We start from the raw sequence: 72,089 nt of genomic DNA on the forward strand, positions 1-72,089 counted from the left end.
AGGCAGAAAACAGGGCACAGAGGCTCCTGCCTTCATCATAGAATGGTCAGACTGAGTTAATATTCTACCCCCAAATAAACAGAAAATTCTCCTTAGATTTCCTTCTTCCATCAAAATCTTTCCATGGTTTTCTTCTAGGCTACTCCTTTTCACATCTCCACATTTGCTTTTTATTTTTATCCTCTTAATCCTGTGGTACCCGTGGGGTCTTGGTACAGAGGATTCATGTAAACCTGCTTTATATATGACATGTAACCTTGTCCATGAAAAACTACCAGAATAGTGTTATTGCTTCGTTGTTGGACTAAATCCATAGATAATCTGATGAAAACTTAAATTTTCTGCGTATAAAAGTATCTTGGATTCCATTCCATATATGGAGAGCAGGCTTTTCTGTCACCATTCAATTAAGCAAGTGCCTGTCTTTTGGCAACGAACAAAGAATTATTTCCAGTTCATCCAAATCAGGATGTTTACTACCAAAAGACAAAGATTCAATTCATATCTTTCTCATTATGACCTCCAGGTATTTTTCTCAAAGTGGTTGATTCTAGAAAACTTCAGAATAAGTTATTTGTAGATACCAGTACATCCTGCTTAGAAGAATAGTAAGTGGACAATAGCATGAGAATGCCTTGACAGTGCTTGCAAATAATCTGCTGTTTGCACTCATCTACCATGACTAGAGACTTCTATTTGTTTTAATAAATCAAGTTTAGTGGTTGTCTCCCCTTCCCAATATTTTTCCCTCCAAATGTGTTAGATTGCTGTCAGGGCTGGATCTTATCTCTGGCCATACTAAAACCCATCCCCTGCTCTCTAACCTTAGCTCGGCTCCTCCATCCTATAGGACTGCATCTAATTTTTGCTTACCTGGGTATTCATGGTCTGAGATTTGACTCTCAAGTCTTGCCCCCGAAGCTGCTACAGATGTTTTGGTGATCATTGTCAACCTAGTGCCCTCTTACACTGTTTCAACAATACTGTGAGTAGCTGAGTCTGGCATCTAGACTTCTGTTGAATAATCCACGTAGAGGCTGGTTTGGGTTGGATGGAGAAGAGGTAAACCTGTGAGAAAAAGAAAATGGAAAGCATGAAAATCCATGTCATTATATGAGCATGAAGAAGACAAAGGTCCATGCTTGTGAAGGGTTGGGCTGGTCACCAGTGATTTTCTCTCAATATACCTACCTCTCTACCCTGGCATCAAGATGAGACAGTTTTCCCATCAAAGGCTGAAGGTGTTAGCTAGTTATGAGGTTTTTCTCAGCAGTTCTGACCATTAGATAATAATCTTTAAGAGGTTTGTGATATCTTTAAAAGGTTTGTAATATTACTTATTAACATTTCTGACTTGCAGATTCTATTTTTTAGGAATTTAACTCACTTTTATATTAAACTAGTTAGGCTTCTATTGGATAGTGATGAGGCATGTTGGTTATATTCTGGAACTAGGCATAATATTTGGTATATTGATATTAGCATATTTTCTTATCTTTATACATTTTTCTATAAAAAGCTTTTGAAACACACACAAAACAACAAAGCTTATTTAAAAATATTTAAAACAATGTATATATATATTTTTAATATATTTTATTGATTTTTCACAGAGAGGAAGGGAGAGGGATAGAGAGCTAGAAACATCGATGAGAGAGAAACATCGATCAGCTGCCTCCTGCACACCCCCCACTGGGGATGTGCCCGCAACCAGGGTACATGCCCTTGACTGGAATCGAACTTGGGACCCTTCAGTCCGCTGGCCGATGCTCTGTCCACTGAGCCAAACCGGTCAGGGCAACAATGTATATTTTTAAATAAAAACATTTGTGTACCTTTGCCACTAATTTATAACTATTAATAAATACAGTTTAATTTGACCTTGTTTTTTGTTTCTTAAACTTTGATTGAATATTTTCTTTTATCTCACCTCAAATTCTTTCATACAGCTGTTACAGGGTTCATACAAGTTAGTTTGGTATCAAATGCCATTATAATTTCTCAGGAATGGCATAACACATCAACTTCCAAATAAGATATTTTTTTAACTGCCATCTTTTACAATTTTCTTTCCTTCTTATAATAGAACCAAAAAAGGAAAGTATGAAGGGCATTCTATGCTGATAGTATAAAAATAATACTTTTTATATGATCACATGGAAGTGATTTTTCTCTGGTCTTAGATAAATGAGAAATAGCTGCTATCAATTTATTAGTTGGAAGCTGGTAGCAATATATTATTTAAAATTAAAATATTGTACCGGTGTCTGCTTTTCTTTTTACCTCATGTATTTCTGAAAATGTATTCTCAAGTTAACAGTATGAATTCAACAGCATTTATTTAAGGATGTCCAGAAAGAAAAAACAACACAGAAGCGCACGCGCACACACACACGCACACACACACACACACGCGCACACACACACACACACACACACACAAACACACATATTCCTGCTCTACTTAGGCTGCACATTTGGAGGTTGGCCTCCACCATATAAGGGTGTGTCTATCCTACATCCTTAAGCTGATTCAAAGACTTTCCAGATTAGTTGGTAAGGTTTGTTGCTGAATGTAATGAATATAGCTCACATTTAGCGTTTATAGTTTCAATCTTTGCAAATGACAAAGATTTTTTTTAATCCACAGAAAGATAAAATCTTCATGTACAGATCTCAGGAACATGAAGCTATGGTCATAGAGGCACACCAGTTGTTTCTGTTGCCCTTGTAACTTGTACTGGGATACAGTGCCTTGAGTACGTAAAGCACTATATCCCATTAATCACTTCTAATTTATATGTAGACATAGAAACTTGACTTTGTAAAAAATAAATATCCTAGTTTCCCATGATGAGTCCTCTGTATTTCCTTTGGATCATATCCCTTAGTTACTTGTCACCTTTTCTAAACGATCTACTCCTTTACCTCCAATCTGGGACCATGGTTGAGAAGAAGCCTCTTTTCCCCAGAGCATCGAGACTGACTACTCTAGTATTCTACATGTGGAACCCTGGAGAATATTTGGAGACAGGACTTTCAGATGAAGGTTTGGTATCCTAAAATAAATACTGGCAGCAGTGGAGTTAATATTTTATTTCTTTTTCCTAAAAGAAAATAATTTTACTTAAAAATATTTTAAAGTATCATTTATGAACCTTATTCTTATATAGAATTACTGACTATAACTGATAGGAAATAAACAAATACAATCAAATCCAAGAGGTAATGGTAGGAATGTATTAATCTATAGCAAATCTCATATTTAATAAAAATATAAAAAGCAAAATAACCCATCCAAACCTTTAAGGTATTCATAGGTTTTTAATCATGCTTTTCTGTTTCATGACCCTTCCTGTTTCTACTATGAAATACAACAAGGCAAATTCTTGGCGTATGGGTTAAGGTATCAGCACCGTTTGTAATGGCAATTTGCTTTTGCTTTTCTTTTTTGTGACTAGGGGGTGGAAATGAGCTCTTGGTGGAGAGTACGAAGGATATGAACAACTTAGGCTGGCATGCTTTAATTTTCCTTCCCAACAAACAATAAATGGAAAAGAAAAGTGAAGTTGACCCTGCATGTAATGCAGAAATTAAAATGGGTCTACAATATTAATCCTGTGTTAAAACTACTCCTGTAGTATCTGTGTTGATGGTCTCAATGGACAAAGTGATTAGAATAGAAGGCCACCCAGTTCAGGGATCAGCTCTAGACATGGTTTCAATTATTTTTATTATTGTTATTGAAACAGAGTTGTGATCATTGGAGTGAAGTTGTTTTTGATTGGTAATTACATCAAGAGCTAAAATAATAAATTCATCACATCAAGCAGCCATTTGGGAGCTATGATCATTATCATGTAAATGCTCTTTGAGTAGAAAGCTACAGCCCATTAATCACTTCTCATTTATATGTAGACGTAGATAGTTAAGGGAGACTCACTTTACTCTAATTGAGGAAAGAAAAAGAAAAAAGTAATTTACCAACTGATTTCTTTCCAGGTTTTACAGAAAGGCAGAGCCAAGTCTTAGTAAGTTTCCTGGCATTTATAGGAAGCCTGATGTTTTGGCCACAGTACTAAATGTTCTTAACCTAAAAGCAGCAAGGAGGACATCTCCTTCTTTACTGGTTTCTTGGTTCCTGGATTTGCTGTTTTTAAAGCAAGAAGGGAGTAACTGCCCTGAATCCACAGTCTGAAGGGCTGTTGGAAAAATAGGTCTCCTTTATTTATTTGAATGAAAGAGAGATATGACTTGGTTTGCTGGTACACAATTTTAGTTGTGATTATACTTGTTGACACCAATGGAAAAAAAATGGTTTACTCATATTTCTAGGATGATGATGATGATGATGATGATGATGATGTGTGTGTGTGCATGCGCACACCTGGGTATGTTTTCAGATCATACATTTTTGGAATACTAGTTGTAAAGATGATTTCTGAACATTGCACTAGTCTTACAGCATTTTCTTACTTTTATTTTTTTATATATTTTATTGATTCCCTACAGACAGGAAGGGAGAGGGATAGAAAGTTATAAACATCAATGAGAGAAACATCGATCAGCTGCCTCCTGCACACTCCCTACTGGGGATGTGCCCGCAACCAAGGTACATGCCCTTGACCCGATTCAAGCCTGGGACCCTTGAGTCCGCAGGCCGATGCTCTATCCACTGAGCCAAACCGGTTAGGGCCAGCATTTTCTTACTGTTAAAGATCTATCTATATATACAAAAGCCTAAGCGACCGTTACAACTGAAGGACTAGAATGACCGGTCGACCATTCACTATGATGCACACTGACTACCAGGGGGCAGACACTCGATGCAGGAGCTGACCCCTGGTGGTCAGTGTGAGCCCATAGCCAACCTCCCATGGCCAGCCAATCTCCCCCAGTCCCTTTCCTCTGCTGGCAAACTTCCCACGGTCCCTCCCCCCGATCTGGCAGGCCTGGGCCAGCCCCCCCCCCCCCAAAAGGGACTGGGTGAGACGGCCCCAATAGGCCCTGATTGCTGGCCAGGCCTAGGGACCCCACTGATGCCCCATGCCCCATGCACGAATTTCATGCACCAAGCCTCTAGTATTATATTAAAACCTCTGGAAAGTCCCAAAGTAGAGAGACATTTGAACTTGGCTTGACCCAGAATTTCCCCCAATTTGACCATGAAGTCTTTTTTTTTTTTTTTTTTTCAGTTAATGATTAATGACAATGATATGTCAATTCTGTAAACATAGTTAGGTAATGCTGAATTAATAATTTTCCTGAAGGATTGGGATCACTACAATAAAAAGCCTAATGTACAGAGGTATACAGAGGAATATTACATGGTAGCCTGATGTATTTCAAAGTTTCTACTGGCTTCTTTAAGATTAGCTTAGTTAATTCCACTTCTCTCAGCCTTGATCTACTGAAACACTAGTAAGCCACCCAACTCTGTAAAATTATTTCTATGCAAGTAGCTGTCAATAAAGGGGCTTACTTAAGGTTGTGTTTTTTTGTTTTGTTTTGTTTTTGAACTTAACTGAATGTTTCTTTTCCTGAAATAAGTTGCTAAACCAATTCTACTAGGTGAATCAATAGAGTTACTGCCTGTTTATTCTACCATCTTCTACCATTTGATACTTAGTGAAATTGGAACCAAAAATGTATAGTTAACCCCCCTACCCCTACTTAGGAACATATGCTCATGCCAGAAAAACCAGACAAAACAAACAAACAAAAAAACCTGCCTGAGTCCTAGCTGGTTTGGTTCAGTGAATAGAGCATTTGACTGTACTCTGAAGGGTCCCAGGTTCGATCCAGTCCAAAGCACATGCCTGGATTGCAGGCTCAATCCTCAGTAGGGGGTGTGCAGGAGACAGCCGATCAATGATTCTTGCTCATCATTGATGTTTCTATCTCTCTCTCCCTCTCCATTCCTCTCCAAAATCAATAAAAATATTTTTTAAAAAAATCTGCCCAGCTGGTGTGGCTCAGTGGTTGAATGTCGAATCATGAACCAAGAAGTCACTGATTCGATTCCCAGTCAGGACACATGCCTGGGTTGTGGGCTCCGTCCTCAGTATAGAGTGTGCAGGAGGCAGCCAATGGATGATGTTTCTCTCTCACTGATGTTTCTATATTTCTATCCCTCTCCATTCCTCTCTTTCTCTAAAAATCAATAAAAACATATTTTAAAAAATAAGAAAATGTTCCTTTGATATCTGAGGATTCCAACCCTTGGTGTTATTTGCAAATGTCAACAAGCAATATTTAACATGACAAATCCTTCTGATGCCTTAGGTTACTCAGTGAATAGAAATTTGGGGCTATTTTGATTAAAACTAAGTGAGAAAGTTCTGAATTTATTTAATCTTTGCCTGATAGAGGAAAGAACAGGGTTATTAACTTACTTCTGTAAAAAAAATACAAAAAAAAACACCCCACTTTATTTGATTAATGTTTTAGAGCTAAATATAAAGTAGGCCAGATATGCTGGAAAATTAAGCACTTATTTTAGATTATTACCAGAATATTCTGCCAGGAAATTTATTAACTTATAAGAGACTTCTGATCCCCCCTTTTCCCCACCTCCCCCTGCCTTTTTGTATAACTAATTTTTTAAAAACATAACCATGACTTTATGAAACAACACACAAACACCAAAGAACTGGTCTACTTGGATAAGGCTGTAATCTTGATTAAGGACACAATGTAAATAACTTTATTGTGCTTGAAATGAAAACCACAGATATCTTTTCGAGGTTACGCTGCACACATGTAGCTTTCTGACTTACTTCACAGAGCACGTGACACAGCAGTGATTTAGAGCAGGCTGGATTAAATCAAATGGCACAGACTGGTGTCATGTAGAAAATAAAAATTCCCCTTCTACCTCCTTATTTGTCATTTCAGGTAAAAAGTCTTGTTTGGAGAGGATAACTATTTTCTTTAAAAATATTTTATTTAAATTCTTTTTTTTTTAGTGTAGAAATATTTTAGCACACAAAAGTAGAGAGGATCATATAATGAGCTTCCATATACTAATCAATTGACTTAACAATTATCAACATTTTGCTGATCTTTTTATTTCTCTTTGTTCTTTCTCTTTTCTATTGAGTATTTCAAAGCAAATCCCAGACATCATGTCATTGCTCAGCATGCATCTCTAACTGATGTCTTTATATTGCATAATAAGCATGCCATTACTCAAATTCCTTACTATCATGTAATACTGAGTCCACATAAATATCCTCTGTTACCTCCCAATTTTTACCCTGACCTAGATCTAGAGTCCCAGGGGTCCTCAAACTACGGCCCATGGGCCACATACAAATACAAATATTGTATTTGTTCCCGTTTTGTTTTTTTACTTCAAAATAAGATATGTGCAGTGTGCATAGGAATTTGTTCATAGTTTTTTTTCAAACTATAGTCAGGCCTTCCAATGGTCTGAGGGACAGTGAACTGGCCCCCTGTTTAAAAAGTTTGAGGACCCCTGATCTAGACCATCTCTAGCCTTTAGAACTCTCACTTCTGGGACTGAGTAGATCAATAAACAGCACAAGTGGAGATCATCTTTGCTCTTTTTTTTTCAGTCTGAGGTATCAACTTAAATCCAGCATTTCCAATTTTCTCTAATTCTGAGTTTTGCTGCCACTATTTAGGGCAGTGTTTTAATATCCAAGAAGTCAGAGCAAAGCCAAGCTATTTGAGTAGCAAGTCAGAGATTAAATTCTAGAATTTATTCTGCTTAGAGTCTCCTTCCCTAGCCCTTTGGGAGACACATGAGCAGGAAGTGGACAGAGCTATTGGTTAAAAATCAGGATTTTCTTATGGAAAGTTAAATGTTTCCATTAAGAGGACATGTTTGTTTACATTTTCAAGTAATCTGTTGTAGCATTAGTTGTAGTAGGTCACCAGTTCATACCTTCAATAAACTTGTATTTTATGCCAATTGTGTGCAAGGCACTGTGTTAATAAGGAAAATACACGATATAAAGCAAGAAGCATTGTACAGAAAATAACGTACAGTGGGAATTCAGAAGCAAACTATTTTTTATTTGGGTTGGTGACAGACGAAAAAGAGCGTTTTGGATGGAGGAAAGAGAGCAAGCAAAGGTACAAAGGTGAAAAATACAAAACATGGTGAGCAATGGGGAGGTCAGCCTGGTGAATATGACATTCTTCAGGTCAAACATCATGCATATCATGACTAGCTGTGCAGGTAGGTGTAGATATTACGTAATCACCCAGTAAGCAGAGATTCCAGTAACTGCTATCAGCCACTGCTGCCAGGAACTACTGATCGGGCAGCATGTTTATAATATCAAGACGATGATTGTTAATATGTGACCAACCAAGAAGACTGATCCTTGGTGGAGGCATCTAATACAATGTGATATAATCATTAATCCAATTGGATAATATTTTACCTTCAAATTCAACCTAATGGTTGGGTAAATAGGCAAACAGACACTGTTCGTTTGAGAAGAATTTTTTTGCAAATGAAATAAGATTTATAATACAAGTTCTTCAATGAAGCTTCTTTTTGTTAAGGAGCTGGGTTTTACCTAGATCTTTCATATGGCAACCTTATATGATTTTTTGTTTTCTTTTCAAAGGCAAACACTAAAACTATGCCATTAACATAGAAATATCAAAATTTCCTTGAGCCCAACCCAAGTTTACAACTGTGTTACCTTTCAGCCAAAGGATGCATTTAATGTTGCTGATGTGGGTTTGCTTTGTTGCCTTCAGCACCAAACTAAAAAGTCTTGGGTATAAGAATGACTTCATATCAGGCTAGCTCACTGTCCTAGTCTAGGCCATGTGCTTTATGGGACCTAAGAAAAAAACCTGTTCTCTTATTCCTCAACATTAGCTAGAAATGCATTTTCAGCTAACATTTGTTGTGTGTTTATTATGTACATGGCACTGTGTCAGGTGTGTCTCATAAGCATTATTTGACTTAATCTTCATAACAACTCTATGACAAAGGTTATTATAATTTTCTCCTTTTCAGAGATGAGGAAACTGGGGCTTAGAGAAGATTAGTAACTTGCACCAAGTCATGTAGCTAATAAGCGGAAGGGCTGGTTTTTGAGCCCTGCTGATCTATTCGGGTGAGGCCATAGGCACCTGAGCAGGGATGGAGGCCTGTGAGTTACTATGGAAAGTGGGTAAGAACAGCCCATTGCTTCCTTCTGCCCCTCTGTCTCTTCAATTCCCACTCTACTCTTCCTCCTGATTCTTTACTTCTTACATTTTTTTTTTTACCTCAACTCCTCTATCTCCTTGTTTCTTTTGTACAATTTGTTTCATTTATATATTCATTTATTTCCTTGTTCAGTCATTGATTTACTTCTAGTGTGCTAGGCCTTGTTAGGAAATTATAAGGCAAGCTATCATGTGAATGAATGAATATAGCACACAAAAAATGATGGGTTGCTTTTGAGAGCACAAATATGAAAAAACTAAAAGTCTGAGGTCTGGGAAATGATGCTTTAGTTGTGCCTTGAAGGAAGAGGAATGGGGAGGATGAAGTAGGAAGAGTTTTCCCAGGGAGACACACTAGCATTTATATAGTCACCACACTGGGGCAACAGTCAGCACAGCTGAGACCTGATGGTCATTGGGGATGGCTGGAATGAATTCAGAGGGCTTCCTGGGAGTGTTGAGAGATGAAGCTAGAGAGATAGGCAAGGGCCAGACCATGAAGCGCTGTGTACCACATTAAAGAGTTTGAATGTCAGCCTGAAAGTTACATGGAAATCACTGAAAGGTTTTAAGTTAGGGCAGTGGTCGGCAAACTGTGGCTCATGAGCCACATGTGGCTGTTTGGCCCCTTGAGTGTGGCTCTTTCACAAAATACTGACTTCTGCACGTGGGCAACGAAGTTTCAATCGCACTGTACATGTGTGCCTGCACATGGTATTTTGTGGAAGAGCCACACTCAAGGGGCCAAAGAGCTGCATGTGGCTTGCGAGCCGCAGTTTGCCGACCACTGATTAGGGAAATGCATGATTTTGCATTTTAAAATACCATTCTGGCTGTAATCATCACTTGTATAGCTAATTTCTCTGTTTGGAAAAGGAGGCCCTACATTTGCACTGAGATTATACACTACCTTGAGAGATTTCAAATCCCTTAATCACTCTGTGATTTTCCTGATAAAAAATTCTGAGTCTTCCATCTTATTATGTTCTGATCTCAGAAGTCCAGGGTGCAAGGCAGTCTTTGTAAGTTGGTCCTTACATATGCAACCACCATAGTCTGCTTGCTAAGCATAAGATGCTCAAGTTTCCCATGAACATTCAGATCCCACTTTCTCTCATAACTCTCCTCACTCGCACTATCACATCTCTCTAGGTTCTGAGCTACTGAATTATCATCATCATTTTTCAGGTGTTTTTCCCCTCTGCTGTTACAGCACCTGAAGTCTGAGGGAGTTCAGGTGAATTGCTCTGCAAAAGACAAATCCACTGAGTCAAGTAGAAGGTGTGCTGTTGGGGCAGGACCAGCAGATGGCATTAAATAAACTTTATCCAACAATTTGATTATCTTTAACCAAGATGCAAATGTAATTTCTAGTATATAGTACATACAGGCGTTTTAAACTATCATCATCATTATAATACTCTATTTTAAGCTAATAACTTAACTTTGAATGCATATAAAAGTTCTACATTTTATACTTCCCTCCCCACATTTTATGTTTTTAGTGTCATGATTTACATATTTTATATTGTGTATTCACTAACAAATTATTGTGGTCATAGTTATTTTTAATACTTTTTTGTCTTTTAACTTTTACACTATGGTTATAAGTGATTGGAGTGACTCCATTACAATGTTGAAGTATTTTGAATTTAACTGTATATTTACCTTTACCATAGGAGTTTTATACTTTCATGTTTTTTGTTGTTGTTGTTAATCCTCACCTGTGTATATTTTTCCACTGATTTTTTAGAGAACGTGGTAAGGAGGGGGAGAGACAGAGAGAAACATTGATGTGTAAGAGACACAATGACCGGTTGCCTCCAGCACAAGCCCTGACCAGGGCCAGGGATTGAGCCTGCAACCAAGGTACTTCCCCTTGACCAGAATCGAACCTGGGACCCTTCAGGAAACAGGCTGACACTCTATCCACTGAGCCAAACCCACCAGGGAATATCCTTTAATATGTTTCATGTTACTAATTGGCATTAATTCTTTTCAGCTTGAAGAAATCCCCTTAACATTTCTTATAAGGCCAATCTAGTGGTGTTGAATTCCTTAAGCTTTTACTTGTTTGAAAAATTCTTTATCTCTCTTGCAATTCTGAATGATAACTTTGTCAGGTAGAGTATTTTTGGTTGGTAGTTTTTTTTATTTCAGCAGTTTGGATATATCATGCCACCCCCTTGTGGACTGCAAACTTTCTCCTGAAAAATCTGCTGATTGGTTTATGGCAAGCATGTCAAACTCAAAGGCTAACATGGGCCAAATAAATGAGGCATGTGGCCTGTGAGCTGCAAGTTTGGCATGCTTGGGTTCCCTTGTACTTAACAAGTGGTTTTTCTCTTACTGCTTTTAAGATTTTATTGTTTTACTTTTAACTTTTGAAAATTTCCATATAATGTGTCTCAGTATGGGTCTCTTTAGATTTATATTTTTTGAGCTTTCTGGACCTGGATGCTTAGTCTTTTCCTCAGGATAGAAAATTTTTCGACCATTTTTTTCTTTGCATAAGCCGTCTTCCCTTTCTCTCTCCTTCCCCCCGCCCCCCCCCCCCCACCTTTGGTTGATGTTGTCCCATGAGTCTCTTAAGCTACAGTCATTCTTTTTCATTCTTTCTTCTTTTTTGAATTTATGACTAGCTGGATTCCACTGTCTTGTTTTTAAATTCATTGATCTTTTCTCCTACCAATCTGGTCTGCCCTTAAACCCTTCTACTGAGTTTTTCAGTTAAGTTATTATATTCTTCAACTCTATGATTTCTCTTTGGTACATTTTTAAATGTTCTATCTCCTTGTCAAATTTTTACTATGTTCATGCATGTTTTTTTGACCTTGATGAGCATCTTCATAACCATTTTTTAAAAAATTCCTTATCAGGTAAATAACTTACCTATGTTTGATTAAGATTAATTTATGAAGGTTTACCTTATTCTTTGATTGGAACCATACCTTTGTTTCTTCATTTTTCTTGATGCTTTGTATTGATTTCTGTGCATTAGCTATAACAGCCACCTCTCCCAGTCTGGACTGACTAGTCTTGTGGAGATGAACTTAATCAATTAGCCCAGACTGAGCTCCTGGTTGTCTCTCAAACCTTTGTGATGGGCCAACCCTCCATCTTTGTTATTTGTGGCTCTGAGTAGTTGAGGGTGTGCCCAAACCCATTAGTGTCCCAAAGGGAGGGTTGCAGTCAGAACCTAGATGCAGCCTGATTAGAACTAGCAGCTGGGAAACTAGGAGATGGGCATTTTTGCCTGCTCCCTCTGGGCTGAGCCTCAGTGTATAGGTGCTGGAGGTACACCTATTTAAAACAGCTCTTGTTAACATTATAAACTGTTGAACAAAAATAGATAGAGGCAAAGAAGCATCGAAGAGACTGTCAAAGTACAGCGGAAAGGCAGGAGAGGGCGGGAGGGGTGGAGGTAAGAGATCAACCAAAGGACTTGTATGCATGCATATAAGCACAACCAATAGACACAAGACACTGGGGTGGGGCAGGGAGGGTGAGGGCAAGTGCCAAGGGGTAGAGTAAACTGGAGGAAGTCAATGGGAGGGGAAATAAAGGAGACATATGTACTACTATTTGTAATACCTTAAACAATAAAATAAAAATAAATAAATAGAAAATAAAAGTCAAAAGCAATACAAAAATAATAATAATAAAAATAAAACAGCTCTTGTCCTATATAATAAAGAGGTAATATGCAAATTAAACCTCACAAGATGGCTGCTTACGACCAGGCTGATAGGGGGGTTAGTGAGGGGCGACCAAATGACTGAACAAGCATCTGCATGGGGCAACCAGGTCAGCAGGGAGGTTAGTGAGGGATGACCAAACAATTGAACAAGCAGCTGCGTGGGGTGACCAGGCCGGTAGGGGGATTAGTGAAGGATGACCAAATGACTGAACAGCAGGCTTCATGGGGCAACTAGGCTGGCGGGGGTCTGAGAGGGGGATCAGGCTGGCAGAGGGGAGCAGTTGGAGGCGACCAGGCCGGCATGCAGAGGCAGTGAGGGGCAATCAGGCCAGCAGGGAGGGCAGTTAGGGGTGACCAGGCAGGCAGGCAGATGAGTGATTAGGAGCCAGCAGTCCAGGATTGTGAGAAGGATGTCCGACTGCCGGTTTAGGTCCGATTCCTGAGATTGGGCCTAAACCGGCAGTCGGACATCCCCCAAGGGGTCCTGGATTGGAGAAGGTGCAGGCTGGGCTGAGGGGACCCCCCCACCCCGGTGCACAAATTTTGTACACTGGACCTCTAGTTTATTATAATCCTGTGGCACTCGTGAATGTAAGCCTTGATGGCTTTCAGAGCTTGGTGATTGGGAGGATATTCCCTAGGGTAGCAGCTGTAAAAGTTTGGGTGCTTCAGGGGTGGGCAAACTTTTTGACTCGAGGGCCACAATGGGTTCTTAAACTGGACTGGAGGGCCGGGAACAAAAGCATGGATGGAGTGTTTGTGTGAACTAATATAAATTCAAAGTAAACATCATTACATAAAAGGGTACGGTCTTTTTTTTTTTAGTTTTATTCATTTCAAACTGGCTGGATCCTGCCCGCGGGCCGTAGTATGCCCACGGCTGTAGATGTTTGTATAAGCTCCTTTTAGGGAGATACTGGTGATTTGGTATTTTTGTTGGAGCAAGCAATAGGGAGAAGGTGGAGAAACTGTTCAATGGCTTTTTTGGCTTCAAGAGATTCATAGTCAACAACTAGACATGTGTTAATATTAATTAAAAGCTGAACCCTCAAGCAGCAGCTTGTGAAATAAGCAGTCAAACCTCTTCCATTGAAAGACTCAGAGAAGGGCATTTTTGCCTACGCCTTTTTCTCTGAGCCTGGGGGTTGGGGGGGGGGGGAGGCGGATAGCTGTGGTAAGTGCTGCATGCCTATTAAGAACTGTTTGTTTGTTTCAGTCCTGGGACTTATGATTGTGAACCCCTTTGTCTATCTGAGCCACACAACCTGTGGTCCTATTCCTCTGGCGGCAACTGCAGTACCTGGAGCCCCAGACGGGTTCTCCTTCCAGAGAGATGCTTCCTTTTGCTTGAATAGTAGAATGAGGAAGAAGTTCCATACGTTTCAAATTAAAGGCTGAGCAAAGGCATGCCACACATTATGTGCTTCTGAAGGAAAACTGGTCCCTCTTTTTCCTTCGGACTGACTCTAGCTTTCGATGTCATTGTTATTAAGCTCAGAATGATGAAAACTACATTATTTAAAGTTAAGAATTAAATAGAACCAAAAGACTAGATTCATCCTGCAGGCAGTGTAGAGACAGTTTTCCAATTTTAGATATCTTGTTGATTTCTTTGGACCAGTTCTGAGAAGTTCAGTAGCAATATTCTCTCTTTAACCTCAGGTATTCACATTGCCCATGTATAGTGACCTTGGTCAGCAGCAGAGAACTTAATTGTTAATCTTCCCTTGGTACAGGCATGGCTGCTTCAACTATTTGGTTTTTATTTTCTGATGTGTTTTGAAAATAAGCTCTATCTTTAGAGCAAGATGTATGAAATATTTATTTATTAATTAATAACATTCTCCTTATGCCACTTGGGAAGGACTCAACAGTTCTTCTGGGTCTGTTACTACTGACCCCTTATATCCCAATAAATTTCTCCTCTTACTGGACGGGGGCATAGGCCAGATGGGTGTTAAATTTGAATCAAGTATGTAAATTCATCAAATATTCATCCCCACCCTGGGTGTCAGGCACTGTAGTAGGCCTGGGGTGGTAAAGATGGATACATTTCCTGTCATAAAAGAACTGGCAATTGTCCAGGTAGTTCAATTGGTTAGAGCATCATCCTGATACACCAAGGTTGTGGGTTCAATCCCCAGATAAGGCACATACAAGAATCAATCAATGAATGCATAAATAAGTGAACAACAAAGCATTGTTTCTCTCTCTCTCTTCCTCTCCTTATCTCCCTTCCTTTGTCTCTCTCAAATCAATAAAAAAGTGTTGCTAATTAAATAGAGAGCTGGCAATTGTCAAAGCCAAAGGTATTCTTCAGACATTAAAATACCACTTAATGTTTTAACCTACAATTATCTCTAAATGCTAATGTGAAAGGCAGAGCAAGAAGAGACACTGTCTTCTTTTGAGAGAAATGTCTATTCAATATCATTGCACATTTTTTAATGTGGTTTCTTTTTGCATATGAGTGGTATGAGTTCCTTATATATTTTAAATATTAACTCCCTATCAGATATGTGGTTAGCAAATATTTTCTTCCATTTCATAGTCTGCCTTTTAGCTTTGTTGATGGTTTCTTTTGCTGTGCAGGCTGGCCGGGGAGTGCAGTTGGGGGCCATGAGGCCAGCAGAGGAGGGAAGTTGGGAGCCATGAGGCTGGCTGAGCAGGGACAGTTGGGAGTGATCAGGCTGACAGGGGAAGGCAGTTGGGGGTGATCAGGCCAGCAGGGTGGGGCAGTTGGGGGTGAGCAGGACAGCAGCAGAGTGGTTAGGGGTAATCAGGCAGGCAAGCAGGTGAGCAGTTAGGAGCCAGCAGTCCTGGATTGGGAGTCGGACATCCCCCGAGTATTCCTAGGTTGGAGAGGGTGTAGGCCAGGCTGAGGGACACTCCCCCCTCCCCCGTGCACGAATTTCATGCACCAGGCCACTAGTTTATATATATAGAAGTCTAATATGCTAAGTGTTCAACTATCCGACCGGTTGCTATGATGCGTACTGACCACCAGGGGCCAGACACTCAACACAGGAGCTTCTAAGCTGCAGTGACTTGGCAGCAGTGGTTCTTGGGTGACGCACCCCAAAACCAGAGAGGAGGGAACCTGATTCCTTGCAGGGTCAAGCGATTCTACCTTTGGCCTTGGGTTATGTTGTTGTTGTGGCACTGTTGGCCCCAAATCTGGTTTGCTGCACACTTGTGTTTTCGTTCCACACCCTGTATGGCAGCAACTTTGCAGAGTGCCCTCTTGCACCCCAGGGGGATGTCAGTGAGCCAGTTTTAGCCTGATCCCCGCAGGCCAGGCCAAGGGACCCCATCTGCCAGAAGGACCCCACTCACTTCACAGATGCCAGGTTGTCTCCAGGGTGTGTCTGGCCAATCTTGCCAAGTTCCTCCCCACCGGCCACCTTCTAATTAATTTCCTTTCAACGTTCTAAGAATAGAACACTAGAATAACTTTAATGAATCCATGCACCAGATCACTAGTCAATAATAAAAAGCTTATTTAAAAAAAACAATGAAAAATGAAATGCTGTTTTAAAAGAACTATTAAACTTAAGCATAAAAGCATGGAACTACAAGATTCGTGCAATGTGTATATTTTTAAAATTTTAAGGTTTACTTCATTTGAAGTTACTAAAAATACTATTTTTCTAAAAATAAAAATAAAACATTTCAAGCAGGCTTCTCTTTAGAATTGTCACTCAGGAACGACTTTTATTTGGGAGTGTTCTGTGTAGTATTTGCATGTGGGTACACGCTCATGGTTATCCTAACCATGGTTATTGGAAGATTAATTCTCATACCCTGCCCTGGCTTTTATAACCAGACAACATGGTCATTGTTTTAATGAATACTTGTGCTTACAAAGGATTATTCTAGGAAGGCCATGATACCAATGTGTTTAAGGCAGTATTTCCTGCAAAGAAGTTTAAGCAAATAAAATTTGTTCAAGTGGAGCATTCCATAAATGCAATGATGTGGGAGTTTTGAGAAATTAGAATAACAGGCTGTTTTAATCATATGCCTCTTCATGTAATTGCTCATGAGAGCATTATTAAATCAGTCGGTCCCATCTGTGGAATGTGCTGAGGCCTGTCCTGTGCAGGAAAGGGAAGGTAGCTGCCTGTGGGTGTGGTGTATAAGGGAAAGAGCCCACCCACCCTAATTACAAGTCTTTCTGGCCCCAAAGTCCCATATTTTCAGTTCTAAGAATAGAACACTAGAATAACTTTATTGACACTTGAAGGACTAGCTAAAGTAGAATTCCCTACTTTGTGAAATTGCAATAATAGTTTCTTTCATAGAATAATTACTTATGTTATATGAGATAACCTATGTGAAGTATATTATAAATATGTATGTATTAGCTGTTATCTATTATTAATTATTGTTATCTCATGCACCAGAATCCCTTGTACTTCCCAACAGGGTCTGCAGGATTTGCAAGTCAAACCTCACTTCCTTTAAAGTGATGGCTTTTTTTTTTAAAGCAACTTTGTTGATGTATAATTGATATACAAAACACTGCACATGTTTAATGTATAAGTGTGATGAGCTTGCACATATACATACACCTGTGAAACCAAAGTGTTTGGTTCTTTGCTTGACTGAGCCCCAGGCTGCTGCTACAAGTCACTTGCAGAACTCACAGAGGGGTGCAGCCGGGCTCAGCTGAACAACATGGGTGTGCTATATTTTTCAATAACTAGCTGAAACAAAATCCACATAGAGCAATTTGACGCTTAATAAAACATATCCCATTTCCAAGAGATGTATTTTAATGAGCAAACATCTAAGATGTAAATAAATGGGTCTCATTTTTTAAAAATCCAGAGTTGATAACCAAGGTCAGATGTATTGGTGCCCGGAGTGGTTAGGAAGGGGAATCTTGGGGTTGGGGCAGTTAGTGAACAACTGACTCCGCGGGGAGGAATGGCCTCGTGGCTTTGTGGGATGCCAAGCTCTCGGCGCCTCCAGGACCAAGCCAGTGAAGATGGAAGAAGAGGGTGTGGGAGTGTACTTTGCCCAGGGCAGGTGAATGGTGATGTGTCACTGAAATTCCCCAGCAGTTTGGCTGAGGGGTAGATTGCCAATGCCCCAGGAGAGATGTTAAGACTAGTTTGGAAAGCTGCGAATTAAAAATGATTTATATTTTTGGCCTGTTCCATTTCTTCTAATCCAACTTCTACAGTTTATTCCAGTTCAGCCTAGTATCTCTCCTCCATCTTGGCTTCCCTTTCTGGAAGGTGAAGTTAAAAAGGGAAAGAAAATGGAAGATGTGGAAAAGGGAAGAACATTTCCTCCAATCCTGGTGAAGTGTAAATCAGACTTCCGGATCTCTACCTTCCTTTTCATTTTTACTAAGTACATAAGTCAAGGCTTTTAAACCAATTCCTAGGAATTTTGAAGTTCCTTGTAAGTTTTTTCAATTTTGTTTTATTTGAAGAAATGACCCTCCCCAACTGCTAATGGAAATAGCATTCTTTCAAAAATTAACACTCTAACCTCTTCTAAATATAGAAGTAGAGGTAGCAAGTTACCTTTGCATCCAATTTTTTATACCTAAAAAATAAAAAATGGTTCCCTTCAGTTATGTCAACATGAGAATCTGATATTTTAAGGAAAGAGTCCCAAGGAATTGGGGGAGATTTATAAAGGCAATGTCTCTCAGTATCCCCTCATGGTTTGCAGTTCTCTTAGAAAAAGCAGTTGAGATTTAAATGATACAGTAGAAATATTAAAAAAATGTAACTGTGTTTATACCTCAGACTGGTTGAGTGGGTCAGACCAGTTATACTCCCAAGAGTATTATGAAAGTTCACTTGGGCACCTGAGTGAGTACTTGGAGGAAAATCAAGGAAATGCAACTGTTCATGTCAGGTTCTCAGTAGACATTCCTGTTTACAAAAGGAGAAGCACGCTAGTTGAAAGAATATACCTGAAATCAACTAGGCACTGGCATACTCTTTGTCATCTTAAGAAAGAAGGATGAGCGTAACTCAGGAAAGAGCATGGAAGGCATGCTCATCTCACTCTAGGAGGATGATGAAAGAGGCATTCTCTATTCCCACCACTCATGATGCCACCTTTCCCAGCCCTTCTCCTTTACTCACCCCCTTATCACTTGAATATGAATTCCACATGAACAGACATTTTGTCTGTCTTATTCTCTGTTGTATCTCCAGGGTTTAGAACAGTGCCTTGTACCCAGTGAGGACTCAATAAATTATATACTTTTGAATCAGTAAATGGGTAAATTTAAACTTGGGGAATATTGAAGTTGTTGAATCAGAGTTAGGATCTTTCAGAGATCTGCTGAAATTGTAAGCTGAATTTACCAAGATAAAATTTAACAGGAAAACATGAAAAACCTTGCCCTTGGGTTCAAATATCATCTAGACAAGGTCCCATGGTTTGAGTCATGTAAGGAGGAGAGGTGACTAGTTTCAGAGCAGTCTGAAGCTCAGTGTTAAGGTAGGGAGCTGCCTTCCTTATTGCCAGTATGACACTGGGTTCCGAGGGCCAAATAGAAACATCACAGTAGCCCACTCCCAAAGAACAGAGACTGGGCAGCCTTTGGAAGTGGTTGAGGAGTCACAGGACCTAGAAGACAGGTCCTTCTTGACCAAAGAGCCTAATTTGCTCTAGAATCCAAAAGAAAGGATTATAGTGAGAAGAAGGAACCAGGGTCAGGTGCCAAGCTGAGCGGGCCTGGCTGATTCAGGTGGACACTGTTACAATTGAATAAACAGTGTGTGCTTTGTATCTTAATTCATGTTTTACATTTTGAATTTCATTTTCTCGTGGTTCCTCAGTAAAAATTCCTTTTGAAAAAGCCTCATTGAGTCTTTTCATCAGAGTGTGGAGCAAAGAGCACAGGCTCTGGGCTATGGAAACAAACTGCTAAGTTTACTTTGCACTCTGCCATTCACTTCCAGGTGCCTTTGAGCACGTGTCTTTACCTTCCCAGGCTCCCGTTTCCTTGTTGTAATGTGAAGGTGGTGAGAATACTTACCACATAGATTTGCCGTGAGGATTAGATGAGATACTATCTGTAAAGCTCTTAACATAGTATTTGAGTTCAATCAGTTTGCTCTATGTTTATTAGTGCTACCATGGTGAGGAGGCAAAAGTGACCCCGTGGGATTTCTGTCTCCAAGTGCAAAGGCAGACACCCTATCATATTTGAGAAGGAAGAAGAGGAAAGTTCTGCTTTGGGTGTATTGAGTTGAATGATTCAGTGGGAAATCTAGGTAAGGATCTGCAAATCAGGGGAGAGGCCAAGGCTAAAGATTTGAATTTATGCATCATATGCAGAGGTAGCCAGTAAAAAAGAATGTCCAAGAAAAATATATAAAGTAAAAGGAGAAGCAGTTTCTAGAAGACTGTCTCCCATATTCAAGCATTATCAGAAGAAAATGATTGTGAAGGGGGTCAGAGGAAGCAGCCAGAGGTGGATAGAAGAATGTTGGGAAGTTAAAGGAGGGATGTTTGATGATGGAAGGAATAGCCAAGGAAGATAAGTCAAGAGAGCCAGGATTGGAAGTGGCCATTAGATCTAGCAATTTTTATATCACTGGTTTCCTTGGTCAGGCCAGGCAAGGAAACAGTGATGGCAAAAAACCAAAGTGCTGTGGGTTAAAAAATAAGAGGGTATTTTCATACTATAGTCAGGGAAGCATCAGATTATAAAACTGTATGCCCAGTATGATCCATTTTTATTTAAGATGAAATTAATGAAATCTTTACAATGTTATCTGTTTTACCACTATTTCTTTGGTAATACCAATTGCTGACTGATGGTACAGAATGGACGCCCCAGCTTCCCCTGACTGTTATTTCAGTTCTGTGCTGCTTCTGGCAGCTCTGACTTTCAGATCTTGTGCGCAGTTTCCAATCTGCTCTAAACTCTGGGCCAACGAACTCTGCTTCCTGTGCCTGATTTCGGATGCTCTCCAAAGACTGAGCAATTACACAGCCCTGACTCTTCCGGTTTCAGGCTGTTTTGTAACATACTCCACCTCCACCCATCCAGCTTGAACCCTGGGACACAACCCCAGATTGCTCAAGTGGCTGAGGCAAGCAAGGGTACTGTACTTAGGAGTCATGTGATGAAGATATAGATGCTTCTAAGGGAGCTTTGAACCTTTGCTAGTTAGGAAATTGAAGCCCCAGCAAAATTGGAGTCTTCTACGGTTACTGTAAGAATCATGTTCCCACAAAATCACTTCCCACTTTCCCATGCTGAGTCATGTCCTGGTTTCATTTTCTCCAGTCAGATAACAACTGTTATCAATGACACAAACATTTTATCACTGATTAGAGAGTTTCACACTCTTGAAAACATGTTTTATTTTTAAGCTCAATTATGAGAGGAAAAGCAAGACATGAATTCTGGGAATAAATGTGTCCACTCACCTCGAGCCTTCCCAGCACCCCCACTCATCTGTGTGATTTGGACAAATTTGAAACTTTTCTTTGCCTTGGTTTCCTCATCTGTGAAAGAGAATTACTTATGATGCCAATCTTCCCCATTTGTTGTGAGAAGTCCATGTGATAATGGTACACAGGTGATTGCTTTTTTAGTAAGCTTTCTCCAACTCTGTCTCAAAAAGTACCTTATATTTTTCCTGAATGAGAATTTCCATCCCATGAAAATGGAAACACCTAAGAAAACATGGCCACTTAGCTGAATTGTAATCTCCATCTCAAAATGTTCCTTTACTCCCAGCCTTTCTCCTCTCCTCTGTAACTCTCAGCTCAGCCTACTACCTTCTCTCAGAAGTTGATTCTTAGAACTTGATTCTGTGGGGCTTGTAAAATATTAACTAATGCTATTTTTTCCCCTTATTGTCTCATTGTCTTTCCTTCTTTGTCTTTTCCTTGACCCCATAAAAATAACTAGTCCACATTTATTGCTTCAGGAAAGGGAAAAAGCTTTGAGATTTTGTTTTTCCCTTAAGGATTAGGGGAAGAGAGAGAGACCTAGACAGAGATGACTTGAAAAGTAAGGACTAGAACTTCTCACTGGTTGCCTCCCTCACCACTAAGGATTCTTTAGGCTGTCAGAATAGAAATGGAAATAGGCAGGGAAAATTGTGGGGTTCCTGAGAAAGGTCCCATGTCTGTCTCTGAGCCAAACCTGGGGCTTTGGCAACAGCTCCAGATAGCCTATGAGATCTGAGGGCAGAAAGGACCTATCCGTCCTTCTTTTTATGACTCTGGATAGGTAGTAAAACATGAGAGGAAGTGGCTCCATGGTATTCTAGGTAGACAGGACTTTGGAAGCCTCATGGTTTCTCACACTGTATTTTGGTAAGGGGGGGTAGATGATACCTAGCACCCAAGAATGGCACAGAAGGAGTTTCTGAAGGACCTATGCAGGTAGAAACAAAGGACATTTTTGCAGGCTCTGAAATGGAACAGCCACCAAGGGTGAAATGTGATAATGGATGGATCCGCATGTGCCAGTGTGGAGAGATGACTTTGAGACTCAAATTCAAGTGCTCCTTTAATTCCCCAAACTCACTAGAGACAAACATAGACATGCAGACACACACACACACACACACACACACACACACACACACACTCTTCAACTGTGTACACATACATATATGCATACCTCAGCACTAGGTAAGAGTCTAGAATTTAGATGAGAACAAAACTCAGGGAAAACGAGATTGCATTTCTACTGCCTCTGTGGAATGGGGCACCAAGAAAGAGATTAGATTCTAGAAAAAATAAAGTTATATTTCTCAGAAATCAGATTTGTGGACTAAGGTACATACCTGCCATGCTTTATTAGCTATGTTTTATTTCTATTTATGTATTTATTTATGCATTTATTTATATATTTATGTATTTATTTACTGAGATATAATTGACATATGCTGCATTAGTTTTAGGTGTACCACACAATCCTATCTAATAATAGACAAACATGGTAATTGACTGTACCTTCCCTATGCTTCCCATTGTCTAATCAGGGTGATATACAAATTAACCGCCAACAAAGATGGTGGTTAATTTGCATATGTAGGCACAATGCTGGGAGGCAAAAGGGGAAGAACGGAAGAAGCTTCCTGCAGCTGACGGTGATTGGAAACCCAGGTGGCAGGCAAGAGCCGGGTGGCAGGGCAAAGGCAGCCCCCAGGGAGAACCGGGGCCACCTTTGCCCGCCCCCCAGCCCATGATCGGAGAACCAGGGCCGCCTTTGCCCACCCCCTGGCCTGTGATCAGAGAGAGAACCGGGGCCGCCTTTGACCGTCTCCCGGCCTGTGACCAGAGAAGCTGGGTGGGGCAGGGAAGACGCAGCTGCTGGCAGCTGCGTCTTCCCTGCCTCAACCCCACCCCCACCCCCCGGCAGGTGTTTGGAGAAGTACCTGCATTTTTTTTTCAAAGTACCTGTATTTTTAATAATTTCTTGACATGGTAAAAGAATTTTACATTATGATCCAAGGGTGGTGGAGTGAGGAGAAGGAGCAGCAGAACAATCCAACAAACAAAAAGGGAAACAGAAATGCATGGTGGAAGGGATTTGAAGGGTGGGTAGGGGCATTGCCCAATTAAAATGCAATTGGTTTGCTACTGATGCAATTGGTTTGCTATTCATGGGAAGACAGCATCCTGACTCCTTCTCTATACAGCATATTGGGAGTAAAAATGATGAATCCATGTGGAAATATGATTAAGGGTTGGAAGACAGACAGGGAAAGAATAAGTCAGAAATAGACACTGAGAGAGTCACTGGTTGGCTGGCTGCAAATACTGACTCTCCAGTAGTGATAGAATAAAAAAGTGGGGGATATCTCTGGAAGATTCAAGAGATAGGGGGCAACTCTTCTATGGTTTTGACTTGCCCAGCAGATTTCCTCATACACACGTGTACACGCCTATGTTTGCATGCACACACATATACACATAACTGACTACCCTCCCTGGAAGCACAGAAGAAGAAGAAGTAGCCAGAAGAAGAAGCTGCCCCCTTTGGTCCAGGCGCCAGCACCTGCAGCTGGCTGCAGCCCAGGAGACAGACAAGCCACCCGCCCAAGGTCCCAGGCTGCAGCCACCCAGAGAAGCTGCCAGCCCTGTGGTCCAGGGAGCCAGCACCTGTGGCCAGGGAAATAGGTTCCCTCTTCTACTGCAGTCATTACTTCAATATTCCCCTTCTGAATTTCTCTCCTGTGCTGCAACCCAACTCCACTTTTCATCGGAAGGATACAGAACAGAGAGAGCAGTGTTAAAAGCTTACATTTTTTTGCCAAAACCGGTTTGGCTCAGTGGATAGAGCGTCGCCCTGCAGACTGAAAGGTCCCAGGTTCGATCCCGGTCAAGGGCATGTACCTGGGTTGCGGGCACATCCCCAGTAGGAGATGTGCGGGAGGCAGCTGATTGATGTTTCTAACTCTCTATCTCTCTCCCTTCCTCTCTGTAAAAAATCAATAAAATATATTTTAAAAAAAAAAGCTTACATTTTTAAGCTGGTAAGGTTGGTACTTAAACATATAAATGGAAAACTAGAGTCCTTAAGGTAAAAAAGGGTACAGAAGACAGGGACAGCGCATGACCTATTATATCCAGCAATCCATATGGGGACTGAAAACTTTGCAGTGATGACAATTAGTGAAGATATGAATCAACTAAAATAGTTGACAGGGACAATTCTTCCATCTTTGAAAATATCTACATAAAATATGTTTAAATAGATTTTCATCTGCATAATATAACACATTCTGACAAGACCACCACCACCACCAATGTGGTCAGTGTTGTGCCGATAAATGTTTAATAACTGAGGGACTGCCCCCCCCCCCCCCCCCCCCGCCGAGTGCACAAATTTTTGTGCACCAGGCTACTAGTGATTAGATATTTGTGTATATTGCAAAATGATCACAACAATAAATCTAGTTAACATTCATCATCATACACAGACATTTTATCCTTTCTTCTTTTTCTCTCTTCATCTCTCTCTATCTTCCTCCCTCCCTTTCTTCTTTTTATTTTGCATTATCCATCTCTATCACTTGATATAGCTTCTTTCCCCTTGGTTTAGGTGAATGCTCAGATGTCTTCTAACATTAACGCCAAAACAAAGTAAAACTTAGGACTCACCTCTCACTGAGACTGTCTGTCTGGAGCCCACCAGGGCTAATCTTATTATTCTCTTAATTCCTGTTTGTGTCAGATGCTATAAGAAGTCCACACTTAAATTCTCATACAATTTTGCAAATCCCAATTTTGTGCCATAAAATATTCCTTCCCAACTCTTTAAATTCTTCCACTGGACTCTTTGGAACCCATGGGACATCCTAGCCATATCTTCATGGATTCCTTTGCCTACTTGTTTTCAGGTCCATGACTACTCCTCCCTCCTGTGCTGTGTATTACAGGTGGCAGAGCTCCTCAAAAGCTCCCTTGTCACCTGGCTGCCATCTAGCTTCAACCAATAGAAAGCATTGCTGGGACATTCAAGGGTGACAGGAAAGGAGAAGATGGTGTTCCTCCCCATACTTTCTCCTTCAGACTCCAGCAGTGGCAACAGCTTCTCTTTGGTTCCAGTTCCTTCTGGATGACTATCCTCTAGGGTCCCACTTCCCTCTTGTTCTAGTTCCTGCTGGGAGGCCCAGCTCCTGGGCTCTGGTACCATCACCTCCTCTTCTGGACCTTCTAACCAAACCAGTGATAGGAGCCTCCTCTTGCTAATATCTGAGTTTCTTCACTGTATTTGGTGCATCTTTTCAGCGCTTCCAATACTTTTATAAGTAGTTATTCAAATAACAGGAGCTACTTGGTGTGGGCTCTTCTCCTGATGGACCCTGAGTGGTACAGTTTTATTCATCTTCCTGCTCTGACCACAACATTTTCTCTGAGAATTCTACTTCCTCTGTAGCCCTTTCCTTTCAGGACACTATTTTTCTCCCATGGTTCTAGACGTGAGTTAGGTATCCCCCTTTTTTTCTTATTGCCATTTTAAGATCATTCTTCTTGCACTCTCCCCAAACCCTTTACATTTTGAATCTTCATTAGACTGTGCTGTGTACTCACCTCCATCTTGTGCCCTTTGGGTCATTCATTTCTGGATGATTTTAGCTGCTGGCTCTTTATGACTCTCTTCAGCACTATTCCTGTCCTGATTCTAGGTTAATTCAACACACGTATAAATGATTCCTCCAACGTCCTGCCTTTCCCACTTCTGGAATTTTCTCCACTGGTGATACTGCCTTCTGCTCTACCTTAACCATTTATTTCCTCATTAATACTGTAGGCCTTATAATTGCCAGTAACTATGACAATTTCATAATCTTAATTTTACATATCTCATCCTCTGAGCACTCCCTTGAGTGACCTATATTTCCAGCTCACTCTGGTACTCAAACTCCATCTAAACCTTGATCCCAGCATGGGTTTCAGTTTATTGATTTTTCTGTCTTTCACTGTTTATTACTCCTTATTCCTTTATTTACCTCTTGATATATATTAAATTGCAGGTCAGTTATTACTCACTCCTATGCACAGAGCCTCAAATATTTCTAGCCCCTCTCTTGCTCCATTGCATTCACTGGTAAATATTTCAATCCTGATTAAAACCAATTTTCTGTCTGCTCTGCACCTAGATCTAAGCAAGTGCATATACCTGGGCAAAAATACAGCCACTTGAGTGAGGAGCATGACTATCAAGAAGCTCTTAATGCTGATTGAGAAACGAACTATTTTCTTCATCATTCATTGACCTCTTTTCTAAATACTTATTTCATACCTTCTGTTCTCTTCAAAACATGCTGCAGCCATGGAGATGTGCCACTCAGATATCCTGTCAAGAATACCTGTTGGCATAGGTGATGGATAGCCAGTAGTCCCCACCACTGTTATTTACCACATTCCTTCGACATACAAGCTGCACAGGAAGGCTGGACACAGAAACACCACCAGGCCTTGGAGAGTCAAAGGCTTAGATTGCTAACTTCAAAGCAGGTGACAGGAAGATAATTCTATCTGGAAAACAAGGACTATTATGTCTATTGGATGTCTATTCTGTGCTAACAGATGCTAGGAATAGAGAAGTTAATAAAACACAGTTCCTTCATCAAAACATGTAACATGTAACTACTACCTCTGAAACACTGGGAAAATAATAGTTTTGCCTCTTGCATCTACATTTACTGTGAAGACCTGGTAATTCTTCCTAAAATTAATAATTCACAATGTCTAAACCCCTAAAGTGAGTTCTTTCCTACCATAGGCAAGGTATTCATGAATACCATTATCAGAAGAAAGTATAATAACGTAGATATTTGGTTCCCTTAAAGATTTGCCCTAGCTGGTTTGGCTCAGTGGATAGAGTGTCAGCTTGCAGACTGAAGGGTGTGGATTTGATTCTGGTCAAGGGCACGTACTCGGGTTGTGGGCTTGATCCCCAGTAGGGGGCATGAAAAAGGCAGCCAATCAATGATTCTCTCTCATCATTGATGTTTCTATCTCTCCCTCCCTCACTCTTCCTCTCTGAAATCAATAAAAATACATTAAAAAAATATTTGAGGAAATGACACAGTGGCTGTACCAGTCTGCTTTCCCACCAGCAGTGCAAGAGGGGTCCTTTTTCTCCACATCTTCTCCAGCACTTGTCGTTTGTTGATTTGTTAATGACAGCTATTCTGACAGGTGTGAGATGGTACTCATTGTTGTTTTGATTTGCATCTCTCAAATGATTAGTGACTTTGAGCATGTTTTCATATGTCTCTTGGCCTTCTGTTTGTCTTCTTTTGAAAGGTGTCTATTTAGGTCCTTTGCCCGTTTTTTTTATTGGATTGTTTATCTTCCTTTTGTTAAGTTGTAGGAGTTCCCAGATTGTGAGAGGTTGCAGGCTGGGCTGAGGGATCACCTCCTCCTCCCCCCCGCCCATGCATTGGGCCTCTAGTTAAACAATAAAGAACTTAAATTTTTTAAAAAAGATTTATTTCCAAGTTTTCTAAGTAAATTGTATTGTTAACAAAATTTTTTTTAGAAGACTTAACTCTGCCATCTATTAGATAAATCTATTTATTATTTATTAGTTCAATAAACAGATGTGTATATATATATACATATACATATACATATACATATACATATGTATATATATATACATTTACTATATATCTAAATTTTGAGCACATACTTTGCTTTTGTTGACTTTAGTCTGTCAAATATAAAATGGAAATAAAAGTGTCTTAGCACACTTATTTGCTAAAGTTTTATGAAACTCAAACTGCAACTACTCATTTCATTTTTAAAATGAAAACATGCCAAACATACATGCCAGGGAGAAGAACCTCAACTCTTTATTATAGATTTTGTTCAGTAGAGTTGTAAATGATGTCTGTCCAGTGGTATGGTTTCTGGCCCCATTAGACACTAATCAGTTTTGTATATTACCTAGTAATGTAATAAATTGCAATTGATTTAATTAAATAAGTAATCCAGTCATCACTTTACTTAAGACTCTCTACTAATAATAATTCCCATTTCATCCAGAGTAAAATCAAAGTCTTTACAATGGCTGAAAGATTGCCTATGACCTTGGGGTGCTCCACCTCATTGCAGCACTGACCTTAGACTTTACTCCAGCCACTCTGACCTACTAGCCAGACCAAGTACATTTCTATGATAGGGCCTTTTCACTGGCTATTCCATCTGCCTGGAATTTCCTTCTAAATGAAGCCTTCACCTTCTTAAAGTCCTTGCTCAAATCTCACCTTCACAGTGAGTCCCATTGGAGCACCCTATTTATAATTGTAATGGCCACAGCACTCCGGTCACTCCCTTACCCAGTTCTTTTTTTTTTTTTTTTATGTGCATATATGTTTTTTTTTAAATTTTGTTTTATTGCTTAAAGTATTACAAAGAGTAGTACATATGTCTCCTTTTTTTCCCCCTTGAACTTCGCCCAGCCTCCCCTACCCCCCAGTGTCTGTGTCCATTGGTTATGCTTATATGCAGGCATACAAGTCCTTCAGTTGATCTCTTACCTTCCCCCCCAATCCTCCCCGGCCTTCCCACTGTAGTTGGACAGTCTTTTCGATGCTGCTCTGCCTCTGTATCTATTTTTGTTTATCAGTTTATAATGATGTTCATCAGTTTATTGTCCACTAGTGGCCCGGTGCACGAAATTCATGCACGGGGGAGGGGGTGTTCCTCAGCCCGGCCTACACCCTCTCCAATCTGGTACCCCTTGAAGGATGTCCTACTGCTGGTCTAAACCAGCAGTCGGATATCCCTCTCACAATCTGGGACTGCTGGCTCCTAACTGCTCACCTGCCTGCCTGCCTGCCTGCCTGATTGCCCCTAACCACTATGCCTGCTGGCCTGCTTGTCCCCAAATGCCTACCCCCACCAGCCTGGTCACCCCCAACTGCCCCCCGTGCCAGTGTGCTCTCCTCCAACTGCCTCCCTGCTGGCCTGCTCACTCCAAACTGACCCCCCACTGTCCTGATCACCTCCAACTGACCACCACTGATGGCCTACTTGCCCCCAACTTACCCCTTTGCTGGTCTGCTTACCCCCAACAGCACCACCCCCCACCAGCCTGATTACCCACAACTGCCCTCCCCTCTTGGCCCTTACCACCTCTACCTTGGCCCTGCCACCATGGCTTTGTCCAGAAGAACGTCCGGAAGGTCTCCTGGAAGGTCTCCCAGTCTAATTAGCATATTACCCTTTTATTAGTATACAGGCCTGGTGCACAGGTGGGGGCTGGCTCGTTTGCCCTGAAGGGTGTCCCGGATCAGGGTGGGGATTCCCTTGGGGAATGGGACAGCCTGGGTGAGGGGCCTGTGGTGGTTTGCAGGCCAGCCATGTCCCCATGGGGTGATGATCCCCACTAGGGTGCCTGGCCAGTCTGGGTGAGGGGCTGAGGGCTGTTTGCAGGCTGGACCAGCCCCCCAGCAGGGACCCTCACCCCATGAGGGTGTGGCCAGTTTGGGTGAGGGGCTGAGGGCCATTTTCAGGCTGGCCAAGCCCCCCAGTGGGGACCCTCACCCCATGGGGGTGTGGCCAGCCTGGGTGAGGAGCTGATGGCTGTTTTCAGGCTGGCCACGGCCCCCAGTGACCCAAGCTCCCAGCTCTTTTTTATTTTCAGTGTCTCCTTGAGCGGAGGGAAGCAGGTATCTGGGATTTATTTATCTTCTATAATTGAAACTTTTTAGCCTTGAGTGGAGCTCAGGGCCAGCAGGGCAGATGGGTAGCTTGGCTTCCTCCATCGCCAGGGGCAACACAAGCCTCCTGTTCACTCCAGCTCCGTGGCCACTGCCAACTTGGTTGGGTTAATTTGCATACTTGCTCCTGATTGGCTGGTGGGCAAGACTTGTGGGTGTGGCCTGTGGGTATCAGAGGTACGGTCAATTTGCATGTTTCTCTTTTATTAGCTAGGATAAATAAGTGAGATCATGTGGTATTTTTCTTTCATTGACTGGCTTATTTCACTTAGCAGAATGCTCTCCAGTTCCATCAATGCTGATGCAAATGTTAAGAATTCCTTCTTTTTTATACCAGCATAGTATTCCATTGTGTAGATGTACCACCGTTTTCTAATCCATTCATCTCTGATGGGCACTTAGGCTGTTTCCAGATCTTAGCTATGGAAAATTATGCTTCTATGAATATAGGGATGCATATATCCTTTCTGATTGGTGTTTTTGGTTTCTTGGGATATATCCACCCTGTTCTTTTTAACCCATGAAACTCATTACTTCTTGAAATTCAATTTTATTCATTTAGTTACTTATTTATTAAAAATTTTACTTGTTTATTGTCTAAGTAGTACATAAGTTCCATGAGGGTAGACTTTGATGTCTCCAGTAAAAAGAATATTCCTGGGACAAAATAGTTATTCAATGATGATGACTAAGAGGAAAACATGAAGGTTGTCCCACACATTGAAATGATGTTTGATAACTCAGAGAAAAGGAAGGGTTTCAGATGTCTTGGGTGCAAAGGACATCATTTCAAGGATGGGAAATTTTCACTTCCCAATAACTGAGGTAGAGCAGCGCTACCAGTGGAGAAGCTGCAGTGACATCACCTGCAGTCTCTAGCCTCTCTCTCAGGTCTTAGGGAAGCTTCATGTGCCTGTGGACCTCAGGTTCCCCTCAAAGTGCAGTCTGACAGAGGACTTGGCAATAAACTTGTGCCTGCATTACACCTGGGAGCTTGGTAGGAATGAAAACTCCCATCCCTTGAGGGTGGGGCCTGTGACTCTGCATTTTATTTATCCACCATTAAAGGAAAAAAAAACACACAACTGCTCTAATTTATGTACAAAATCAAGAGCATTTGTTTTCACAAAAAGTTCATATCCTGTGAGACTTTTAAAGACATGCCTTAAGGTTGCTTCATTCCCGGACGGAGGTGGGATAGACTTTCTGGGCAGTGAGGGATGTTCAGAGACCATCTGCTTGACTCCCAGTTTCTAGGAGGCTCTTTTCAAAACCTCTCCAGACACATGGATTTCAGAAAGCAATTAATGTTCAGGGTGAATGCAGTTCTGGGCGTTCCATGGCTGATTTTCAGCACACAATGTCTTCTCCCTCTGCCAAGAGTTTCTGAGGAAAAACCGAGTTGACTCAGAACAGATTGCCCAGTGACAGGAGTTATTTTGGCCATGCGAACTATCTGCAGATCCTGATTCCAAGCCAGGAAGACATGCTGCTTTTCTGATGTTGCCCAGGATATTCCTGTAGATTCTTGTTTCACCCTTGCAATCTCCATCCCCTAATCCCCATCCTGTGCCAATTTCTCAGTTAATTGGCAAATATTATCTCTGACATTTTCTGCTCTACACTCATACCATATCTTTTATGTATGTTTTTCTTTGTTGCATTTCTTCCCCACCTTTTTTTTGACAAACAAAATGTCATGTAAATATTCTTCAACTATAATCTTATTTGCAGCATTTTACTTTCTTTAATAAGATCCTGGGAAAATTCACTGATCTAATCTCAACAACCATGAACCTTTCCTTATTTTGGGTCTTCAATTTCTTCACTCCTTTGCCTCCATTCTATTTCTTTTTACCCATTCCTACTTCCTTTCACTTTTTTGGGTTAAACACCTTCTCTTTATCTTCACTATTCTCTTGTAATTCAGGGTCCCTTTTCTCCTGAACACCTTAGGCTTACAGAATATTGGAAGTGGCATGTCCTCAGAGAGCATCTGCTTCAATTTCTCTTTTTTTTTAAAAAAATATATTTTTGTTGATTTTAGAGAGGAAGGGGCAGGCAGAAAGAGAGAGATAGAAACATCAATGCTGAGAGAGAATTATTTATCGGCTGCCTCCTGCACACCCCCCACTGCCGATAGAGCCAGCAACCCAGTATGTGCCCTGACTAGAAGTTGAACCATTACCTCCTGATTCATAGGTCGACACTCAGCCACTGAGCCACACCAGCCAGGCCCATTTCTCCTTTTTAATGTAAAGGTGCTGAAGACCAGCAAGGTACCATAATTTATCAAAAGTTCACAGCTAGGCAAAGGCAGGAATGAGCTCCACCCTCTGACTCTGGGGTCAGGACCCCTTCATATCGGGCTCTCTGTTCTTTTGTTTCCCTGTCTCAGAGCTTACAAAGTGTCAGCTCAGGGCCCACATTTCACTCTTGGACAAGTTTTATTTGACCTGCACATACATAAAAAGTATTTGTTAATATTTAAAAACTGAGGATTTTTAAAAAGATATGAAGATAGACAGTGTAGTTAGAGGTCAAGAGCATGACTCCTGGAGTGGAGAGCCCCAGTTGTAATCCCGGTTAGGCTTCTTACTAACTGGGGACCGTGAAGAGTTAATAGGCCAACCCATCCTCCATTTTCTTCATCTATGAAGTGGGGTTGATAACAGTCCTTGCCTCACTGAGTTGTTAGAGAGATAAGTGGCCATGTATGTAGAGTGCGTAACAACAGTACCTAGTGCTCGGCAAGTGCTGTTTGTGTCTGTTGTCACCTACTTTTATGATCATGGTCATGCTGTGTGTTCTCACTCAGAACCAGGAGGCTTTTCCCATTTGTGTCCCATTTGGGGCTCCTCTGTCCTCCAAGCACCAAATCCCTGACTCTGAGTTCGCCATCCAGGCCTTTAGGAACAGTGACATTTTGAAAACTCACTATTATCTGGGGGGACAAAACTGCCTAAATCTTAAAAAGTGTTACATAATTTAATAGTAAAAAAATAAATGTTATTGTATTCTTTCAGATATGCAGAGGAATGCTGTGGTTGGAATGCAGAGCTGGGTGGTTGGTGCTAAGGCAGGGTGCTCCTAACTGCAGGTGAAGACTCATTAGTGGAAGGGGAAATCAATTCAGGAAGGTATGTCTAGATTACAAATAAAAAAATAAAATGGAATAGGATAGATATATTGTATTATTTTCTACACAATAAGGGCAAAAAATGTTTTGTGAAATCTTTTTCAATTGCATATTCATGTGTGCATTGGGATAGAATACAAATGCATTTCTTGCTGTGAGTCCTCATCAGAAAGTTAAGAAGCAATTGTGCTAGAAAATTTTGTATTTTAATAATTGCATGGGAAAAATTCTTAGCTGACATACAAATAGAATACTTCTAAGTTCCCTTTTGAGAAGACTCTTCTTTATTTTATTTATTTGTTTAACAAGCCACTCTGTCAAGATTCAGGGAAGTTTCCATTACCAGAGGATTGCATAAGAGACTTGTCATCCAGCAGATTTGTTGAGTTGATCTAATCATGACACATTCCCCACAATAATAATAACCTTGTACAATAATTGCTTTTACTGGTTCTTGTCCATGTCCATGAGGAAAGTTTGATATCAAGCATGGCTTATATTGTGAGTGTAGTGGAGAGGGTTTAGCTCTTAACAATTCTTCATTCTACCGCTGGGTGCAGTTTCCTCATCCCATTTCAGTCAGCACTTACCACCACCCACATCTGGCTACCTGGCAACAAACACACTAAACACACTCAAGGCGACGAGCTTTCATGGCATTTCCTATTCTTCCTTGTCACTCCAAGGCTGCCCTTTAAATTCACTGTAACTTGATTTCATCTTATAAAGTTTATAATATAAACAGAGGGAAGGAGATCCTGAAGAACTGTTAAGGTGGAACATGAGGCTACTTTAAGCTCCTATTCTCCAACATGAATCCCAAAGGCACACCATCAGATGAAACAAATTTGCCAACCATTCCCAAAATGGGTGTTTACTTTATATGAATGTACTATTCTATATGTATAAAAATATACTAATATGTATGTGATATGTTATATATTATAAAGCACAAGTGCAGAAGTAAAAGAGGATGAGATGAAATTAATCATATTTAAAGTAATTTTTAAATGATATAAGTAATTATCTTGACAGTAACAGCAATAATAGTATCTTTATTATCTTGAAACAATGTGATATTGAGAATCAAAGGTCTAGTTTCAAGTGTAGTTCAATACTTGGTTTTAGTGGCACAATGTTACAGGTTAAAAAGATAACTCGCATCAAATACAGATCCAAATGAAGAGTCTGTCCTTAGTTGTTATTGCTTTACCTGATGCTCACTTTTTAATCTTACATCAATTAGGCTAAAGTTTTATTGAAATTTAGTTTATATCCATTTTTCCCTTAGACAGCTAGCCATTTTTTAAAATTGATTTTTAGAGAGAGAGGAAGGGAGAGGGAGAGAAAGATAGAAACATCGATGAGAAACATCGACTGGCTGCCTCCTGCACACCCTCTACCTGGGATTGAGCCCAAAACCCAGGCATGTGCCCTGACCCGGAATCCAACCAGCAATCGTTCGGTGCCAGAAGTGATGCCCAACCAACTGAGCCACACTGGCCAAGCTATCAGTTATTATTTTAAAACTCATCAAAATGGATTCAGTACCTGCTGAAATACTTCACTTGAAGCATTTCTACCTGGGATAAATAACTCTGTTCTCATGTTTTAAAGTGTGCAGATATAAAAGTTGTTATAGGCATTGCACATTATTTATAGCAACACAAGCCCATGATGGTGGAAATATTTCTTAATATACACTCTCAGAATATTTTTCCCCTATAGCTTCTTTTGAAAATCCAGCCACTTTTCTCCCTTAGCATCGAAGCATCACTTTAAACTTGAAGAGACAGATTTTGTTCACTTATTTCGTTTAAAACTTATCTGCAAGGGTGCTTTCTACTGATTGTCACATTGTTATTAAAGCAAAGTCAGCAATTTTTTGCTGCTTGTCCTTAGTAAAAGAAAAATGGATATCTCATCAGTAAGTTTGGTATATTTTGATAAACTTACTGATGAGATACTTGGCTATGAAATAACCAGGGAAATTTCATGAGGTGCAGAAGATTTTCGTAGTTCCTCCTCATCTCATTACAAAGTATCACAGAGATCCTGTTTTTGTAAAATCAGTGGCATCAGTGACATTCTGTAGCACTTTGTGCACTTCTGTTTTATCTTCTTTGCTGTAATGGCTTATTTTTTAATGGGAAAGTGCATAATACCATGTGCTTTGCTCTCTCCATAACTTAGTTTGGAATTGTTATTTTTTATTACATTTCACTCCATCAATGGTTACCTTAAACTATTTCCATACATACATTAGACAAGTAATTTACTAAGTAGAATAAGCCTTCAAATACCTTTTCCTTTAGTTGCTCACTAGAAAATAAGTGCTTTATATATGTCATTATTGGAAAAAAATCTAGAATATACCATATGCATAAACATGTGAAGAGTATAGACAAGTATGCCTTTATCCAATTGGTAGTAAACTTCCTGTATTGGGTAATACTTATTTCTTTAAATCTGCAGTGGTTTTGAATCTTCCAATAGTATTTTCTGACAAAAGAATATATTTTAATTTGTAGCCATATTATTTTCCATATATTTTTTTCAACTGTTTTTACCGCAGGCAAGACAATATTTCCCAATGGTATATGATTTTTCTTTTGCCCGTAAGTAGTAAATTTAATATGTATTACATATTTAGGGAAATATTATAAATGCCTGGGCTAACTATTGTATAGTATTTTGAACCACTGCTAAATAAACTGTCCTGCAAGAGTAGTATGTATATTAGGAATTACAATGGCTTTTACACTACCATTAATTATTATTTCAAGATACAATATCTATGAAGGTCAAGATTAATATGTAAAGATAGTGAAATATAAATATATATTTCATCGAGTCTTCTTGATAATTTTGAATTATTTGGAATGAATTCTTATTTGGTTAAGTTAGCATTGCTTTTTTACCTCTTAATAAAGCTGACAACTTATGTTTTCTTATTGCCTGACATTATTTGAGGCAATTCTCTAAAATTTTTTCATAACCTTATTATGGAATTTGAAAAACACATACATAATAGAAAAGTATAATGAACCTGATGCACCTAATCACCCAGTTTTAGTAATTATCACTGCATGGTATATCATATTTCATCTATAGCATCCTGCTCAACCTCACCTCAAGTAGATTTTCAGACAACATATCATTTAATATATAGTATATATACAGATAACCTAAAGTATGTACCTCTAAAATTAATACTAAACACATAAAATTAATAATAGTTTAAAAACATTATGAAATACTCAGTGTTCATTTTCCCTATTATTTTATAATTTTATTTTTGAAGGTAAAAAAATGGGTGGAGGATACATTTTGGTAAGAGACTCTGCAGTACTTTCTGTTTAATTAGTTGAATGTGGGAGAAAAAGAGAGGAAGAGTTTGAAGATGAAATTCACTTTTTGGGGCAAGTGGGGATGTTGTATATTGAAATGAGGAAGGATGTAGAAGTTATTAGTGTGAGAAAATAAAGAGCTCAGTTTAAGGCATGTGGAAATATCAAGATATAAATAACAAGTTGAAGTTTGTATGAATAAGTTTGGAACTTAAAAGGGGGGCATGGCTTGGAGACATAAATTGGGGACTTGATATAACCTAAATAATATTTAAAACTATGCAAACAAGAGACAAATCAAAGAGAGACTAGAGAATAAGAAAATGAGAGAGCTCGGAACAAAGACTGGCCAGTCCTATCATCCTTAAGGAGAATGAGAAGAAGGGAACAGAGATAGAAAAAAAAATAAATAAATAAAAATAAATCAAGGTGTAGTGCAGTGGGAATCCCAAGAGAGAGAGGGCTCCAGAAAGTAGTAGAGGGTCAACAGTGGATGCTGCTGGGAGTTTTATGCAATGAGCATCCAAAAACCCCTCAAGCAGTTTGAGACCCTGCGGCTCCACTTGTGTAATTTCTGCTTTTAACTGAGTCACCTCACCTATCTGAGTCTGAATTTCATCACTGTAAAATGGTGCTTATGGAAAGATGGTGTTGGATGGTGGGAAAGGAAGGGGTGTGGGTTACAAGTGCCAGGCCTTTCATCCAGCACTGAGATGGCTAAGTTTGGGGAGAGGGTGAAGTCAGATGATCTCCTACCAACCTGAAAAATCTGTGATATTTAATCTCACTGACAGATGGAGAGGTTTCCGAGTCACTCTGTGAACTACCAGGTGCTAGGTAAATACAAGGTGCTGTTTCTGTTTACTGAGCTGTCAAAGAAACATCTTTGTCAAAGACACAAAACATCAAAGAGAATTTTTGTTGTGTCGTTGTTGGGGTAGCTATGGTTTAAGGCATACATGATGGTGGTGCCACGTAGAAGAAGCTGAAGACAGGATTGTCAAGGCTGTGATCCCAAACGTTAGTGCATCAGCACCTTAGGAGTTTAGAGGTCCCAGGGCTTTGAGGTGTGCTTGCTTGTGGAGTTATTAAGTGATAGCTGCTAAGAAATTTTGCCTTGTCCTTATACTGCAGAGCTATCTGGAAATTATGGGTAATCTGAAATACCCAGTTGGGTAGTCAGGTCAGGACCTTCAGCATGATTCTCAGAACCCTGCACCCCAGCCTCTGCCATATAATGCTGTACAGGGAGACAAAGGAAAGAAGAGAAAGAGCCCCATCTGCAGGTCCCTGCCCTGGGGACCATGTGGAGGGTCCCGCTGTGTGTAGTGCCTCCTGCAGCGAGAGACCATTGGGCTTCCAGGAGGGATCCCAAGCATTAGGGAAACCAACTCAGAGCTCTTGGGATTGGGAATTCAGCTAAGTGTGTTCCTCAAGTGCAGGAACATGACTGGGTTCTTACACAGAATCTTGCAATCAGCAAATGCTCAATAAATGCTGCTTAAAAAAGACACACACATACACACACACACACAGACTGACTTCTGCCACTCAGGCTGTATGCCTTAATGGGAGGCACGGCAACCCTTGCCATTGGCCTATGATTTCAGCTCTGTGGGATGATGTTGAAGATGCTGTCAATCATCCTGTCCCCTAAATTACTACCTTTCCGGATGATTATAATTCTTCTTTTGAAATTCCACCTTTTCCTAGGTCTTGTTCTCTGATAAAATACAAGTGTTGCAGGAGAGCAGAAATGCACCACCAGATTTTTATATCTTACTGCAATTGAGTTCTTTGGGTCTTTGCTGAGAGCAGAATTGGACTAGGAATACTGAGAAGAGAGAAAGTGGGAGTGATGGAGGGAGGGAGAAACTACACGGGTAATGGGAACTATTGGGGTAATGGGAGCTACACAAAATTTGATTTTGCACACTTTACACTTGTGTCTAGAGCTGGTCCTAATGGGTAGCCTGACAAAGCCAGTGTCCAAGGATGGCATGTATTGCCTCTTACTCACTTTTTCTTTTTTGTTCATTCCTTTATACTTCACTGTTAATAATACAATGAGTCAAATGCCATATACACAGTCACTTTGTTAATAGTTACACTTCGATGCATAAAGGGGATGCAGATAATGTTTTTAGTCTCACAACCTCAATTCCATGCAATCAATTGATTAGCACAGTAACATGACCAAACATGAAATACCCATGCTTTAGGTGACACATTTAATTAACAACATTCAGGCAAGCAAAGAAAGATAAGCATTCTGGTACCAGGCACTTAGAAAAGGGGCAGGGCGGGGAAATTTACAAAGCACTGCCCAGCATCTCGTCCATTAAACATACAATAGGCAGCATAGGGACAGGGGACGAGGTGGTTTGCGCCTGCCTGTAAGGTCACAAACCCACGCAGGCCCTGCTGAAGCCAGAATTAAGGTTAACTATGAGGTGATCACAGCTTTGCGGCTTCTGCACTCTTGAGGGCCTGGAAGCAAGAGAATGGACGGGTGGTAGGCATGTCCTCCCAGCATTTTCTCTGACATTCAAAGTACATCATATCTGTGACATTACTAAGATATAAGAATTTAATGGCCAAATTGAAAATAATTAATTCTGTGGTCAAGACCAAATCTTTAATATTAATCTTTACGTTGGGTATATGTGACAGCTTTTCCAAGTGTAATATTTCAAGAATTTAACTGAGAGACAGCTTTGTGACATCTCAAGGGCCCTGAGATGATGGAAAAATGTATTCTCTCTCCCTAAAAAGAAATATTTTTTAACTAAATTAGACCAATACAATATACTTGAAATTACATGAGGAAACTCAGTCAAATACAAATTAATAGCAATATTCTATTTACATACATACACTTTGAATTTCATAAAGGTGTCAGTCTACTTCAGAAAAGAACTTACACAGATTTGAAGCCAAGTTCAAAACAGAAACTTTCAGTCAGGGAAAAGGGGCAAGTGTAATAATTCTGTACATCTGCCAGTGACACTCTAGGTATTTTGTATTTCATTTATTGGGATTTACAAATTGGTTTCAATGCCTAGCACACCATCTGCAATAAGCCATGTGCCACATATCATTTTTATACACAAATTGTTTATTGTACTAGAAGGTTGTGTCTCAGAATATTATAAAGTAAAGGTTTTATCAATTACATTTTAAACAAATCTTTTGAATTTTGTCATTGGACAGCCATTGTCTTACTTTGATGCATTTAAATCTTTAGAAAAACCCATGGAAAGGACTCTGACTTACCCTAAATTGCAGGCTTCTAAACAGGTCATATCTTTGAACTAAATAAGAACTTGTAAAACTTCAGGAAATTATTAATTAAAAATAGTAACTAAAATATGTATAAAACATGGCACCCACTTCCAGCATATCTAAGTAAAATATACAGATGAGCACTAGATATTCAGGAGTAAATTTAAGCTTAAAAAAGGGGGAAATAATCTTTTGCACCGATATTCACCATTAACAAGAACTAAGAAGGTGTGCCTTTTACCTAAACAATTCCTTGTAAATCAACTAGCATGTTCCTCTCCCAGAGCGGAAGCAACCAAGTTGGTTGCCCTGTTTAAAAGAAAGCAAAATCTCGAAAGTGGCATTTTAAGGTTTGAAAATAAAACGACAGAAATTAAGGTTCAATAAAAATAAAAAGTTAAGCCAATGAGCAGAAAGTTTAAGGTACTAAATTTGACTAAAAAGACATTCCATCCTTTCCCCCAAATCCTTAATAACACGGGGCATACAAAGGGTTGGGACCGGAGCTATTAATACTTTACTCGGATCACTGGATATTGGCCAAACCAGGGTTCCAGGTACTGTGTAAGTCCTTATCCTAGAGTAAGCCCCTTGGAAATACAGTCCAGTAGGTACTTCAAAAATATTATAGCCGCCTCAGGCACCTTTAATCACAAACAAGAGGCCTGAGAACACTGGTTATACACGCCACCCCCATCAGGAAGTCACCAGGAGCACCAGGACGGGGCGGCGTCTGTGTGAGCTCGGATCCTCAGTGGCGGTGGTGGGTGCAGTTAAGTCCACCGGGCCACCTTGTCTGCAACCGGATGCCGACCTGGTGGGTCACCTGAATCATCACAACAGATGCAGGACGTCCTTCTTTTCATTTTAGGATACATCCTCAAGAATTGGAATCATGTTGACCCACAAACCTTAAAGAAAAAGCGCCTGAACTCTCTCTGCCCTCAGATGTGGCCTTGAATGCCAACTAGGAAATAGTAAAAACTACCCCCAGAGGGAAGGTTTAATCTTTTCAGTAGAATAAACGGGAAATACCAGGTAATTGAAAGTCCCATATGTCCAGGCTTTCTTTACTCTAGGGGACAAGCCAAAGGCAGGTGGGAAACTGTAAATTTAATCCTTTGCTCCTGGAAATAACAACTCAAGTCCACCGTGGGGGAGGGCAGAGGCCATGCCTCCCCCAGGACTACGCCAACCTTAACTTGCCCTAAGACAGATAAAGAATCTGGTCATACTTTAGCCCAGATCCTCTTCTCATCCCGGAACATGAGACAAACTAAAAGTAATTTAGGGAAGTTCTCAGAAAGACTCTGACAAATATGTGAAGGTCTTCCAAAACCTCATTCAAGTATTTGATCTCTCATATAGAGACATCATGCTCATATTACACCTGACCCTCTTAGCCACTGAAAAGCAAGATGTACTAGAAAATAAAGCACTGCCAATTCTGTATTACAGAAGGCCTCAAACGTGGTAAAACAAATTGCAGAAAATGGCTATTAGTTCCAAGAATACTTTAGAGAGCCTCCTGAAAATTGCCACCTCTGTGTTCTATAATAGAGACCAGGAGGAGGAAAAGAGGAGAAACAAGAGAGACCAGGCTAAGGCTGCAGAAATAAAGATCATAGTAGCCACACTTTGGCAAGTCAAGGGCCCCCAGTCGGAGACCAGAGGCAAACCGTCAGTCCCAGTCACCTGCTTCAACTGTAGACAAGTTGGACTTATGCACTGTAGTTGCCCCAATGGGTGTGGTGGACTCCAGAAGCACTGTTCTGCCTGTCAAGGAAACCACTGGAAGTCGGACTGCCCCTGGAGACTGAGGTCCCTTGGGTCAGGGCTGGCAACCAGTTGGCTCAAAAGGACTGTTGGGGCTCTGTATCTCCCAATCCGGCTCCTCAGAGGACTGCCATCTCCTCCCAGGAGCCCCGGGTAAGCCTGACAGTGGAGGGCAAGGAACTTAATTTTCTCCCCAATACTGAAGCCACCTTCTCTGTACTCCTCCCAAACCCAGGTAAATCATCCTCAGAGGCAGTAGCCATTACAGGCATGTCGGGGAAGCCAAGAAAGAGATCTTTTTCTCAGCCTTTAGGACGTAGCTGGGGTAAGTTCTTCCTTTCCCATGCTTTCCTGATCCTGCAAAAGGCCTTGCATTCACATCAGAAACACTATCCTCTCAAGCCTCAGGGTTGAGAGGGACTCAATATTTTAATAAGTCATCTATTTTAGAAGCCCAAGGTTTATTGAATCCTTGTCCTAGTCCTTACAATATCCCCATTTTAGGGATACAAGACACTAATAGAGGGGGAGGACTAGATCAGGACTTGTAACTCGTAAATAAGTCAGTGATTCTTATCCAGGCAATTGTCCCTAACCCTTAATGCTTTACTTGCCCAGATTCCAGAGGACACAGAATAGTTTATAGTACTAGATCTCAAAGATGTCTTTCTGTATACCCCTGCCTCCCAACTCACAGCTCTTATCACCTTAAAAGATCCCAATAATCAAAGCAGTCAGATAATATGGTCAATACTGCCCCAGGATTTTAGGGAATAGCCCTCATTTATTTAGACAGGCTTTTAAACAGCCCAAAAGGCTCTTTTATAGGCAGCATCGACTCCTAGATTCGTCTGTTTCCAGTGAGCCTTGAATGCCAGCACAGGAGGAGGAAGCTGCATTGCCATCATTTAGATCACGAAATTTCTACTCATGTGAGCCTCTATAGGACCTGAAACTTCTCTTTCAAAGGGATCCTGGAAAGTCAATGAGTGCCAGATAAGTAACATTCTCTGGTATTTCTAGATAAACAATGTTTTCATTTTAAAAAATAATTCTTATTCTGTCTTTTTATAAGTGTCATCTAAACCCTAAGCTGGCACCTGGAGGAGACCTTATCTGCCCTTGCTGGGACCCAGAAACCCCGTGAGATGCTCCCACTTATAACTACCTTTTTTGTATCCATAATGTAGCAAATTTTCAGCCATACTGGCTCCTCAAATCCCTAACTACTAAGTATGTTATAAGCGTGAGAGTGAACCAATGATCTTTTCTATCAAAGAAAGGGGCTTGCTGCCATCTTAGATCTTGCCATTTTGATATGACCTTCAGATTCTTCAGGGGGCCACCATCTTAGGGTCTTCGATCTTGGTATGACCTTCAGGCTCTCAGGGGGGGGGGGCTGCCAGCTTAGGTTCTGCCTCACCTTCCCCTTCCTCTGAATTAGCCAATTGGGCAATAATGGGAATTGGAGCTCTGAACCCTGGCCAATCAGATTAGAGTTCAGAGTGAGTGGCAGAGCAGACCCCGCATCAGGAAATAAAACCCGAATGGACACCCTGTTTGGTGTGCTTTTGCCCATGATATTCAGCTGGCAGGAGCACCATTCTGTGCAGAAGGAAATTTGCCTTGCTGATCCAGTTTTGAGTGTCTCATTCTTGCAACATTGTTGAGAGCATTTCTAACATTTTGGGGGCTCATCCTGTATTTAGCCGCTTGAAAGGGTCATTTGGACCCCCACTCCCTAGAGGAGGAGCGCTCCACCGTCTCCTTATGGTGGCCTCTGGGAGAGGAAGGCCTACCACACTCTGAGCTGGCAACAGATTCTGGATCAAACGTAAATTGGCAACATAGGGAGGGGCCCAGGAAACCATGGAGACCAAACCATTCTGTGCACAGACCAAGGTAGAAAGTCTTCAGAGAGAAGTAAGTAGTGCCTTGGAGGTCAGGACATCCCAGAGGTTGTGTGTGTGTGAATGAGATGTGTGCAGGACACGAAGTGAGTGTGGAGCCCCCATCCGAGGCTCATAGCCAGAGGTGGACGAAGCAACTCAGAAGAGGAATGCAAGAAACCTCTAAATTGGGGGGGTTGAGCCTCTAGTAGACACACAGTTAAACCGTAGGGATGGGCAACAAAAATTCTATTGGAACCATAACAACATGGACCATAGAGGGCACATGAGAGACCTTAGGGAGCTAATCATTAAAGGAATTAGGGAAGCAGTTTCCCGGTCTCAGAACCTAAATAAAGCCTTTAATATTCAACAAGGCAGAGAAGAAGGGCCGTCCGAATTTTTATCAAGACTAAAAGATCAAATGAGAAAATACTCTGTGTTAGACCCTGAGGACCCATTGGGTCAAGGATTATTAAAATTATATTTTGTCACTAACAGTTGGCCTGACATTTGAAGAAAATTACAGAAATTGGGAAATTGGAAAGACAAAAGCTTAGAGGAACTATTAAGAGACGCCCAAAAGGTATATGTAGATAGAGATGAGGAGAAACAGAAACAAAAGGCTTAAATAATGCTCACCACTATGGAACAAGTAACCCAGGAAAGGACTGGCCCTAAGAGCCAAAAACAGAGACGACCACAATGGGGGCTCCCTAAGGGAAGAGGAGCACCAGGGCTACAGAAGGGAAAAGGAAAGAATAAATGCTATAGATGTGGGGAGGAGGGACACTTCAAGAGAGAATGCCCAGGATTAAAGAGAGAGGAGAGGGTAGTACCTCTCATGACTTTTGATGAAGACTAGGGAAGTTAGGGGCTCTTTTATGTTGAAGGGTCCTACCTAGAGCCCTTGATAAATTTGGAAGTAGGACCCGATAGGGAGGAAGTAATGTTTCTGGTTGACTCAGGGGCGGCCTGTTCCTCTCTAGTATATCACCCCACATCCCTGAGCCTATCCAATGTACGTTTACTAGTTTCAGGAGTGAAGGGTGAAGGCTTTAATGTATCCATCTTCAAGGAAACACAAGTCATGTACAAAACCTGGCAGGCTCAGACAGAATTCCTTTTTGTACCTGAGGCCGAGACCAATCTCTTTTTTTTTTTTTTAATTTATTGCTTAAAGTATTACAAAGGGTATTACATATGTGTCCATTTTATCCCCCCGCCCTAGACAGTCCCCTAGCCTCCCCTATCCCCCAGTGTCTTAAGTCCATTGGTTATGCTTATATGCATGCATACAAATCCTTTAGTTGATCTCTTACTCCCCTACCTCCTGCCCCCCAACCCTCCCCGGCCTTCCCGCTGCAGTTTGACAATCTGTTTGAGGAAGCTCTGCCTCTATATCTATTATTATTGAAAAGTTTATAATGGTCTCTATTATCCATGAATGAGTGAGATCATGTGGTATTTTTCCTTCATTGACTGGCTTATTTCACTTAGCATAATGCTCTCCAGTTCCATCCATGACGTTGCAAATGGTAAGAGTTCCTTCCTTTTTAGAGCAACATAGTATTCCATCGTGTAGATGTACCACAGTTTTCTAATCCATTCATCTACTGATGGGCACTTAGGCTGTTTCCAGATCTTAGCTATGGTGAATTGTGCTGCTATGAACATAGGGGTGCATATATCCTTTCTGATTGGTGTTTCTGGTTTCTTGGGATATATTCCTAGAAGTAGGATCACAGGGTCAAATGGGAGTTCCATTTTCACTTTTTTAAGGAAACTCCATACTGTCTTCCATAGTGGCTGCACCAGTCTGCATTCCCACCAGCAGTGCACAAGTGCTCCTTTTTCTCCACATCCTCTCCAGCACTTGTCGTTTGTTGATTTGTTGATGATAGCCAGTCTGACAGGTGTGAGATGGTACCTCACTGTTGTTTTGATTTGCATCTCTCGGATGATTAGTGACTTTGAGCATGTTTTCATATGTCTCTTGGCTTTCTGAATGTCCTCTTTTGAAAGGTGTCTATTTAGGTCCTTTGCCCATTTTTTGATTGGATTGTTTATTTTCCTTTTGTTAAGTTGTATGAGTTCCCTATAAATTTTGGAGATTAGGCCCTTATCAGATATGACATTGGCAAATATGTTTCCCACACAGTGGGTTTTCTCGTTGTTTTGTTGATGGTTTCTTTTGCTGTGCAGAAGCTTTTTATTTTGATGTAGTCCCATTTGTTCATTTTCTCTTTAGTTTCAAGTGCCCTAGGAGCTGTATCAGTGAAGAAATTGCTTCGGCATATGTCTGAGATTTTGTTGCCTTTGGATTCTTCTAGAATTTTTATGGTTTCCTGTCGTACATTTAAGTCCTTTATCCATTTTGAGTTTATTTTTGTGTATGGTGTAAGTTGGTGGTCTAGTTTCATTTTCTTGCATATATCTGTCCAATTTTCCCAACACCATTTATTGAAGAGACTATCTTGGCTCCATTGTATGTTCTTGCCTCCTTTGTCAAATATTAATTGAGCATATTGGTTCGGGCCGATTTCTGGGCTCTCTATTCTATTCCATTGATCTATATGCCTATTCTTGTGCCAGTACCAGGCAGTTTTGAGAACAGTGGCTTTGTAATACAACTTGATATCCGGTATTGAGATCCCACCTACTTTGTTCTTTTTCAGGATTGCTGCAGCTATTCGGGGTCTTTTTTTATTCCAGATGAATTTTTGGAGAGTTCGTTCTAGATCTCTGAAGTATGCCGTTGGTATTTTAATGGGAAGTGCGTTGAATTTATAGATTGCTTTGGGTAGTATGGACATTTTAATGATGTTGATTCTACCAATCCATGAACACGGTATGTTCTTCCATCTGTTTATGTCTTCCTCTATCTCTTTTTTCAACGTCCTGTAGTTTTCTGAGTAGAGGTCTTTTACCTCTTTAGTTAAGTTTATTCCTAGGTAGCTTAATTTTTTTGGTGCGATGGTAAACGGGATTTTTTTTATAATCTCTCTTTCTGCAAGTTCACTATTGGTGTATAGAAATGCCTCAGATTTCTTGGGGTTAATTTTGTATCCTGCTACATTGCCAAATTCATGTATTAAGTCTAGTAGCTTTTAGATGGAGTCTCTAGGGTTTTGTATGTATAATATCATGTCGTCTGCAAATAAGGACAGTTTTACTTCCTCTTTTCCAATTTGGATGCCTTTTATTTCTTCTTCTTGCCGAATTGCAATGGCTAACACTTCCAGTACTATATTGAACAGGAGTGGTGAGAGGGGGCATCCCTGTCTTGTTCCTGTTCTTAGGGGAAATGGTGTTAGTTTTTGTCCATTGAGTATGATGTTGGCTGTGGGCCTGTCATATATGGCTTTTATTATGTTGAGGTATGATCCTTCTACTCCCACCTTGCTGAGAGCTTTTATCAAAAATGGGTGTTGAATTTTGTCAAATGCTTTTTCTGCATCAATTGATATGACCATGTGGTTTTTTTCTTTCAATTTGTTTATGTGATGTATCACGTTTATTGATTTGCGGATATTGTACCATCCTTGCATCCCTGGGATAAATCCTACTTGGTCATGGTGTATGATCTTTCTGATGTACTGCTGGATCCGATTTGCTAAGATTTTGTTGAGGATTTTGGCATCTATGTTCATGAGGGATATTGGCCTGTAATTCTCTTTCATTGTGTTGTCTTTACCTGGTTTTGGTATTAGGGTGATGCTGGCTTCATAGAATGAGCTTGGAAGTGTTCCTTCCTCTTGAATTTTTTGTAGTAGTCTGAGGAGGATAGGTTTTAGTTCTTCCTTGAATGTTTGGTAAAACTCCCCTGTGAAACCGTCTGGTCCTGGGCTTTTGTTTGCTGAAAGCTTTTTAATGACTGCTTCAATTTCTTCCATAGTTATTGGCCTGTTGAGATTATTAGATTCTTCCTGATTGAGTTTTGGAATGTTGTATTTTTCTAGGAATTTGTCCATTTCCTCCAGGTTGTCTAGTTTGTTGGAGTAGAGCTGTCCATAGTATTTTTTAACAATCATTTGTATTTCTGTGGGGTCTGTTGTTATTTCACCTCTATCGTTTCTGATTTTGTTTATTTGGGTCCTCTCTCTTTGCTTCTTGGTGAGTCTGGCTAGAGGTTTGTCAATCTTGTTTATCCTTTCAAAGAACCAGCTCTTGGTTTCATTGATTTTCTGTATTGTTTTTTGGCGAGACCAATCTCTTAGGTAGGGATTTAATGACATAATTAGGAATTGGACTAATAATTGGGCATAAGAAAATTCAGTTCTCCTTTAACCTTTTGTCTACCAAAGAGGAGGAGAAGATCCTCCCTGAAGTCTGGGCCAGGGAAGGAAACTGGGGAGGGTTAGATATTCCCCCAATTCAGGTTGAGTTAAAGAACAAAGGGGAGTCAGTCAGGAGGAGACAATACCCAATCCCATTAGAAGGGAGAATGGGGTTGCAACCAAGTATAGAAGGCTTGTTATGGAATGGTCTCCTTGAATCTTGTATGTTCCCTTTCAACACCCCTATTCTGTCAATAAAGAAACCAGATGGATCTTATAGACTAGTCCAAGATTTAAGGGCAATCAATCAGATTGTTCAGAATAGACACCCTGTAGTTCCAAATCCATATACTCTTCTCAGCAAAATACCTCATGATCATTGCTTGGTTCAGTATAATTGATTCAAAAGAAGCCTTCTGAGCTTGTCCTCTGGCAAAGGAGAGTAGAGATATTTTTGCTTTTGAATGGGAAAATCCTATTACTGGGAGAAAACAACAGTATCACTGGACGGTTTTGCCTCAAGGGTTTACAGACTCACCCAATCTGTTTGGGCAGATTCTTGAGCAAGTCCTCTCTCAATTAGACTAATCCAGTATGTAGATGATCTATTGCTTTCTGGAATTAACAAAGGAGAAGTTATTGATACTACTATAGGTTTACCTAACTTCCTAGGTCAACATGGTTTAAGGGTCTCAAAAACAAAGCTACAATTTGTGAAAAAAGACGTAAAATATTTGGGACATTTAATAAGTGAAGGGAAGAGACGATTAAGTCCAGCAAGGATCTCAGGGATTACTAGCATGCCACTCCCAAATACTAAAAAGGAACTTAGAAAATTCTTAGGACTAGTGAGATACTGTGGGTTATGGATTGATTCTTATGCATCTAAAACTAAGGGACTGTATCTCAAACTTTTGGGTGAGGAACCGGATCCCCTTCTTTGGAAATCTGAGGAGATGCAGTTAATAGAAGCTCTCAAAGAGGCCTTAATTACTGCCCCAGTGCAGGTGTTACCCTCATTGGAGAAATCATTCCATTTATATGTTAATATGGATAAAGGAACCACCCTAGGAGTTCTAACCCAAGAGCAAGGGGGGAAAAACAGCTGGTTGCATACTTGTCTAAACTACTGGATCCAGTTACTAGACAATGGCCTGAGTGCTTTCAGTCTGTAGCGGCAACCGCCCTATGAACTGAAGAAAGCAGAAAGCTGACCTTTGGGGAGCATTAATCATCAGCACTCCACATCAAGTTAGAACCATCCTCAATCAAAGGGTAGGCAGGTGGCTAACTGACTCCCAGATACTATAATATGAGGCCATTTTATTAGAAAAAGATGATCTGGTACTTATTACTGACAGCTGTCTAAATCCTGCTGAATTTCTAACTGGAGTAGGGGCATTGGGTCCTGTTGAACAACATTGCGTGGATCTCATAGACTACCAAACCAAAGTCAGACCCGACCTCAGGGAAACCCCTTTCTCCACAGGGCTTAAACTCTTTGTAGATGGTTCCTCCTGAGTGCTTCAGGGGAAAGGCACAATGGATACTCTGTTGTAGATGGGGAGCAATCCATGGTTGTAGAATTGGGGAGACTGCCCAATGGGTGGTCTGCCCAGACATGTGAATTGTTTGCCCTCAATCAGGCTTTAAAAATTTTAAAGGGAAAGGAGGGAACCATCTACACAGACTCAAAACATGCCTTTGGAGTAGTACACACTTTTGGAAAAATCTGGACTGAGAGGGGCCTTATTAATAGCAAGGAATGAGATCTAGTACACAAGGAATTAATCTACCAGGTATTAGAGAGTCTAATGTTATCGGAAGAAATAGCAGTAGTACATGTGCCTGGGCATCAAAAAGGTTATTCCATAGAAGTCCAAGGAAACAGATTAGCAGATGAGGCTGCTAAGGAAGCAGCCCTCCAGCCTGAAGCCCCGATATTTCATCTCACTCCTGTCCTTTCCCCACTTGCTATCCTGGTTTTCACCCCACAGGAGGAAACACAGCTAGCCAAGATAGGAGCCTCCAAAACCCCTGAAGGGAAGTGGCTCTTACCAGATGGGAGGGAAATGCTTCATTATGAGGGAATTACTAATCCAATTGCATAAAGGAAGTCATTGGGGCCCACAGGCCATGTGTGATGCTGTTCTAAGAGCCTACGGGTGTGTGGTTATGTATACTGTCACAAAGCAAGTTAATGAGAGTTGTATTGCAGGAAAGTGAACAAGCAAGCACTGAGGAAACAATTATCAGGAGGGAGGAATCCAGGCTTAAGACTTTTTCAGAGTATCCAGGTGGATTATACTGAGATGCCTAAAATAGGTTGCCTCAAATACCTCCTAGTAATAGATCATTTGACCAATTGGGTTGAGGTCATTCCACTACAGATTGCTACAGCCAGTAATGTAACTAAGGCACTTTTAGAAAATATAATTCCTCGCTTTGGATTGATTGAGAACATAGATTCAGGTAATGGGAGCCATTTTACAGCCACCATTATCAAGGAACTAATGAAAATCTTGGGAATGAAATGGGAATATCATACACTCTGGCACCCACCCTCCTCAGGCAAAGTAGAAAGAATTAACCAAATTCTGAAAAGATATATTACCAAATTAATCCTAGAAACTAAGCTTCCATGGACAAAATGTCTCCCAATTGCTCTTCTCAGAATTAGAACAGTCTCCCGTAAAGACATTGGGATATCCCCTTATGAGATGATTAATGGATGACCTTATTTAGATTGAAATTCTGACCTGCCAACCATGGAGAAAAAGGATCAATTTCTTTTTTAAAAAAATATATTTTATTGATTTTTTACAGATAGGAAGTGAGAGGGATAGAGAGTTAGAAACATAGATGAGAGAGAAACATCGGGTCAGCTGCTTCCTGCACACCTCCTACTGGGGATGTGCCCACAACTAAGGTACATGTCCTTGACCAGAATCGAACCTGGGAGCTTTCAGTCCCTAGGCCAATGCTCTATCCACTGAGCCAAACCGGTTAGGGCAAGGATCAATTTCTTAAAAACTATATATTGTGCCTCTCCTCTACTTTACTCTCTCTCAGCTTACAGGAACTACTTGCCCAGACTCCACCTCTTGAGTTCCCAGTACATCCTTACCTACCCAGTGATCATGTCCTGATCAAGACCTGAAAGGAGGACAAACTTGAGCCAGCCTGGGAAGGACCTTATCAGGTGCTCTTCACAACTGAGACGGCTGTCTGCACCGCAGAGAAAGGTTGGACCCACTACACTCATACCATGTGGTCATACCATGTGGTAGTCTTGCCAGCCAAAGACAACTTTCCGCCGAACATAAGTACCTTTGCCCTTCTCTAGAGAGAGACCCCCCTTGCCCTTTCTGGAGTATGGTATGGTGGACTACTCAAGCACAATGGGTGGGCAGCTCCAACATACAAATATGGTCAGTGGGGAGCCCTCTCAGTGGCTCCTTGGCTGGCATCACAAAGGAGTCTAATATCTCTAGTACAGGGGACTCCACCTCACGACTGTCAGAACTTACAATGTAATCTGCTTCTATTAACCCTTAAACCAGGAAGTAAATTAATCTTTCCACAGTGGTTTGGTCTTGGTGCAGACATATCAGGCAGAGACCCCATAGGAACGTTAGGCATCCAATTTGTTACCCAGCCAAAGCCCTTTCTGAATCCTAGTTCCCCCAGTCAGAGTCCTAACTAGGTTGAACCAATAAGTCATAACCAATTCCTCAACTCCAGTAATGACCCTAACAAAGTCACCATAGTAGAGGTTAAGGACCTTCACCAAACTATAAAGATTGAGGTTGGATATGGGGAGGCAAATGCTTGGCTGGAATAGATTAAATATTCTGTCCACACTCTAAACAAAAGTGACTGTTATGTTTGAGCGGCAGGGAGGCTGGAAGCTCAAGTAGTGCTGTTTCCACTTGGATGGATCTGGGACACTGTGGGCATGGAATGCTTGATAGCCCTCTTTCAGGACAGCCAAGCCTGAGGCAATGAATCTTGTAGGACCTTTTCACTGCTGTTCCCAACTGCAAAAGGTCCAAACAAGGTCTCCTAAAATGGTCAAGCCCCCAGCCCGGAATATTAACTACACCTCATGCCTCTCCAGATGGGGGGAGCAGTCAGCATTTCTGGAAATGTGACTGAGTTCAATGAAGGCCAGTCCTTTGAGGAGCTAAGTAATCAGTCTACACTGACTGTAGCCACAGCAGACATCTAGTGGTATTGCAGAGGGCCATTGCTTGAGACTTTACCAGCCGATTGGAGTGGAACTTGCACTCTAGTTCAATTGGCCATCTCTTTCACCTTGGCATTTCAATACCCTAATCCAGGGGTGAGCAACATGGCATGCCAGTAACTTTTGCTGGCACGCGAAACCCTCTCTTAAAATCTTCCATTTACAATTTTTGTGAACATTTGAATGACTTAAATGTTAAATTACAAGGAACTGACAAGACACTTGATGTTATGTTTGGTTACATAAAGGCTTTTGAAAAGAAACTAGAAGTCTTTAAGAGGGATGTGGATGGTGATTTAGATATTTCCCAAACCTCAAGAAGCACATCAAAGACCTCCCAAAAGATGACAGAACAGACTGTCAAAGCCTTCAAAAGCTGTTTTTAAACATCATCAAGTCAACTATTGAGCAGTTCTTCTCAAGATTTGCGAAATTCAGAGAACTGGAAGAGACTGCAAAATTCATGAAGACAGCATGAAACTGGAGGAACTAAACTTACAAATGTTTTCATGGATAGACATGGCTGACTTTGAAATGCAGTTGATTGAATTTCAGAGTAGCTCAATTTGGAAACAGAAATTTATTGACCTTAGAGTTGACTTGAAAAACATTGGAAAAAAGCAATTAGAGACAGGAGTACCAGAGAGAAGTGTTGAAAACGAACTATTGAGGACTTGGAATGCCATTCCAGAAATTTTTTTCTGTTTAAAAAACTTTACAACAGCGTTACTCTCCATGTTTTCATCCACATATGCTTGTGAATCTTTGTTCTCAGTGATGAGTTTTGTTAAGTCTTGTAATAGGAGTAGCCTGACGGATGAAAGTAGTAGCTAGTGCATATCTCTGAAGGTCACTAAATATAAACCTGATGTAAAATCTCTGTCATCAGTGATGCAGCAGCAAAAGTCCCACTGATAATATCAAACGGAGTCATAAAGTTTTCTGTCGGACTATCAGTGTACATGTATACATTAAAAAATAAATGTATTTTTCATCATCATTTTCTGTGTTTTTGTTGCTCAAATGAATTTTATTATTTCTTCAAGGTTCTTCACATACATACACCTTAAGAGATATCACGTAGGCATAGCATGTTCTCAAAAAATTAGGGTTGGCACACAGGAAAATTTTGAGTCAGAGATTTTGCTGGTTTTGGCACACACTCACAAAAAGGTTGCCCACCCCTGCCCTAATCCTTCCTCTAAGGGGACCATACATAGAGTCAGAAGAGATATCCTTACCACCCCCAGGGGTTCATTTGACCCACATATATACATTGATTCCATTGGGGTCTCTAGGGGTGTCCCTGATGAGTTTAAAGCTAAGAATCAAATAGCAGCAGGATTTGAATCTGTATTATTCTGGTGGTCCACTATCAACAAAAATGTAGATTGGATAAACTATATTTATTACAATCAGCAGAGGTTTGTCAATTATACCAGGGATGCTATTAAAGGAATAGCTGAGCAGTGAGATGCAATCAGTAGAATGACCTGGGAGAACTGGCTAGCTTTAGATATGGTTCTAGCAGAGAAAGGGGGCGTATGTGTAATGATAGGAGGCCAATGCTGTACATTTATCCCTAACAACACAGCTCCGGATGGAACTATCACTAAGGCCTTACAGAGATTGGCAACTTTGGCTAATGAGTTAGCTGAGAATTCTGGAATTGAGGATCCTTTTTTCGATCTACTAGAGTAATGGTTCAGGAAGTGGAAGGGAATGATGGCCTCTATACTCACATCCTTAATAACTGTGTTAGGTGCTATGACAGTAATAGGATGTTGCATTATTCCATGTATGAGAGGCCTTATCCAAAGGTTAATTGGGACTGCATTAACCAAACAAACCCCAGTAGCATATCAGCAGAATAATCTCCTTCTCCTAGATCCATGGTCGGCAAACCGCAGCTCACAAGCCACATGTGGCTCTTTGGCCCCTTGAGTGTGGCCCTTCCACAAAATACTGGCTCTTCCACAAAATACTGACTTCTGCGCATGGGCCATGAAGTGCGATTGAAACTTCGTGGCCCATGCGCAGAAGTCAGTATTTTGTGGAAGAGCCACACTCAAGGGGCCAAAGAGCCGCATACGGCTCGCGAGCCGTGGTTTTCCGAGCCGCAATTTTCCGACTACTGTCTTAGAACCTACAGAACATGAAAGTCAAAGACTGCTAGTCAAATTTGAAGAAAATAGTCAAATAAAAAAGGGGGGGGATTGTGAGAGTGAATCAGCCATCTTTTCTGTCAAAGAAAGGAGCTTGCCGCCATCTTAGGTCCTGCAATCTTGGTATGACCTTCAGACTCTCAGAGATTTGCCATCTGAGGTTCTGCCTTACCTTCCCCTTCCTCTGAATTAGCTAATTGGGCAATAATGGGAATCAGAGCTCTGAAACCTGGCCAATCAGGTCAGAGTTCAGAGTGAGGGGCAGGGCAGACCCCGCATCAGGAAATAAAACCTGAACATTCTTTTTTTTTTTTTCTTTTTCTTTTTTTCTTTCTTTCTTTTTTTTGGATAGTGTTAATATTTTATTATTTTTTAATGAAATCTTTATTGTTCAGATTATTACATTAGTTACTCTTTTTTCCCACCATAACTCCCCTCCACCCAGTTCCCACCCCACCCTCCGCCCTCACTCCCCACCCATTGTCCTCATCCATAGGTGCACAATTATTGTCCAATCTCTTCCTTCACCCCCACTCCCCTTCCCCCCCCCCAAGAGTAGTCAGTTCATTCCCTTTCTATGTCCCTGATTCTATTACAATCAACAGTTCATACTGTTCATCAGATTATTTATTCACTTGACTTTTAGATTCACTTGTTGATAGATGTGTATTTGTTGTTCATCATTTGTATCTTTACCTTTTTCTTCTTCTTCCTCTTCTTAAAGGATACCTTTCAGCATTTCATATAATACTGGTTTGGTGGTGATGAACTCCTTTAGCTTTTTCTTATCTGTGAAGCTCTTTATCTGGCCTTCACTTCTGAATGATAGCTTTGCTGGATAAAGTAATCTTGGTTGTAGGTTCTTGGTATTCATCACTTTGAATATTTCTTGCCACTCCCTTCTGGCCTGCAAAGTTTCTGTTGAGAAATCAGCTGACAGTCGTATGGGTACTCCCTTGTAGGTAACTGACTGTTTTTCTCTTGCCTTTAAGATTCTCTCTTTGTCTTTTGCTCTTGGCATTTTAATTATGGTGTGTCTTGGTGTGGTCCTCTTTGGATTCCTTTTGTTTGGGGTTCTCTGCACTTCCTGGACTTGTAAGTCTATTTCTTTCACCAGGTATGGGAAGTTTTCTGTCATTATTTCTTCAAATAGGTTTTCAATATCTTGCTCTCTCTCTTCTTCTGGCACCCCTATAATTAGGATGTTGGTATGCTTGAAGCTGTCCCAGAGGCTCCTTACACTATCTTCATATTTTGGGATTCTTTTTTCATTTTGCTTTTCCAGTTGGGTGTTTTTTGCTTCTTTGTATTTCAAATCTTTGACTTGATTCTTGTGATCCTCTGGTCTACTGTTGGGAGTCTGTATAATATTCTTTATTTCAGTCAGTGTATGCTTAATTTCTAGTTGGTTCTTTATCACATCATCGAGGGTTTCACCAGTCTTCTTGAAGATCTCACTACATTTATCAGTGGTCTCACCAGTCTTCTTGAAGATCTCACTACACTTATCGGCAGTCTCACCAGTCTTTTCGAGAGCCTTATTAAATTTATCAGCGGCTTCTAGATAGTTCTTTAAAGACCTTAAAAGTGTGGTTTTAAACTCTATATCCAGCAGTCTGCTTTCCTCCAATTCTGTCGTTTGTGTCCTGTTTCTTTGTCTCGGCATTTTTTATGCTTCGTTGTGTCGATAGAGTGCCTTTCTGTGCTAAGCGTCCCAATTTCCTGAGGAAGACACTCTTGGTGCACCCCCTTGTGGGCTTTGTGCACAGTCTTGTTGTAATTAAGCCTTGATTGTTGTAGTTATCACTGTGAGGAATTGACCTCCAGGCCAACTGGCTGTGAGAATCAGCTGTGTCTGGCAGTGGGAGAACTTCTGTGCTGGAGACACCCCTCTGGGGCTAGACTTGCTTCGGTGGGGCTTTGGTGCTCACTGAGTCTGCCCCCTGAGTGTGTTTTTTATGGTTCCATGGAGCTGCAAACTGGATGGTCCCACTCTGACCTCTGGGCTTCCTGGCTCCTGGATCTCTAGGGAGGTGCTAATCTAGCCTTTGCCTGAGGCTATCCAGCAAAAGTCTCCCTGCAGGGCTTGGGTGGGGCGGGTCCCACGGGATCAATAGGGCGGGGTTAGCAATTATGGCTGCTCTCAGTCTTGCCCTCAGAGGCTCTGCTTCTCAGTGTCCCAGTAATTGCTGCAAGCCCCACAGAGAGAAAGCTGCTCTAGGGTTCTGAGTCATGCCAGACAGTCCCGCTTCTCCCATATGAGTCTGGGTCCCTAGAGACTCGCCCGTAACTGGAGCTCAGAGCCTGAGACTCCCTCCCGATTGAAAACAACAACCGCGCCCTCAGCCGCCAGCCCGCTCCACATGCACTCAGCACCTTAGTATTTTACTTCAGCACTGTGCCTCCTCTGGGTTTTGGTATGTTTTTCTCTTTCCTCCTAGTTGTAGAACTTCCACTCAGCCAGCCTTCCTGTGGTTCTGGATGATGTCCATTCCGTCTTTTAGTTGTATTTTTGAAGTGGTTGTTCGAGGCATCTAACTCCGGTGTTTACCTATGCCGCCTTCTTGGTTTCTCCCCGAACATTCTTTTGCCCATGATTTTCAGCTGGCAGGAGTACCCTTCTGAGCAGAAGTAAATTTGCCTTGCGGATCCAGTTTTGAGTGTTTGTCTCCTGCGAGATTGTTGAGAACATTTCTAACATAAGCAGCCCAATTCAGGGTCTAATAATCTCAATTAAATATATATCTCCCACATCTCCTTCAGAGTAAAATGTGTTAAATCGTAGTCTATATGACAACTTATGCTACCACTACCACCAACCAGACCAGAATCACTCTCAAGTCTCTACAGATTTTTATTCATAGAGGGGCCCTCAATTGCGCAGGGCAAAGTCTGTGCCATGAATAACACTCTTTGCTGCAAGGAGCTTTGCTAAAAGGAAGGCCTCATAGCCTCTTGCCCCAGAAGTCTGGGCACCAATTAAAGATATAATGACATCCTTATTAGCTAGCTCCCCTCCTCAGACCTTGGTTTATACTATTTTTTATTACTCATCTTTAACCATTGCCTGTTTAACCTTTGATATGTTTCATATCCTCCCGTTTAAAAGCCCTAAAGATACAACTGGTCCTCCGCATGGAACAGCAAATGGAGGTCACTGCATCCAATTTCCGTGAACCCTTAGATTACCACTTCTGATGGGACCTTGACTGCTGCCCCAAACTACGACCTCTTTGCCAGCAGGAAGCAGCCAGAAAGACGCCCTGTCCCTGTCTCCAACGGCAGTTGGGGTTTCCTAATCAGAGGGGGGACTGAAACAGGAATTTTAGGGGAATATAAACAGGCTTAGGGAATTTTTAGAATTGGGGTCCATGGAAAAACACAGGGCTACAGACTGGGAGAGAGTATATTTCCATAACACAGGGAAGCCAGGTGCAGTTACATCTCCATAAGACAAGGGAGCTGCAACAGTTGCACTTACATAAGACAAGGAAACAGCAACAGGCATATTTCCATAAGACAAGGGAACTGGAAGTAGCCAAGAAAGATATATTTACAAAATAAAGACAGAGGAAGAAAGCCCAGAAGGAATGGAAGGATTATGAGGGAGGAGGGCCTCGGAATCACTGTAGTCTTTCCATGTACATAACCTGCTGTGAGAGATTTCATTTCTTGATTAAACTAAGGGATAAAAGAAAATATTGCTGAGCATCTATTGAATATCAGGCAACCTACTAGATACATTTTATTTACCCTCTATTTTAATCCTCACAGCCAAGTCTGTAGGGGAGGTCAAGATGATTTGACCAAGATCACGCAGCTGGTAAAAGAATGTGGTGGGTTGAATAATGGCCCTAAAATACGTCCATGTGCTAATGGAATGAATATTATATACCAATTGGAAAGGGAATATTGACCAATCAGAGGGGATATCAGGGCACAGAAACTGCAGCCTTTATAAACCATGGAAACAGGAAGTCTGTGGGATTCTAGCCCCCTCCCCACATGGGAGTCCATTCTGTGGGTCTCTTTCCCTCTCCCCACGTGGGAGTCTGATTTTATTCTTCAATAAATCTTCACCTTTGCTATACTACCTTCTGTCTGGATTCATTCTTCGATTACAGTGAACAAAGATTCTGTTTCACTACTAGGCCAGGCATCAATCTAATGTAAGCATTTGCTCAATGTGCAGATAGAATTACCAAGCTTAATCTGACCTCTAGTGGCACTTTGTAATAATGAGCACACTTGAAATCCACTTGGCTTTGCTGTGGGAATTCATGTTAAAACTGTAAGATGGATTAGAGATGATCTGTTTGGCCAGCTTCCCATTCACTGCCCACTCTAAGGTGAGGACACTGAGGTCCAGAAATGTTGGGTGAATTGATCAAGGTTGGAGAGTTAATTGACAGTAAAATCAGTAATGAAAGCATCCAGGTTTCCATCATGACAGTGCCATCAGAGGAAAACCAATGTGCAAATATGTAAAAATGCTGGTAAGGATAAGCTTAGATATATAAACTTCATGGCTTTCTGAATACAGTAATGGGAGTCAACTAATGAAAAAGCATCAAAGCATCTTCAGCTTAATATCTGACTATTTTAGCTCAAAGTATTTGAACTAATCTGAGTCAAAATTACTGACTTCAGTTTAGCCCCACTTAAATGCAAAGTTCTTTGATGCTATTCTCTTTGAATCAGCTGTTAAAACAATCATCAAAGAATGGGATAAGTCTAATGATTTAATCAGATCATCATTCAATCATCTAGAGCAATACTCACTTCCAGAACTTGGGCATGTTTAAATTGGGGCAAGATGTAAATATTTGTCTGTGTACTCAATTCCAGAATCTTTAATTAAATTGCAGGCAGTGTAAAGTAATGAAAATAATGCAGGCTTCAAGTTTCATCAGAGCTGGGTTAGAGGTCTGGCTCATGGGTGTATTAATTTCTCTTTTGGCTGTAACCCATTGTCACAAACCCTGTGGCTTAAAACAACACAAATTTATTCTCCTACATTTCTGGAGGTTAGCATTCCAAAATGAGTCTTAAGGAGCAACAAGGTGTGGGCAGGGCTGGTTCTGTCTGTAGATTCCAGGGGAGAATCCACTCCTTGACTAGTCCACTTCTGGCAGTTGTTGGCATTCTTTGGCTCCTGGTTACATCACCCAGTCTCTGCCTCTGTGATCATACCACCTTTTCCTTTCCTGTAGTCAAATTTCCCTCTTATAAGGATGCATGCAATTGCATTTAGAGGACAGTGGATAGATAGTCCAGGCTAATCTTTGCAAGATTCTTAATTTAATTTTGCCATATAAAATAATATTCACAGGTTCAAGGGATTAGCACATGGACGTATTTTAGGGCCATTATTCAACCCACCACATTCTTTTACCAGCTGCGTGATCTTGGTCAAATCATCTTGACCTCCCCTACAGACTTGGCTGTGAGGATTAAAATAGAGGGTAAATAAAATGTATCTAGTAGGTTGCCTGATATTCAATAGATGCTCAGCAATATTTTCTTTTATCCCTTAGTTTAATCAAGAAATGAAATCTCTCACAGCAGGTTATGTACATGGAAAGAATATTTACATTTAGTAGTCCAAGATCTGGTTTTGGAAGTGGGCTTGACATTTGGTGGATGAGATGGACACCAAAAATCCCTGAAACATCCTGTTTCTCAGCCCAGAGTTGCCTTAGCAACAGGCTCCTCTCTCCAGCCTCTGAATGGTTCATCTTTCATTCTAATTTTGGAAACTTGGGGTACTTTTCTTGACCCATTGTCCTTCTGCTAGTTTGCATAGATAAAAAGTTTTATTGCTGGTAATTAAATTTATTATCTTTTAAAATAATTATGCCCTGTGGCAATCAATGAACAAGTCTACCAGATGGCCCACAAAGTGTGTGATAAATGGAATGAATATTATATTTCAGTTTACCCTGTTTTATAGTTTCTGCTCTGCTGTGGGCTTGTTCTACCTGGGAGAGAGACTTTTAAAAAAGGTACTATTGCGTTTGGAACTCTATGTTTTGCTTTCCTCATCTTTTTTATCATTTCTCTTCAACAGATTTGGAGAGAATGGGTGTAGTAGGATTCCATTTCTTTGATTAATTCATTGACAGTCACTCTTGGAAGCCTTACTCTGGAAATCTCCCCTGTTGATGCCATAAAGTACAGGCTGTGACTCGGCTGTCTTCAAGCTGAATGGGGCCTTCAGAAGTCTTTTTGGGCAGCATAGCATTCACAGTTTTGAAGTTGTGTACCTTCAGATGGGCAAACACTCTGTAAGCAATATCTACCACGCTGTAGGCCAAACATGCTCAAAGTCACCAATCATTACTCAGGTATGGTTTCAGACATTTCTGAGACCTGCTTGCTCCCCAAAGGAATTTTTCCAGGGCAGAAACTGACATCTGGGGGAAAAGTGAAGAAAGAAAGGCTGATATTTATTGCTCTTTAAAAAGTTTCCCCACCCTAATGAAAACATATTTCTTACCTTAAAGTGTTGTGGATATTTAGAGTGTTGCATATTTGATTAGAGTTGTCTCCCCATGGCTCTGTAACTGACTGGCTCTATGACTGTAGGCAAGTCACTGAAAGTACCCAGATCCTATCCTTAGAATGCAAGAAGTGAAGCTAGGTGGTCTGCAAAACATTTCACTCAAACATTATGTGATTCTGTTTTAATAGTTTGTCAGTGGAAAAGATAACTTTTGGCTGATGGGGAAAAACATAATAAATTTGGGGCAGGGCAGGATAAGCAGATGGAATGACCTTGAGAGAAAGAAGGGAAGGAAATAGAATAGCTCATAGGATCTGCACTGGTGGCTCTTGCCTAGAATTAAGTTCTTTGGGCCACATCTGTCTTTCCTTTGCTCTGCTTTATTTTTCATCTTTATCAGCTTGTCCTGAAGATGTCCCCAGCTCAAACACTATTTGATTCCTTATTACTGGATTTCCTTTGGACTTCTGTGCAAGTACATCCCAGACAGCACCAGAGCCACACTTATTTGTTAGCAACAGCTCCCATACCTCCTGTAATTCTCTGTGATCCAGTATTATTTGTGTGTGTGTGCTGCAGTGCAGCAGAAATTCCTGGCAAAACTGAAATACTCTAAAGGTAGAGCTTTAAACAGGAAATACTGTAAATACAAAAAACCAATTTTACCAGACATCGCTAAATCAACATGTTCAGAATTGCAATTCTAGCCCTGGGCAGAGCGGGTGCCTGAAGGTATTGGTTTTTCATAGCTAAATGGGTATTCTGCCCCAGGAGAGGTAGAGTTTTTCCCAACCACAAAAGCCTGAACAGACTTGCAATTACAGACCCAGGGAAAAGCCCCCCTACACCCATTGCGGATTACAGGGAAACCAGAGTTGCAGTTGCCTCTCAATCCACTAGATGGAGGTAGAGGAACATGGGAAAGAAAGCACCTTAGGCTGCTAATCAACTTGAAAGTAGAAGCTAAGGGAGAAGCTGATCTGTCTTTAGGTAAGATCTACAGGTAAAATTGATGGATTTCCTACTCTCAAACAGTAGTGGGAAGTATTGGCTTGAGGCATAAGGCTGTAAAAACTTTTGATTTTATGCAAAAGTCTATTTCTCCTTGACCATCAAGTAGCACTTCCCACCTTTGCCTGATTTTGGCATCTTTCAGCTTTTTACAGCTGGATCTATTGATGGGCTTCTCTAGAGCCCATGCCAGTCCCGAGTCCTGAGGAAATCCTGCCAGCAGCAGGAAGGATCGCAGCTGCCTCCATGCAGGTGCCTTTGATCAGCAGTGTTGAGGTCATATATTGAAGGGCTGGCATTTCCATCTTCTCAGGTGGGATTGGTTTCTGCCTTTTAACCAAGATTCATAGAATGAAGAATTTATCAAATGGGGAAGGGATGTAGATGCTGGTTCAGGCAACAAATGGCAATGATATTAGAATATCAACCAAGACTAAATTCAGATGGTCACACACAACTGGTAAGATGCTTAATTTAAACACTAGTATTTCCTTCTTTCCTCTTCCCTTCTCTCTTCCTCCCTTTCTCTTTCTCTCACTCACACACACCTCTCTCTCTTTGCCCCCCCTCCCCTGATCCCTTTCCCCACCCCTCTTTTTCTCTTTCTCTTGTTTACTTGAGGAGGAAACTGGTCTTGCAAGGCCTGTGAGGCCATAAAAACTGAACAATGCACTGCCCTGGGTGGACGGGAAGGTCATTATCACTGGCCCCAGGAAGATCATCTGATATGACCTGGGAACCCCACACTTGGGGGCCTTCCTGTAAGCCCACAAGGGGGCGGAACCATATCTGCAAGACCAAGACCCCATAAGATTATAAAAAGCAATGCCTCTGCCTCTGTATGTTACTTCACTCTGACTTGGAAATTACTTCCCGGAGTCCACTAGTCACTAGTGTTATAAATGGGTCCCTCCCTTTCTCTAGGAAGCATGCTTGGTTTTTCTTTGCTCTTCTGTAACATACTGACTAGCAGGTCCTGAATTTAGAACCTAAAGGGTACATCCTTGATACCCTTTCAGCTTCTCTGTTTTCTCTCCAGCTTTACCTTGTCCAGAATTCTTCTACTCAGTCCTTGTGTGGAATTCCACCTGTGACAAGCCTTGCTATCCAGTCCTCCATCCTTTGCTTGGGGCCTCCATCCTTTGCTTGGGCCCTGTCTTTTCAAGAGTACAGAGTTAAAATATGGCTTCTTCTAATGCAGAGGAAACCTAGGCAATGTCAGGGGTGCTTTCGTGCTGTTCCTTGTAACGGTTTGTGCCTCTTTCAGAAAGGCAACCTATAGAGATAAAACATTTTCAGTTTAGAGAAAGGAGTGGGAATGGGGTGAGGACAGGGCTTATTTTTCACTCCCATAGCTCAGCCGTTTGGCTCTGAAATGAGTCACACACAATCTTACCAGTTGTGTGTGACCATCTGAATTTAGTCTTGGTTGATATTCTAATATCATTGCCATTTGTTGCCTGAACCAGCATCTACATCCCTTCCCCATTTGATAAATTCTTCATTCTATGAATCTTGGTTAAAAGGCAGAAACCAATCCCACCTGAGAAGATGGAAATGCCAGCCCTTCAATATATGACCTCAACACTACATAAATAAAGCTGACCACTGCCTTGCCTCATCCATATGCTGTCCCTGGAATGTACCTCCTAATGTGGACCAATGTCTGGGTCACATCTGAGCCTTTTAATGAAATGTGGGGTCAAATAATCCCCCTGGGAGTGGAAAGAGGAGGGGGGGAAAGGAAGCAGGTAGAGTCTGGGTCATAGTCTCAGGGGGATGACACCTCAAAAAGGTGACTTTTTGGTGCCATTTTGTTTTTTAAAATGTCTGTGAAGTTTGCATTATAGTAATATGCATCGATATTTATTTAAATATATTAAAATGTATTTAATTTCATTGATATTGAGCAAAATTGCTCCAAGAGGACGCATCATGTTTATCTGTGACTTTGCTTCCTTATGGCCACAGCAACAGTTACTTCTTGCCTCTGAGATTCCCTGTTAAGGTTGGTTGGCACAGTGGTGAAGACCTTAGGTTTTGGAGTCAGACTGAGCTGGCTTTGTCTCAGCTACTAACTAGAGAGTAGTGATTGTATATCCTTAGGCAAAGCCAGACCTCTCTCAGCCTCATTTTCCCATCCATACATAGGAATAATTGTGAATAAATACATGGGTTTATTGTGAGGATTAAATAATGGACTGTGCCCCAAAGGATAGAAAGTATATAAAGCACTCAGCATCGCGGCAGATACAGAGCAAGCACGCGTAATAAACATCCTTTATCATTGTTCTGAACAAGCCGTTTGAATACAACATGCAGCCATCATCTGTCCTCATTTGCTGCATGTGAACCTGGCCCTGTCTTTTCAAGAGTACAGAGTTAAAATATGGCTTCTTCTAATGCAGAGGAAACCTAGGCAATGTCAGGGGTGCTTTCGTGCTGTTCCTTGTAACGGTTTGTGCCTCTTTCAGAAAGGCAACCTATAGAGATAAAACATTTTCAGTTTAGAGAAAGGAGTGGGAATGGGGTGAGGACAGGGCTTATTTTTCACTCCCATAGCTCAGCCGTTTGGCTCTGAAATGAGTGGGTGACTCAGCAGTTGGCAGCTAGTGGATGCCGCAAGGTTTTTAGGAGCCTGGGCAAGACAGCATTTCAAGGAAGACAAAAGAGTAGCACTTGGCTCGGGCTCTAGAACTCAGTTTTTAAGTTTGTTTTCTGACCTCCTGCAATGACTATATTCCCTTTATCACTCTTCTCTCCCAAGCAAAGCAGGGATAGGAGCCCGATAGGGTTCAAGGACCAGCTAATTCTTCATGTTGACTCAATAGATTTGGGGAGAGGATCTGAGAATGGTCATCTTAAACGCTCTCTTGGACAGAATTTAATTAATATAGGGGAAGGAGGGAAATAGGTTCTGGCTCCAGCCTGGTGCCAGTTTGTGCAGTGGAGAGATACTGCCTACTTCAAACACAAGTATCACCCAGGCACCTCCTACGTTTAAGGCATTGCCTCCCATTCTCTGGGATATACAGGAATTTAATACCCTCGCCTGGCACCAAGTACTTTGCATGTGAATGGGTGAAATAGCATATGTTCATGCAACACTATATTTAATACAATCACCGATGTAAGCTCCCTTAGCACAAGGACTCTCAATCAAATAATTAGTTCAGCTAACAAAGTACTTGCATGGTCTGCAGCAACATGCTGTGGATTTGATTCTACAAGATACGGCTCTTGCACTTACAATCTCACAGTCTAGTTGGAAGGAGACACATAACATGATATGATACACTAGCTCTGCCTGAGGAGTTGGGGCGGGGAGGTGGGGGGGTGTGTGGCTTCACATTTTAGTGTCTGGACAGAGTCCTGCCTCTGGAACGTATGTAGTTGTTTCAAGCAAATTCAAAATAGAATTTGAAGAAGAGTTCTGGTACTGCTGAGGATTGGGCCTGGAAATAGAAAATAAAACATTACTGCTCAAGCCATTTTATACTTTAAAATCTAAAAGAAGGCTTGAAGGCTCTGTGACTTACTGATTGAAATATTTGGGGAAAAGGAATAGTTTATGATGTTTCCAAGGCCAAGAACTGGGTGCTCACTAGAATCACAAAGGGAGAAGAGAAAAAATAATTCTAGCTTTGAGAGTAAGGTCAATTTAGAGATTGCAGTTAACTTTGAGATTATTTTCTCAGGAAATATTAAGGACTATAGGGTGGGGCAAACAGAGGTTTATAGTTGTTCCTATGGAAAATAATACAATCCTATATAATAAAAGGCTAATATGCAAATCGACCGATCAGCAGAACGACAAGTCACTATGATGTGCACTGACCACCAGGGGGCAGATGCTTAATGCAGGAGCTGCCCCCTGGTGCTTAGTGTGCTCCCACAGGTGAAGCACCGCTCAGCCAGGAGACAGGCTCATGGTTGGTGAGGACAGCAGCAATGGCAGGAGCCTCTCCTGCCTCCATGGCAGCACTGAGGATGTCTGACTGATGGTTTAGGCCCACTCCCTGTGGGTCAGTAGGACATCCCCTGAGGGCTTCCGGACTGAGAGAGGGTATAGGCTGGGCTGAAGGATGCCTTGCCAAGTGCACAAATTTCATGCATCAGGCCTCTAGTAATAATATAAGAATAAACTCTTTTGCATACAACTCTAAACCTACTTTGGCCCCACCTGTAAATTAGTAGCTAAGGCTGTTAGAGATTTATTAATAGGGCTTTATTGTCAATACCCACCGACTAAAGTATACTTGGGATGAGTGATCAGAGTATGTTAGAAAGCAAGTTACATGGAATTAAAGGTATTTTTCAACATATGCTAACAGGGATATAAATCAAGATACTTGGAAATGCTAATTAAATGAGTAAAATGAGAAGAATTAAGAATAATTGAAGTAATCCTCCCTATGAAGTCTGTTGTGACAGAAATCATTAATTTTCCCAACTATTCTTGGCTTTATTTCTTGAAAGTCCCTTAAGTCTGTCTCTTGGTCCTCAATCATATTTATCTGATTTGATTCGAGTTTTCTTTCTTCACCTTCTGGGTTAATAGGAGACTGCTGGCTTTCCTCCTTGCTTCCAGTCTCATAAGTCCATCCAGCCTCCTTACTGTTACCTGGTCATTTCAAAGGACACATCACCATATCACACCCTTCGTTTGAACTCAACTAGTGGTTTCCTTTCCTTGATAGCCTCTTATTGCTCTGTTAGATTCTGATGGTCACCCTTTTCACAGCTGACCTTGGGCTCTAGATAGTTGTAAACACATTGATCTCCCCACATTAAGGTACCTTTTGAGCTGAGGGATGCCTTATTCATTTCTATTCTTCTTGTCTAGCACCGTATCTTTCTCACATTAGGTTATCAATAAGTATGGGTTTGTTAAGGACTTAATGTGTCCCCACAACATTTGTATGTTGAAGGCTAACTTCTAATGGGACTATATTTAGAGACAGGGCATTTAAGGAGATAATTAAAGTTAAATTAGGTCATATGAGTGGAGTTCTAACCCAATAGAACTAGCGTCCGTCCGTGTAAGGACGGAAAGAGATACCAGAATGCTCTGTGTCTCTATTTACACACACAGAGACAAGGCCCTCTCAGGACAAAGTGAGAAGTCTGCAAGCTGAGGAATTTCACGAGAAACCAACCGGCCCAGCCTCCAAATGGTGAGAACATACATTTTTGTTGTTTAAGCTGCCAGTATGTTGCTATGGCAGACTGAGCTGACTAAGTCAGGGTTGAATTAAGCAGACGCGGTGGGTTGTCTCTAGCAGACGTCTGCCATGAAAAAGTCTAGGGTACTACTTGGTGGTGCAGATCATTTCAAAGTATGTGAGAGAAAACAGAGCCGCAGAACGTGAATCTTTGCCTGTGGACCGGAGGCTGCTATGAGAGATTTAGCCCCCAAGAAGCATCCAAGAGAATATTCAGGTATTTTAAAGATATGTGCTCTATAAGAGGGGCTTTTTTTGTTGTCACTGCGAACTTACTTTTCTTGCACAAACTGCTGGGATGTGATGACGACCCAAGGGATGTTGATGTTGTGAGAGGGGAAGAGCAAACGAGGAATCGCTGGAGATCGGAGAATGTGTCTATCTCTATCAGGACTCCTGGGTTTTATAGGCTCATGAATCAAGCCCGAGGCATCCAAATTTTGACTTAAGATTATCCACTGGGAGGCAAATTTTGTTTCAACTTTGCTTAAACCTTTCTGAGCAAAGAGATCCTTCAGAGATGCACCGTGAACTCACTTGTATGGCCCCACGGGATTGGGGGATGGATGTTGCACATCATTTACTGCGAGTGTCCACTGGACACACACCGCTGTGCAAGCCCAGCAGACGGCATTTGAAGAGGGGCTGCAGGTAATCTGGCTTCCTGTGTTCTGTTTGGTTGCTGCTCCCTAGTTACTCTGTGAATGAAGATAGAAATACAATAAGAGAAATATGATTAAAAAAACAACAAGGATAAGGGCCTTCATTAAGCTGCCTCACAAGCAGTAAACCATTCAACCAAAAGCAGTGGGGAGTTTCAAGTTGCCTCTTACTATCACTGGTGCCGGGCTTTTAACTTCTACTGTGCATTTCCTCATCCAACATACTCCATCAGCTCAGTCAAATTGTTCTCATCATTTATCTCATTGGATTTATACAGTGGCTACATCAGGTTTCAAGTTAATGCAAGGACAGGAACCATCTTATTGAATTCATTTCCCACTGCTACACAGCCCAGCACTTTCCACATTTAGTCACCAATGATTCATTCAATGATTATGGTAGGTTTTAAAGAAATAAAAATTCTAGGCATCTTTCAGATGAAAGGCCAAACATACTCCATTGAGATGTCTTTATAAACATCTGAACTGTAGGGGACTCAGAGAGTTACAAAAGCACATGGTTTAATGCTGTCCCTTTTATTTCATGATTTTGTTATTTGTTGACTTTTGCTTTGATTTTTGACTTCAAATTTTATCTCTCTTAAAACAACTCAGTGTTATGTTTAAAGGGTGTTAGATCTTTTGTCAATTAGAAATTCTCAGAAAAATAGAATCTATGCAATTATTTTATGTGGTAGATAATGGAGAAATTTGAACAAACAAGAATTAGTTTCAAACAGGATATACAGAAGGGCAAGAAACATATGAAAACATGCTCAAAGTCACTAATCATCCCAGAGATGCAAATCAAAACAACAATGAGGCATCATCTCACACCTGTCAGAATGGCTATCATCAACAAATCAACAAACAAGTGCTGGTGAGGATGCGGAGAAAAAGGAACCCTTGTGCACTGCTGGTGGGAATGCAGACTGGTACAGCCACTGTGGAAAACAGTATGAAGTTCCCTCAAAAAATTAAAAAATGGAACTCCCATTTAACCCAGTGATCCCACTTCTAGGAATATATCCTAAAAAATCAGAAACACCAATCATAAAGGTCAGATGCATCCCTATGTTCATAGCAGCACAATTTACAATAGCTAAGATTTGGAAACAGCGTAAGTGCCCATCAACAGATGACTGTCTTAAAAAAAAAACAACTGTGGTACATCTACACAATGGAATACTATGCTGTTATAAAAAAGAAGGAATTCTTACCATATGCAACAGCATGGATGGACATGGAGAGCATTAAGCTAAGCGAAATAAGCCAGTGGGAGAAAGATAAATATCACATGATCTCACTCATTTGTGGAATATAATGAACAACATAAACTGATGAACAAAAAATAGACTCAGAGACAGAGAAGCATCCAACAAACTGTCAAACCTCAGGGGAAAGGGGAGAGGGGGGTAAGAGAGCAACCAAAGGACTTGTATGCATGCATATGGGCATGGCCTATGGACACAGACAATCGGGGGTTGGGGACATATGCTGTGGGGTGGGAACAGCTGGGGAGAGATCAATGGGGGAAAAAGGAGATATATGTAATACTTTAAACAATAAAGAATTAAAAAAAGAATTAGTATTACACTCTTTTTATGGTTTACCGAGTTACATTGAATAGTGGTGATGCTATTAGTTTCTTTATATCAATAATCCCATTTAGCTTAAACTGAAACCTATTTCATTAGAGTTGTAGATTATAACAATATATACAGAGGATACCATGGTCATAACTAAGCCCATCCCTGAAAGTACAAAATAATTTCTTTTTTCATAATTTTACATATTCTCTTTACATTTTATCATGTTACAAGAGGAAAATTATTGAAAAAAATAGAAAAGTATACTCTGGGTTTGCTTACTATTGTCTCTTAAAACTGGAGCTATATTCTAAAGCCTGTGAATGAACATGAAACTATGAACCACAACCATGTTGGCTTATTTTATTAGCCATTAAATATAATTTTTCTTTTTGTCCAGAATTTGGTTGAATGCTAGGAAAATAAAAAACACCCACCCACAACCACGATTTAGTTGAATTTTATAAATCAATTAAAATGTGACTAATATCATTGGTAGGAGCATGTCATGGTGTTATAACAATTTATGAGCGCTTCTGCAATCCATATTTCTTGTCTTCACTAACAATGCTTACATGTTCTGATGGTTGAATAAAAAGTATTTGAAGAAAGAAGAGAGAAAAGTTTGTCATTGCTTTTAGTGCTGACTGACCTTCCTGCTCAGTTACACTTCAAGTTCAATGAAACCATCAAAGTAGCTAAAAATAGCTCCGTTTAGGTAGGAGTCAACCTAAAAAAGTGTGTGGATATCAGACCCATGCAAAAGGAAAGGGTATGATTTCTACTGCCAGGTGATGGCCACCAGATGGCAGTGTGCCTCAAGGAATGAAGGGGAAGAGGCAGCTGCTGGAAATCTTGCACAAACACTACCTGCTCTAAGCCAGAGGCAGGGATGAAGATCTGAAAGTGTTCAAATATTTCAAATCTTTCAGAAAACCTTGCAAAAATAGCCTCTTGCCAGCCACAAGTACTTAATTGCTCACATTGAATTTTGGATGATTCTGAATGGAATATTTATTTATTAGATTGCAGATCTCTTCAGAACTACCCTCCCCAGAATGCAGCCCAGCATGTGGAACACAGCAGTTGTGTGTGTGTGTGTGTGTGTGTGTGTGTGTGTGTGTGTGTGTGTGTGTGTGTGACCTTCTCTTATCTTCTTTTTTTTTTCTCTCTTTTGAGGCGATCTCATTACTCCAGTGGTTTCAATCTCATCTACACCCTGATGATACCCACAGATCTACCTGTGACCTACTCAGACACCTCCATTTTAGTATGTTTCACACACATCTTTAATTCCACTGATTTAACTTCGATGCCTGATCCTCCACAACCTACTTCTTTTACAGTGTTTGACAGTTTGTCATCTAACCAGTCCCTAAAACTGGAAATCTGTAAGCCATTTTTAAACTCCTTTCTCTTCCTCACTTTTGCTATCTATACCATCTTAGGGCGTTTTTATTCTCTCTACCTTCAAGTTACTACTATGCCCACTTTCTGCTGTGCCTTGATTCTAGTCCCTGATCCTGTACTGAGATTCTGACACAATCCCTGTGAATGCATTTATGTTCCCTTCTTGTTTATTCTTTGTATCCAGAGTGACCTTTAACATGCAAATCAGACGGTGAGATTTTGGCTTTACCCCATCTCTGGCAGTCTGCTCATTCTCCATGAACTAGCCACACTGACTCTTTAATTCTTGCTTTGTTCTTTCCAACTTCAAAGCCTTGAATCATGGTGTTACCACTGTTTTGAATGCTATTCCTTCCCTCTTTCTCTAACTAGTGTCTTATCTTTCAAACCTCACCTTAAATATAACTTGTTCAGGAGGCCTTCCCTAACCCAGAAGACCAGGTTAGGCCTTCCTGTTAGATCACATGCTACTTGCCCTGTGTTGTATTTATCACTCTTGTGATCACTATTCACTCTTCCTTGCCAGACTATCAGTGCCATGAGGGAAGAGACCACGACTGTCTTATCCATCACTGTATCTTCTGCATCTAGCACGGTGCCTGCAATATAGTTGCCATTCAATGCATACTTATTAACTGGATGACCTCACCAATGGAAATATTTGTGAGAATTGAATGAATGAGTTAACATACATGAATTAGTTATTTTTAATGGTGGCTCTTTTAGTAGGGTATTTTGGGTGGTGTAGGGATAGAGTAGGCATGCTTCAAGACTGCACTATAAAGGGAGGCTGTGGAGCAGAGTTAGAAAACTATTTTTTTCTGGAATGTGCCCTACATCTAGAATCTTCTTACAGCAGCAGGGGAAGTCTGCTCCTGATCCTGGGGGATGGGGCAGAAAGGAAGTCACTCTTGAGGATAAGCGCATGGTTGGCTCACCATTCTATTTTACTGGGTTTGTCATTTGTGTTAAGAAAAATAGCATGGAATCCTGGACAGGTAGCTCCGTTGGTTTGAGTGCTGTCCTAATATGCCAAGGTTATGAGTTCGATCTCCAGTCAGGGCACATACAAATCAACCAATGAATGCATAAATAAGTGGAGCAACAAATCAATCTCTCTCTCTCTCTCTCTCCCCCCCCCTCCCTCCTTTCCTCTCTATAATCAATAAATTTTTTTAAAAATAGCAATATGATAAAAAAAAGACCCTTTGCATCTTTTCCTATAGGAATTAACAGGAGGAACATAGTATATTTGGAAATTCTAGAGTAGCACGTTCCAATAGGACTTTCTGTGGTAATGGAAATATCTTATAGTCTCTGCACATGTACTGTGGTATCTCCTACTCAAAATGTGGGTTTGAACACTTGAAATTTAGAAAATGCAAATTAGGAACTGAATTTTTAAATCTTGTTTCATTTAAGGGAAGTTATATTTAAATTTCAATAGCCCTGTGTGGCTAA

At 40.9% G+C, this 72,089-nt stretch overlaps 1 long non-coding RNA gene across 1 annotated transcript; it reads left to right on the forward strand.

Moving 5' to 3' along the window:
* Positions 1–9,039: 9,039 nt before the first annotated feature.
* Positions 9,040–52,280, forward strand: LOC118676727. The gene is made up of 4 exons (XR_004974203.1): positions 9,040–9,164; positions 33,120–33,233; positions 41,879–41,968; positions 50,885–52,280. It is a non-coding gene; the product is annotated as an uncharacterized LOC118676727 (long non-coding RNA).
* Positions 52,281–72,089: the final 19,809 nt, after the last annotated feature.

This window comes from Myotis myotis, unplaced genomic scaffold (assembly GCF_014108235.1).
Source record: "Myotis myotis isolate mMyoMyo1 unplaced genomic scaffold, mMyoMyo1.p scaffold_m19_p_2, whole genome shotgun sequence".
Classification (NCBI taxonomy): Eukaryota; Metazoa; Chordata; class Mammalia; order Chiroptera; family Vespertilionidae; genus Myotis; species Myotis myotis.